Genomic DNA, 72,089 nt, shown 5'->3' with positions numbered 1-72,089 from the left:
TGTATTTATAGAGTTTAAAAAGTATTTTTGTGTTGCCCAAGTTGTTTGGAGTATTCCCCAAGTTTTAACAAAGTTTGGTGACCAAGAAATCACTTTTGTAAAGTTTCCTAATTGTTAAAATTTAAATTTTACAAAAGTCAGTCGACTGGACTTAGAGGCATGATGGGTTAATGGCCTAGGCATGATGGGTCAGTCGCTTGACTTGGTTCTGTCAGCTTGTCAGTCAATTGGTCAGTCGCTTGGACTTGGTGTTAGCTTTAACTACCCTTCAATATTTTGGTCATAATTTTTTCTATACAACTCTAAATTAGACTTTTTTGATATCAACAGAAAGTTAAGAGAAAATCCTACAACTTTCATGTTGAATGTGTTTGAAGATAAGAAACCAGTGATAGAGAAAATTGCTCATCAATGCAGATATAGAAAAAAGAATAGAATTTAGAGAATCCTATTTTGGTGCTTTTCATTCCAAAAATAATTTTAACTTTTTTGGAATAATTTTTGACCTTATAAAAATATTTTCCAAGTATGAGACTTCTTAAGAGACTATAACTTTTGTAAGCGCTAAGCTTTCATATATTTGCTTTGCTCTTAGTATCTTTATGTATTTGCTTTGCTTTCAATATCTTTATGTATTTGCTTTGACTTCTGTCATAGCTCATTGACTTAAGTACATACTCCATCAAGTTCTTCTAACTTTAAGTACTAGCTTTCAATAGACTTTTCAAGCACTTGACCTTGGTCTTTTATCAACACTCTTGAGTCCTAAAACTTCATTTAACCAAATAGAAGTTCCTTTGCTTTGTTATCATCAAAACAAGATTCTAAACCTTGCGAGGCCAACAATCTCCCTCTTTTTGATATCACAAACAAGGATAAAAAATGAGTAAGCCTTAATAAGGCTCCCCTTTACAATAAGCATCAACTTAACAATATTTGTAATATCACGATCATTTTCAATATCAATTTCAATATCATGCTCATATATTTCATTTCATAGTTGAGCCAATATACATGCTTAGGAATGCAATGTCATGCTCAATTTTTACCTAAAAACTCTCCCCCTTAAGCAACCATAAGCAAAAATATATATCCAGTGAACAAAAATCATGATATTATTACTTAACAAGTATAATTTCCCCTGAATGAAATGTATTTCATATTCAATAAATTCATAATTTCATTCTTGAAGGACAAACCATGTATCCATGTATAGTATGAGTGCAAATATCATGTGAAGCTATCATCATTATTAGTCATCATTAGCAATCATCATTGTCAATCATGCTTTTAAATTTATTATGTCATGCTCATGCTCAGTTTGCTAAATTTTCTCCCCCTTTTTATATCAACAAAAGGATAAACCGAAAGAAATATTATGCAAAAGTACTAAGGACAAAAAAAATTCGCATTTATATTGCAATAACAAAGTCCATAATCTAGCTTATATTTCAATCATAACATGGTCATCCATTATTCAGCATGCTAAGAAATATATAACATAATCCAACACCGGCATGTGAACTAAGATGATCAAAAGAAAACAAATAAAAGAGCTAAGCAAAAATATAATAGAGTCAAACATTTCAACCAAGCTTAGTGTTTGGTTTTAAAATATTCTTTTGTATATGAATACCAAAATTCATATGGCTTTCCAAATTTCAATACTTTCTAAGTTACGCCTTGTATAATCCAAGCTTTTTTTTTTTTTTTTGGATTACGCACCGGGCATCCACGTGTCCGTTTTACGGTCCACGTGACTAATCCTGCGCCCCTTGAAGTTGACCCCACAACTTCAAAGGTAGGGTAAATTCATGAGTCTAAGGGTGGAAACGAGCCCGGGTGGGTTTGAGCACCTAACCTCGTGAGAGACACTCCCGTAATCCGCACTACCACCTGAACCACACCCTGGGGGTATAATCCAAGCTTTCTTGATTGTAGTCAATAATGTCATTCTTGTATTTATTTGTTTCAATAAGCTTAGAAACTTATCTTTAAAATTGTCCATTTCAATTCATTCAATATCCTTGTATTAATTTTGATTAAGTGGCTTTCCATATATTAAATAAGGAGAATTTTCTTCTTGGTATTTGTGAGCTCTTCAAATTTTCTAAGTAGCAACTTCTTTTAGTGTTTTAATCAATCAACTAGGTGTCTTTTTTTTTTTTAAACTAGTTCTTCTAAATCTCAAGTTTATGCAAAGAGCAATATATGTCATGCTAATTTTAACCTTAAGTATTTATAACCTTTCTTTAAAAATTCAACTAAGGTTATACTAACTTTTTTCCTTACTAATATCATTTTCCATGATATGCACTGTCAAGTTTGCATTTGATTCCTCATTTCACTAAGCTTTTCAGGGTATTTATTATAGTAAATATCTTAGTTATATATTTTAAGCATTATCTACTATCAGAGCACACTTATAGTCATTGCTAAATCTCTTCTTATATTTATTTTTGGCTACTTTAAACACTATAGGCTATGGAGGAATTACCATTTTTCATTTAAGAACAAATTTATCTTTCTCAATTCCTAATAAGAATGACTATTCCTAAGATCTATGGATTCTTTGGTTTGTGAACTAGGCTTTCATCTTGGTACCCATATTTTCATAGGTCTTTGAAGGTTTAACAAGAGACGTTTCTTTTACTTTCCAAACTTGCTTAATTTTCACACCCTTTCTCTTTAATGGATATTCAAACTTAATGTGTCTTTTCTCCCTACATCGAAAACATGTGGTATGTGTGTAAGTATTTGAGGAGGTACTAACATAGTCTTTAGAGGCTCTTACAAAGTACCTCTTGTAGAGGTTCTTTTTCCTTGTGTTCTTTACCCCATTGAATCCTATACCTTCTTTATCCAAAGACATTCTTTGTGATCCAATCATTTTATCAAAGTTCTCATTTCCTTTAGTGAAGTTGTAAATTATTTTATTTTGATCCTCAATTTTACTTTCAAGGCAAAGTATTTCTGAATCTTTTATTCCTTTGCAGTTTTGTGAACTGCATGCTATAGAATCCACTAGGATATCTAACGCATGTCTTTGTGATCTGTATGTTTGGGAAATGTTCTATTTACAGATGGTATGCTACCGAAATTTTTTTAAAATTTCCCATACATGATTAGAATCTATGAACCGTATGCTTTATGAAGAATTTGCTGAATCTTGGACTCATTTACATTATATGATTAATGTTTTTATTTTTGAGTCCGAAGACTTCTCTAGGAACCATGAACATCATATCCTATTTTCCATAGAACTATATTTTGATACGGATTGTTTTTTGGATGTATGAACACATTGCATGATTTAATGCTCATCATCTGAAGTTTGTGTGTTTTATAAGAAAGTCCTTATTGGTCAGATTATTTAAAAAGCTTGATCTGAATGGCATCTACATGATGCAAACTATTATGAACTGCTTGCTATAAACAACCAGGTTTGGAGCATGTTTTTTATGGGAAATGTCCTATTTACAGATGACATGCTACCAAATTTTTTCCAAAATAATCTAAAATATACAAATTATATCATTTTGGAAAACGTAAACCCTATGGACTCACATGCATACCATTGCTTTTTTGATTTTGAGTCATAAGGTTGCTTTGAGCACCTTGACCATCATATCCTGTACCTATTGACTTTTATGGATTGTTCTTGGGGTATGTGAACACCTTGTATAACTTGATGTTATTTGTTTGACATGTGTGTTCTATGGGATTGATTGTATTGGATGAATGATCAAAATTGCTCAATCAAATTTTTGTTTGACTGCTTATACTTTGACACATTCAATAAATTCAATCTTTGATGAGTATAAGTGTCCATATTGTATTTAAGCATGTGTTCAAATAAAAAGGGGGAGCTTTCGAATTTAAATCTCTATCTTGTTACGCTAACCCAAAATTTTTGGCTTAAATCTGTATTGAGCCTCTGTGGCATGTATATTCAAGTATAATGATTTTTATGAAAATCGTGAATGATAATATGTTGCTTGGTCATAATCTTCTTTGGATTTGCCATATGATCTTGCAGTTAAGTTGTATGATATTTTTTTTTATCAATATGGTTGAATTTTCTAGGTTAACGAATGAATTGTTGCGTTTAATTGTATATTAGAAAAATGTAGGCTTGTTTGATTTCCTTCTAAAGTTTCTTTTTTAGCAAGCTTTGGCATCAATCCCTTGCAATCAATAAAAATATTCAAAGGGAGATTTTTTTTTTCATTTCTCAAATACCTAAGGGCTCTGATTGATTTAAAATGATCTTCTTGTCTAAGAAGAAATTTTTTTAGCCCTTTTCTGATGACAAAAGGCGGAGAAGGCTTATGAGCAAAATTATCTTTCATTCTCATGCCTTTGTATTTTAAAATTAGAAAATCATAAGACATTTAATGTTGTGCTTAAATGAATATTCTTATAAGTAAGCTTCAATACATATTGCACATTTGACCCATTGGACTTCAATGCTACACTTAAATTCTTCTAAAGTATTCATGTTTGCATATGCTTGAACTTTATTGAATAAAATTTAAAATTATGCATGTTCTTAGGGGGAGCCTTTTTCAGACTGAACCAAATTTTGCTCCTATGTTTGTCATCATCAAAAAGGGGGAGATTGTTGACTTTTTGATTCTGATCCCTATTTTGATTATGACAAACCACAGTATCTCATTTGTGTGTTAAGTATGTACAGGTGTATCTTTCTGAAAAAACACAGATGATGCTACAATATGGAAGCCATGAAAAGCAGCTAAGATCATATTCCATGGCTTATTCTAGGGGAGCAGAGCTTGAAGACATTGAATTTTAAGTTGTAATAGTAATTAGAGTTTATTTGTTCATGCATGGAAATTTATTTATATTGAAGCTCAAAATGAACCTAGATTGACTTTAGGAACCCCAAAATTAAAGGAAAACCTTTTATACCTAAAATTAAATATTTCCACAAAAGGTTTAAAACACTTTTGAAATCGAAAACTAACCAAAACACAATTTTTGTTAAGGCCTGGTCGACCAGCTGTGAAAGCCCAGTCGACCGATGTGTGCATAAGGGCACAGTTACTAAAGGACCAGTTGACCGGCCTCTCCACAGTTACATTTGGGCTAGTCGACCGGCGAGGGCTTAAGGCCAATATGGTAAATTACGCAGGACTGACAAACTGGCTACAATTATGCATTGATTGCCCAGTTAACCGAACTGATCAAATAGGCCTTACATGAGTGCCCAATTGACCAACCTCTTGAAGGCATAATTTAACCAGTCGACCGACACAATTTGTTCGGCATACTGGATCATGTGCCCGACAGACTGAAGCTCGCGAAAATGTAAATCGCCCTTTGGTTGGTCAACCGGACCTCTCAAGTTGAGCAAATTTGAGCTCCAAAAAGGTCAAAAAAATTCAAAATATATTATTGTCTTATTACCCAACGGTTACATAACGGTCAGATTTCCAAAATTCTATAAATACAAACCCAAAACACTTTGCAAGTGTTAGAAAAATATATTGAAAGCTATATTGTTTATTCTTTGATTATTTCTCATTCTTCCCACTCCATTTCAAAGATCAAATCCATTTTCCCATACTCTTTCTTTTGAAAAATATTTTGGGAAATCTTGGGGTTTATACAAGTTGGCTTTGAGCATTTATTTAAGTTATATATCTTGCTTGAAAAGTCTCTTGTTCTTGAGATTTCAAAAGAGCAAATCATTTCTCCAACTTTTCTTTTTTGAAAAAGACTTTCTTGGAGAAAATTTTTAAGGGTTCTTGATAAAGGCTTGAGCTTATATTCAAAGTTCATATATTTAGCTTGAAAGCCTTTCATTGTATTTTGTGTTAATCTCAAAGGTCAAACTCTCCTATACACTTCATCATTGAATATTGTTTGTGGAGAAAATCTTTGAGCAAATCAAGAGTGCTTGAGCAATATATCTATCCATATATTAATGATTGAAAAAGCCTCTTGTATTTTGATTTTATAACTGGTCAATCTTGAGGAAAAACACTTTCCCTACTCTCAGCTTTATCTTGAAAAATACTTTGAGAGGAAAACTAAATACTCTATAGAGCTTCATTTTATAAACCATGTGAGAGTGCATTTGGTTTTAAATTTGTACATCTATGTTTATTTGAGAAGCATTCATTTTGTATGAAAAATTTTATTTCATATCTTTGTATTCCTGGCGTGAGGTATCATCAAAAAAGGAAAGCACTATCCTGTAAGATGTGTACCAGTTTGGCTCTGTCCGGTTAAGTGAGTTAGGGAGACTCTGCCCTGTAAGGAAAAACGATTTGGTTTCGCCTGGTAAGTGAGCTAGGGAGACTCCGCCTTGTAAGGAGAATTTGTAAACGGTGTCGCTCCACCCAGTTAAGTGAGCAAGGTAGTGAAATCCTTGGAGGTTTTACCCAAGGCAAGGATGTAGGCAGGTTTAGCCGAACCTCGTTAAATATCAGTATCACTCTCTTTCTCTCATATCTCATTTACATTACTGCATTTTAAATTCTTGCAAGTGTAAGTTTAGCAATTACTTTGCATACACATATCTTACTTTGTCTGGGATATAATTGGGTGAATCATTTAAATTATCCATAAAAAGTTTTAAAATTCTAATTCACCCCCCCCCCTCTTGGGACTACACCATTCCCCTTCAAATAATCTCCCCGGTAAGAGCAAAGAGCACAAATTAGAAGTTTTTTTTACCCCTAAAAACATAACAAAAATTACACAATCTCGCCTCTCCTCCCATGATCACCCACTCATGCCCTATCTCTCCAAGCTCTCACCTCTCCAATCTCTCCATTGCTGAGCAAGCACCTTTGGTGTTGTCTCCCTTCTTTCAACATTCTTCTTACTCCTCCGACACCGGCATGTTCTTTCCTCTCTTCTTCTTCTCCTTCTCCTTCTTCCTTTTCATTTATGTTCTATTTTGTTTTTCTCTAGTTATGCTTTGGTTTATCTTCTCAAAATATGATTTGAGAAGACCAATCTTGCTTGAATTATCTTCGACTAGTGTGGCTTTTAATTTTGGAAAAACTCTAATATTCTTTTGCATATTAAAATCAACTACTCTTCGGTGAATCCAACTTATAGCAAAAAAAAGGCCATGAATGCAAATAGATTTTTAACTCTTCTACGTCCTTTGTAGGAATTTGCAAAGATTTTTCATTGTACGTATAAAGGATCAAAATGTTAGATTCATTGGTGGAAATTTTAAAACTGAGATTTTTGTAGAAGAAAGGTGAAAAAAATAGAGAAAATCAAGTATTAGTTAAAGTGTTAATTAGAAAAAACAATTTTAATTACATTTCACAATAAATAATATTTTATGTTTTAAAGTATTTACATTTGAAAAAAATTTCAATTAATATTTTGATGTTTTATATTTGAGACACATTCTTACATATATAAAAATTGATTTCAAAAAATGTTTATTAATTTTAACAAACGAGTTTTCTTTTGATAGTCTAAAGGATTAAAATTGGAAAATACATATATTCAAAGGTTAATTATCAAACAATAAAATAATTCAGCATTTATATTTAGAAACTGATTCCAATTCTATTTAGACCCAGTTTATAGATTTAGAATTGCATACATCATTCGACACTAATTGCTAAATTTTATCAAACATCGTCTTAGGCTTAGTTTGACCTTTCTACAACTTTTTAAAGGAAAATTTTTTTAAAAATAAAATGATGAAAAGAAGCTTTTTTAAATAACTACAAAAGTCATTTGACCCCTTTGTGAAAAAAGGAGCTATTGCAAAGAAAAAACTAGTATTGAGTGTTTGGTTAGAAAACTAAAAGCGACTGAAACATTTGAAATGATTAAAGTAGGTATGCCAATTTATGAGGTTTTTTTTTTGTTAAGTTATTTACAAAAAAATTAAATTTATTTATAATAATATTAATAACATAAATTTACAAATTAACATAATATGAACACTATGAGTTAAAGTGGTTATTATATAAATTATTTATCAAAAAAAATATTTGTATACAACTATATCATTACTAATATTGGTCCTAATTTTTTTTATTTTAGTTGTAAAAATAGAATGAAAAAAAAAAATGAATGGAAAGGACGGGAGAGGTGAGTGGATAATTTTATAATATTAAAAAATTATTAGGGACATCTATGAAATAGAATTAGTCTTTTGCTTTTAAAAGTTTCAAATTCCTAACTTTTAAGAGCTTTCGCTAAAAAGTTAAAAGTTGACTTTAAAAGTTAAAAAAACTATTTACTAAATAAGATAGATCCAACTTTGACTTTCAAAACAAGAAATTAAGGCAAAAAAGGAGGAACAAACTCATCCTTAATATATTTGTTCTGATAACAAAATTAACTCCTAAATGGTAACTAGAGAAGTCACACCCCAAAAAATTATGATACCACTATTTTCATGAGTTCCAAATGAAGGTGTCAATCAATGCAAAGCAAGCCTGCACATACATGTGGAAAGATGCATTAGATATTTGTTACCAGTGTCCTTTTTTTTTTTTTGAATGCCAAAGAAGGTTAGTGTATTTTTAAAAAATTATACTTATTGGAGAATCCTTTTTGAAAAGTCCGATCAAGTACTGGTCATTGATAAGTGAGTCCCGATTTATTTCAAATTGAAGCCCTTTTCCAAAATTAAATCCTTGAGTCCTGAGCTTCAAAATTGAGCCCTTTTATTTCAAATTCAAGTATCGGTTACTTTTAATTAGGACCTTTAATTTCAAAATTGATTTTATTTTTTAAATTGAGTCCCAATATTTTGAATCAAGTCTTGGTATTTTAAGGAAAAAATTTTGAGTCCTTTTAATTTTAATTTTAAAAATTGAGTTCTTTTGGCTTTTAGTTGAGTTCCTTAAATTTTTTTAAAAAATTGAGTTCTTTTATTCTTGTAATTTGGAAATTGAGTTTTTCAGTTCTTAATTTGGGTCCTTGAATTTTGAAAATGGAGTCTTTCAAATTTGTGAATTGAGTTGTTAGATTTTAAATTGAGTCTTTTAATTTTTGAATTGAGTCTTTTATTTTGAGATTGGTGTTAGGAACCTGTGAGCAACCAAAAAGATGTGACACCAGAAATTTAACGTGATTCGGTCAATATCGACCTACATCCATGGAGCACACACCACAAATTCAGTATTCGCCGGAAAATTACAATTCTCACACTCTCTCTCCCTCTCTTCCTCCTCTCTTTCTCCTCTCTGCTCTCTGAACTTCTCACTTGTATATATTACATTCCTCAGCTCTTTATTTATAGGGATGATATTTAAATCAATATTTAATCACAATTAAATATAATCAATCACAAATGGGAAGTTTACAATCATGAGATAAATGGAGATTAATTGCAAACCACGTTCCAACTCTTCACACGTCTCCAACTTCTGGTTCTCCTGTCTCCAGTTACAACAATCTCTCACTTGGAGACAAAGACGCCTCTTCAATCAGTATCATGAATAAATGATGTGCTCAAAATATGTCTTCAGGCATGAAGACCAACTGAAGTTGAACACAACTTCAGTTTCTCTATAGTCACCACCTTCTTGACTGCTCGATTCTTGCGGACTAATCTGATGGCCGTCAGCTTCACAACTGGCGCAAAGATGCCGATGTAGTCAATCCTTTCCTTCAGTTCGAAGCCTTTGACCACCAATCGAGGCTTGTACCTTCTGGAGCCGTCATGCTCCTCTTTGATTCTATACAACCACTTGTTGTGAAGGCCTTTGGGCAACTCAACTAGTTCCCACGTTTTGTTAGAGGTGAGGGACTTCATCTCATCCTTCATCGCAAGCTCCCACTTACTCGTATCTGCCACCTGACATGCTTCACCATAGCATTCAGGCTCTCCTCCATCTGTAGGAAGTAAGTAATCAATATACTTTCTGTTTGGTACATGGGACCGAGTAGATCTCCTAAGCTCCGGAGCTTGAGTAGGAGATGGTGGTGTGACGATCTACTCCACTAGTTCCTCCACCTGAGGATTCTCAGAATTCTGTTGTTGTGTCCCGACACATTCTGAGTAGACTAGTTCTAGTCTCTTCTTCTTTGGGGCATGGGTGTTTATCTAGAAATTGACCCTCTTCTGTTTCCTGACTATACAATCCTCACACATGTCAATTTGCACTGATTGTAGACCACTCAATTTTCCTTTTGAGTGCATCACCCTGAGTCCCTTCTCACTCATGTGACCGAGTCGTTGGTGCTAGATGTTGCTGTCATCGTTTCTTGCAGCAACTGAAATAGACATGGAGGCATTGGAGGTTAGAAAAAGTGTTCCGTTTTTCTTACCTCGCACAATCGTTAGTACACCCTTTAAAACTTTCCATTCATCGCCAATGAATTTCGTCGTGTATCCCTCATCTGCCAACTGTCCAACTGAGATCAAATTCTTTCTCAGGTTTGGAATATATCTGACATCCTTTAGCTTCCATACTGACCCATTTATATTGATCATCACAACTCCCTTGTCGGTTATGTCGTAAGGTTGATTGTTGCTAAGGCACACCTTTCCAAAATTACCTAGTGTGTACTCCTCTAGGCAATCTCTTCAGCAAGTGGCATGAAATGAGGCTCTGAAGTCTAAGACCAAGACTCCTGCTTGCTCTCCAAAGAGCATATCAACATCTCATCATTTTTGAAAGCAATATTTGCTTCTATTTTTGCCCTCATCTCTTATTCTTTCTTCTAACTTCTGCATTGGTTCTTGTAATGACCAGTTTTTCCACAGTTCGAGCACTTAATACTTTTGTGCTCTTGGAACCTATGTTCTAAGTACCTCTGGGATTTCTGGATTTAGACCGTCTGAGCCTAGATCTTCTGCAGTTGTTTGATCGTCTATGCCTATTTCCTCTGCCTCGACTCTCCATGTTCAAGGTTGAACTCGAAGTAGAGCCATGGTTTGACTGCATTCTGATTTCCTCCGTCAAAATCATGCTGATGACCTCATCGTATACAAGCTTCAATTTTCTTGCGGAGCTACTGATGGCAGTAACAACTTCATTCCAACTTTCGGGCAACTGACTGAGAATCAATAGGGCCCGAATCTCATTATCAAACGTTATCTTGACTGAGGCGAGTTGATCTAACAACTCATTGAAATTATTTAAATGTCTGCTGAAACTTTCACCTGTAGACATGCTCATCATAAATAGTCTTTTCATGAGATGTACATTATTTGCGGCTGAAGGCTGCTCCTATATATTAGAGAGCGCATCCATTAGAAACTTGGTGGATGATATATGCTTGATATTGAACGCCACAGATTTTGACAACGTCATTCTAATGGCTCCAAGGGTTTTTCGATCAAGCAACTCCCACTCATCCTCGTTCATGGATGCTAGCTTACCCTTCAATGGTAAGTGCAATTCCTTCCCAAACAAATAATCTTCTATCTGCATCTTCTAGAAACTGAAATTGTTTTTGTTGAACATTTCAATTTTTGAGCTCTTTTCATTCGACATCTCAATTTGCTAATTTAGAGATGAAATTAGCTCAAATGGATAGCATGGTTGGATTTGGAACGATCAAAAACCCTATAAATGGTTCAAGTCACTAAAAAAACGGACCCAAAACGACTCCAAAAAGCTCAGTTAAAGTAATGGTCAAACCTGGTCAAACTGGCCAACTATGATGACGTGGCAAGGCTGACGTGGCAGTGGGGCCCACCTGAAGATGTGTTAGTGGGACCCACTTGCTGACGTGGTGCTGACATGGCACCCCAGATGACATGACACTCCGCTGACGTGGTAGTGGGGCCCGGCTGACATGGCGGCTGACTCTACGGCGCTGACATGGCCGGATTCTAAGATGGTGGGTCAGATCTGGGTCGAGGACTGGTTCTCGTGTTAACCCGGTGTGAGGGTGTATTCGGGTTGGGTCGGGTTTCCCGCGGGTATGGTCGAGGTGGTCCGGGCGAGGAAGACGCATGTAATGCGAGTAGCACGTGAGGAGCTAGTCATCGGCATGTGGCGAAGCGTCTTGCTCCGACGTGGCGCGTAAGGGCGTGTGAGGCTTCGTTAGGACTCCGTTCGGGCTCCAGCTTGCAGTGTTCTCTTCGTCTCGGCAAGCTAAATGTGATTGTGGCTTCAAAACTTAGTTTCAATCCACTGGACAGAGCTTTGATTTCGGGATCACTTCCGATCTGGTTTTCCTACTCCAACTGGACTCTAAAACCACTTGTTAGGAACTTGTGAGCAACTAGAAATATGTGACACCCGAAATTTAACGTGGTTCTATCAATATCAACCTACGTCCACGGAGCACACAACACAAATTCACTGTTCGCCAAAAAATTATAATTCTCACTCTCTCTCTCCCTCTCTTCCTCCTCTTTTTCTCCTCTATGCTCTCTAAGCTTTTCAGTTGTATATATTACATTCCTCAGCTCTCTATTTATAGGGCTGATATTTAAATCAATATTTAATCACAATAAGTATAATCAATCACAAATGAGAGGTTTACAATCATAAGATAAATGGAGATTAATTGCAAACCGTATTCCAACTCTTCACGCGTCTCCAGCTTTTGGCTCTCCTGTCTCCAGCTACAACAATTAGATCTTTTAATTCTAAAATCGAGTATTTTGTTGAGTCTTAAGGTCATGTTTTATTGCCAAGTATTCTTTGGGCAAGATTGGTAAACTTTGATATTGGGATTTTAGTCAAAATTAAAAAAAAAAAAATGCATGAGGTCACATATTTTGCTAAAGGAAAGGGGCACATGCCCAAAGTTGAATTACAAAGGGATTTTTCAAACTGCATTGCATACATGCATTGAAAAAAATACACACATATATTTTTTAGAAGATGTGCCCAAGTCAGGAGATACATTGGAATGCAGGGAAAGCTGAAGAAATAAAATATATAGGAAAATACCGAAATGCAAATACAGGGAAATGCCAAAATGCAAATATAAAGAAAATACCAAAATGCAAATACAAGGAAATGTTACAAGGAAATAAAGACATACAAGGAATTACAAAAAATATACAGGAAATATATAATAAATAAATAAGGAATCGAAGTAGATCCAATCCCAGCTTGCCAACTGGAATAGCTAGAAGCATTCCCCAAGCCACCTGTGCACAAAAAGAGAAAGAAAGCCAGTTTGTTAACCGAAATTCAAAAATAAAATAAAATGCAAAGTAAAATCCACATGAGCGCAATGATGGAGAATGAAGTTTGTTAAAGAAATATTCCTTGCCAGGCTTTCTATTAAAGGGGAATTCTATTAGAGAGGGAGCCAATTTGGTGCCAAATGAGCTAACCAGACTCCCTATAAATAGGGAGTCTCGCACAGTGCAAATGATTATGCGTCAAAGTTGCGTAATTAGGCATTTAAATGCACTAATTAAAGATTATAATTTTAATTAAATGCATAATTGCGTTCAATATTTTAACAATGAGCTCAATTTATAACATTTGGGTATTTATTCGATATATTATAATTTTCGGTATTTAATAATTGCAGGAAATTTTTTCAAAAATTAAAGTCAAAAGAAAATTTTTTTATGAGGTCTAATGATAAGTGAACAAACCATGTGTGTGTGGCAGTGAAGCGTGAAAGGCTGTGCAGGCTTGTGTGTGTGCATCAATATGACTATGGGCCATTTAGCTGGGCTGCGTTGAAGAGGCCATGCATGAAGCTAGGCTTGGGAACCGTGAGGAAGTGCTGGGCTTTGTGACAAGACCACGTGATGGATCCGTGCTTGCATATCTCATGCACGGAAAGGCTTGTCGTATTGTTAAGCTGGAAATAAGGTCGTGCATAAGGGGCTAGTAACTGGGCTTCAAAAGCCTTGATGTGACCACGAGAAGTCATGTTGCATGGGCCATGCACAGGGTAGCCGAATTGCCTATTGGAAGAGTTAAATAAAGGGGCTTTTGAGGGCACCTGGGAGTAGGAAGTAGGCTTTCTTTTTAGGATATAAAGTAGCTAGGGTTTACAGTTTTTTAGGGAGGGGAGTTGGGGAACCAGTGTTGCAGCAAGGGAGGGGAACCCAAGCAGGAGTAGCTGCTGTTGCTGTGGAGAACCTATGACCTGCTCTTTCATCTCTCTCTCTTTTTCTCTTTGTTTAATTAGTTGTTTTACTTGTTATTTATTTTCATTGTCATTTAAATACGATTTTAAATATTTAATTTGAGTTAATTCTTGCATTTGAGTATTGGGTTAATCTTTCTTTCTCTCTTTCTTTTCTCTCTCTCTCTCTCTCTCTCTCTCTCTCTCTCTCTCTCTCTCTCACATTCTCTACTTTCTTTTAAATAATTTTTTAAGTTAATATTGCTTATTTGAGTTGTGTTTTAATTAAAATCTTGAAAATTTTAATTTATGTTTGGTTTTTATTAAAGTTTAGTTTTTAGTTTGCGTTTTGTTAAGTTCTTGATTATGTTAAAATTTTGGTTTTGGTTGTGTTAGTGTTTGATTGATAATTTTAGGGTTGCATGCTTCCATTACGTAATAAAGTTTTTGTTTTTAGGCGTTTGCCCGAAATTTCAAACGTAAGTTTTATTCCCTGACTGAATTGTTAAACATAGGATTATTTTCCGCAGTTAGTTTTGTTATCGTCTATTTTATTGTGACGGTTTCCCATTTCTTGTCGTTAATTTTAAGCATGTTAGGTATATAGTTTAGTTTTTGTGTCATTTCAATTGCATCACAAAAATATCAAAAATCCCAAGAAATTGAATATGAACCATGTTCAGTAAAACTTTTCTTTTCTTATTTTCTTTTGGATTTACACAATGTTTGGAATTAAATTGCATTCCCTGATGAGATGATCTAACCTTTGAGCTAAATATTACATGACAAAACTCCTATACTTGGGATAGCCTTAGAGTGAGTCAGCAAACACAAGGAGCTTAAGAGAGAAATTAAGGGGGGGGGGGGGGAATTAGATCAGTAGAGGAAAAAGGGGAGAACAGAGAAGAACATTAGAGAAGCCCTGCAAAAATAGAAAGAAAAAAAGCGAGGGAAATTGGAAATAAGAGAAAGCTCTGCAATATTGAGAGCAGTAGAGAAAGCTTAGAAAAATTGAGAGCTAGAGAAGAGAAGAGGGAGAAGTTCCAAACATACAGAATCAGAGAGGTACTCTATAGTATCCCCTCAGTTCAGAATCTAGAAACTCCCCGAGGAGACCCAGATTGACACAAGACAGACTCAAAAGGAGGAAAAGAAGGCTGGAGGAGCTAAGGGACTTGAGGTAATGTTCTTTTTTGTCTTCCCTTACTCTAAGCATGTAACGTTGAATTGCAAAATCCAAATGTGAATGCAGGTATAGACACCCAACCCTCAGGTTCGAACTCAGACCTGAACTTGAGTCTGAACCAAACCCAGCTCAAACCCAAACCAATCTCCCCAATCTGACCAGGTCTAAAACCCAAACCTGAACTCATATTCAGACACCCCTCGACTCACTTTGGAAAATAACTCGAGGCCCAACTTACCTTGAAAGCAACCCGAGGCCTCATCCATTTTAAAATAATAGAGCCCAAACCCATTTTAACATATCCAAGCCCAGGCTCATTTAAAAGACCCCACATCCTAAACTCGATTCAAAATAACCAAGCTCAAACCCAATTTTTTTTTTAAATAACCAAGCCTACTCCCTTCTCAAACCGGGCCTACTGTCTGTTAAAAATCCAAGCCTACCAAATCTTTTTTTTTTTTTTTTTAAAACCAAGCCCAACAACCTTTTTTCTTTTAAAAACTAAGCCCAAAATTCATTTTCTAAACCCAGGCCCGAACATTTCTTTTTAAACTAAAGCCCACATACCAGACTAGCCCAACGATTTGGGATCAAACGAGCTCACTAATTAAAATATTGGACATAATCGAGAATTTAATTAAAATTATAATCGTCAATGCATGAATTTAAACACCTAATTACGCATCTTTGTTGCGTAATCAAAAACTTTCTATTGCATGTGAATCTTTGCACAATCTATTGCAAGATTTCAAAAGCTCCATGTTCTTTGTTGCAAAATTATTTTGAGAAAAAACTCTTGTTTCCCTTAAACCACATTTTGGAATATTATCTTTGTGAAAAAATTATAAGGGTTTAAAGATCTTTGTAAAACATATATTTCCATATTTCATTTTTCATCAAAGATCTTATATATTTAGTTGGGCAAAAATCATTTGAAAGCAAAACCCCTTGTTCTTCTATTTTTTTTATTGAAATATATTTTTGGAGAAATATTCATTAGGGTTTAATCTTTGAAGTTTTTATTATATACATCTTATTCAAAGATTGTAAAAATAATTTTGAGAAAATAGTCTAATACTCTACTGAGCACAAATCATATCTTGCGAGAGTGCATTCATAGCTTCAATGTGTACATCCCTACTTATTTAAGAAGCATTTTGTTTGTACGAAAAATATTTCATATCTTTGTATTCCAGGCGTGGCCTGAAGAGGGAAACTCGCCCTGTAAGGAGTCCCAGTTTGGCTCGAACCCGATTAGGTGAGCTAGGATTTGCACCATCCTGTAAAGTAAGCACAATTTGGCCCAGTCTGATAATTGAGCTGAGGTGTCTCCACCTCATAAGGAGAATTGGTTGCGGCTCAGCCTTGTAATTGAGTTGGGGATTCTCTGCCCTGTAAGGAGAGTGTAAGTGGTAATGCTCCACCTGGTTAAAGTGAGCACTTAGTGAATCCTTGAGTTGCTAGCTTAAGGCAGGGACGTAGGCAGGATTAGTCAAATCTCGATAACAATTGTGTACTGCGCTTTCTTTTTCCCTGCACTATTTAATTTCCGCACTTGTATGCTAATATTTAACTTGTTGTGAATGTCATATCTGTTCTTAAATATTTACAAAATTGATAACTGCTTAGAAAGACCATAGGTTGTGAAATATTGTATGTTTAGTCAACCCTAAACCAAACCCATTGGGTTTCAGGCGAGTTAGCTCGCCTTGAAACCCAAACAACTCACCCGAGTCACGACACCAAGCACACAGACACCACATACATGAATACACACTAAGCACACCTAGTGATCCTAGTACAACCCTCTCAGATCATAAACACAAAAACTAGCATTCATTATAATCAGAACGCACACATAAAAAATATATTGAAATTGGAATAGCTTTCCTAAGAGGGGGGGTGAATTGGGATTTAAAAATTTTATTCCTTCTTTTTAATACCTTTTGTGTTATAACAATAATCAATGCTCAAATACAATCAAAATTAATTTAGAGTAATCACAATCAAAGTAAAATTATCAACCACTCAATTCTTGTAATAATAGCCATGTATTAATATCAAAATTTGCTGAACTTGTATAAGCCCTGTATCACAATTACACTTCTTCCTAATGCTCCGCTTTTAAATAAACTTTCAGTATAATAAGTTAAGGAAGATCAACCAACGTAGTCCCTTTCGGTTTCCGCAATTAATGCTGATCAAACCAAAACAAATTACCTTCTGATCTATTTAACAACTGAACACTCAGAATTTATTAATTTTAAAGCAACCACACAAATTGTAAATTTTGCTGAAAAATAAAGAATAGGGAAGAGAAAGAAGAACACAGGTTTTTACGAGGTTCGGCTTCAACACAGCCTACGTCCTCGCCCTTGGCAAAACCACCAAAGGATTCACTATTACCGTTCCTTTACCAGACGGAACAATACTAGTTACAACACTCCTTGGGTAAGGCTAGAGCCCGCCTTCTCCAAACAATATCCCCTTGTTTAGTCCAACGATTCAGCACTCAAACCGTCAATCAATCTGTTACAAAGATTCAAAACAAGGCGTACAAGAACTTGCTCCTCAAATAGCTGATTAGTACAAATTGAAAAACTATGTACTTCAGTAAATTCAGAATATGAAAATTCAATATGAAGCTCTAAAGATTTATCACCGTAAGTATCTTTCAATAGATGAAAGAATCAACAATTGATGCACAATCACAGTGAGAAACTCAGCAAGACTTCAGAGATTTTCGTGAGTGATGAGATCAATAGAAAACTTTCAGAATTTCAGTAAGCTTTGAGAGAGTATGATAGCTGAATTGATTTCTTAGTGTCTAAATTAATGAAACTTGAGGGTATTTATAGATGTAGAAATGCTTCTTGCTTGTTACCCATGTTTACTTGGAGTAGGGTCCAAGTTGTAAATTAGTTTGAGCTTCAAATAATTTAAATTTCAAAAATATGCCCGTTCGAAATTTTGATATCTGCCGCGAGCCAGGCGACTGTGTAGTCACTGGCAGTCGGCTATCCATGTATTACAACTACAAAATTCATAAATAAAGAGGTGGCAATCGTCTGTCCTTAGGTTGGCAATCGTCTGTCACCAGAACAACTCAATTTCAAAAACACTCAGAAGGGTGGCAGTCGACTAGCTAAACACACCCAGTCGTCTTAGTTTTCACTGGCAGTCGTCTGTCAGGCTTCTGTCTTCTTTGTTCAGGTTCCTTAACTTGCCAGCCGTCTATTTATTGACAGACAGTTGTCTGTCTAGCAAACTTTCCTTCTTTTAAAAATATTTTTATCTCTCTCATTTTTGCTTAGATATTCTTGGAGTATAAACTTGTTTAACTTTAAAAAACATGTTTCAAGACTTTAAAACTTCAGAATTTTTAGTATGTCTTTACCTAATGAGCTTCAAAATGAAAATTCATATTTGAATCAACTTTGAAGTACTTACAAATCTCGTTCTATAAACACATTTGATACTTCTTTGCTTTGAGTCCTTTTGATGCTAATCTTGGGTCTTTCATACTTCTCTGAGCTTTCATTATGGATCACTCCAATTAATGTAAGACTTTCCTTGTTCTTTGATCCTTGAGAGCTTTCATGCTAGGGTATGTGAACTTTAAGCAAATCATTTTTGCCTGAAATAATATCACTTGGAAACATATTGGATAACTTTACTTTATTATCATCAAAATCAAGAGTTTGTAAGCCTAAGTAGGCCAACATATATGAATTATAACCATACACCAACGCATATTTGGCAATCATCCACGCATAAAAAGCAATAAATACAAAAAAGTGGGGGAGAAAGACTCATCTGTTAAGGGTTTAGGAACCCTTCAGGTACTAAATGAACACCCACGACCAATGAAGCACGAGATTCCCCCCTGCCATGGTTTTAATGTCCTCGCGGAGCATTAAATCGAATGCAGAACCGTCGGTTTAGGGTTTTTGATCCCTCCCAAAGACTAGACACAGAACTGAGATGGGAGAATCGAACCATGAAGCTTCGGTTTGTTCGAAGAGAGAGGGAAGAGCATATGAGAGATTTAGGGTTTTCGAGAGGAAAAGAGGGTTAGGAGTTTCAAATTTTGGCTCGAATTCTTACATTCGGTGCAAGTCATCCTTGTGTACTTTTACGCGAATTCTTACATTCGGTGCAAGTCACCCTCATGTGCTTTGACCCAGATTCTTACATTCGATGCAAGTCATCCTAATGTACTTTGGCTCGGATTCTTACATTCAGTGCAAGTTATCCTTATGTGCTTTAGCACTTGAGTTCTCAAACCCGGTGCAAGTCATCCTTGTGTATTTTGACCCGGATTCTTACATTTGGTGCAGGTTATCCTTATGTGCTTTGGCACTCGAGTTCTCAAACCTGGTACAAGTCATCCTTATATGCTTTGGCCCAGATTCTTACATTCGGTACAAGTCACCCTTGTGTACTCTAGCTCAGATTCTTACATCTGATGCAAGCCCGGATTCTTACATTTGGTGCAAGTCATCTTTGTGTACTTTGACCCAGATTCTTACATTCGATATAAGTCACCCTTATCTACTTTGGCTCGAGTTCTCAAACCCGGTGCAAGTCGTCTTCATGTACTTTGGCCCAGATTCTTACCTTCGGTGCAAGTCATCCACGTGTACTTTGGCCCGAATTCTTACATTATGTGCAAGTCATCCTTGTGTACTTTGGCCCGGATTCTTACATTCGGTGCAAGTCATCCTGGTGTACTTTGACTCAGATTCTTACATTCGATGCAAGTCACCCTTGTAAACTTTGGCCTAGATCCTTACATTTGGTGCAAGTCATCCTGGTGTACTTTGGCTCAGGTTCTCAAACTCGGTGCAAGTCATCTTGGAAAACAGTTATGTAACAAATTAGGATTTATGCTCCAATGCACCTTGACACTAAAATTATTCATTTCCATATTTTGAAGGAGTTTGTAGGCGTGAGTTGAATGAATTATGGTTATCTTTACTCAAGGAGCTAATCCATGATCATCAATATCATCTAATCCAACTATTCCTAACAATAAATAGAAAATCATAATGCTTATGCTCTAAGGGGCATTTTTTCAAATACTTTGTGCACAACTTGAAACTAAGCTAGGTTCCATTCTTTTGAGTTTCAAAACAGCCCAGCAATATTGCTCAAATCAGAAATTGAAACAAAGAACAAGTGCAGAAGAGTGAAACCATGGTTCTTGAAACAAAATTCAGTAGAATCCTCAATCATAACTCTAAAGATAATCGCAAAGAAATTAAAGATATCTAAGCTGTCAAAGTGAGATCGGAAAAATCAAAACCAAAACAAAACCAAAAATGAAAGGATGGAGATGCAAGGAACTCGGGCAACTGCTGTCTACAAGGAGAAGCTTATGTCTGCAAGGAGAAGCAGTTGTTGTCTACAGGGAGAGGAGCTGCAAACAAGGAAAAGCTGCTGTGCTGCGACGAGAAGTTGTTGTGCTGCAAGGAGAAGCTGTTGTGCTACGAACAAAAGCTGCTGTGCTGCGACGAGAAGCTGATGTGCTACGAAGAGAAGCTGTTGTACTGCGAACAGAAGGGAGCTCGGGTGTAGCTGTTCTGCTGGAAGAAATCCTACGAATAGCAAGGAGGCTCGGGCACTGCTCTTCCTTGAATCCAAAACCATATTGGAACCAAAAATGGAAGGTAGAAGATGCAAGGAGTAATTGGGCGCTGGGAGTTCGCTGAAACCGTTGGCACTTGCTTCCGATTTTGATTACGGAGTTCCCATTCCCCTTTTCTCCCCCCAGCCGATTCCCTGAAACCATTGGCACTTGCTTTCGATTTCTTTGCTGCCATTAGCCAAGATTCCCTCCAATCCGTTCGGGCACATGCAGTTGATCTCCAATTTCCCTGAAATCTTGCAAAAAGCTGCTACAATTTGGGCTAGGAGTGAATTTTTCTGCCATTTTAATGTGAAGAGAAAAAATGAAATGGTAAAACTATATTTGTGGAAAATAAAATAAAATGATAATGTCAAATTATGCAGTGTATTTCAAGACCACACAAGTGCTAAGCATTTTATAACCAGGTCAAGCTCAAAAAAAAAAAAAAAAGACAATAAAAGGAAAACACAATTGTTTCTTAAGACCCAAATTTAAACATTGATGGGGTTCAACATGTCTTACCCCTTTCTTTTACCGATGTTGTGACACATGGATAGCCTCCCGATGTCTACTCCTTTGCTGACATGGTGACATGTGGACGACCTTCAGATGTCCACTTTAGTTTATAACTATTTTCTAGGAACCCATGGAATTAATTGAAGACCTTTTGATTTGAAAACCAGCTAACTGTTTGGATGGAAGATTTTATTATTATGTTGATTTGTACTTGTTTGGATATTTTGGATTTGATATTTTGCTCGAATATGCCATTTCAAGACTAATTAGGTATCAGAGCTAAGGTTGAGTTAGGCAAACCCTCTAATTCCCAATATCTTCATTTTTTTTTTGCCGCCGAATTTATGTGCAAATTTCTCTGTAAAAAACCTCTCATATTCAAAAGGGTTAAACAAAAAAGTTGTGAAAAATTTTCTTAACTTTCTTTTGATACCAAGATCGCCCTATTTGGAGTTCTATGGCAAAAGTTATGCCCCAAATATTGAATGGCGTTCGCAAGTGAAATTGCCCATCCATTAGTAGCTCACAAATTGCAAGAGATTTTCTAGAGTGTCTCGACTAGGGCGCGATCAAGAGGCCATGAGGTGCGACCAGGTCTCTTGTACACTGAAGAATTCAAGAATACTTTGACTAGTAGTGCGACCAGGAGCATTGGGGGTGCGACCTAGTCAACAGTACTGTCGTTTGAACTCCAAAATAAGCAAGTTCAAGTCCTCTATGGCTCCACACGAATTAAGCTTCCTTTTGACTTCTCTTTAATGTGTAATATTGTAAGACAACTTGCTTGCATGTGTTTGTTCTTAGTAATTTTTGTGTGTGCTAGTAAGTTGTGTTAGAGTCATTAATGTGTCTAGTAAGTTGCTACATTTATTTCCTTTGTCTCCCATGCTTGTATAGGGAGTATCAGCTAATTAAAGTCTTGTCCCCTATGCTAGCTTAGCTAGTTAATTGATGGGGATCAGCATGCTCTACCTATGTCATTTTCATATGTTGTGACACGTGGACGGCCTCCCGATGTCCATGTTTCCTTCGCTGACATGCTAACACATGGACGACCTTCGAATGCCCCTATTGTTCATAACTCCTTTTCAAGAACTCATGAAGTATCTAAAAGACGTTTTAGTATGAGAAAGACTCGAGTTGAGATGCCTAAGCAAATCCAAGATCATGAACCATGTGGGGCCCGACATGATTTTGTGGGCCCCACACGGCTTGAGCCAACCCTTCGACTTATGTTTTTATTTTTTATTATTGCAAGACAACCAAGCTTGCAATTGTGTGCTTATTGTTTATTGTGTCTAGAAAATAGGAGTCTTTAATGTGTTAGAAAGTTGTGAGTCTTGTACGTTGGAGTGTTGAGAGTAGTGTTGTATTTATTTTGTCTCACGTGCTTGTATGAGAATTGTTGCTATGTTTAGTCTTTGTCCCTCCATGCTAGCTTAGTTAATTATTGTTGTGTTTCCCCTTCCCCATGTTAGCTTATTTATATTGTTATTGTAAGTCCTGTAAAAGCAGACAACAGATATTGTTGTTGAATCAAAAGACTTTGTCTTTGTGAAGCTTGTTTAAGCTTTGTTTTGATCCTTATGATTGAGTGACGAGAGGCTACAATTGTCCTCCTCGGAGATCAGGTGGTGTGAGACCACTAGTTATCCAGCAACTCCATTCATATCCCATTTTCACGACATCCCATCCATCACCCACACGGCCATCACCAAGATACACTCCAAGGCCAACAATCCATTGTCTCAATTGCTACAAACATATCCATATTTCATAGTGTGCACAAAAGACTCCAGACCAGTTCTAACTTGTGAAGAATATTCTCTAGTCGTCTATCATTGTGATTGTGAAAATCAGCATTCAGTTGGAATATTCATACCTATAGTAGTTTGCTATTTCATCGTGCTTCAGCTTGATTAAGGAATTCTATGGTGTGTTCTGAATTTGTTGCGAATCAAACTGAGTCATCCCATGATTTACTTCTGTAAGATTGTTCTTAACTAACTCTTGAATTGCTTGAGAACCTTTGTTTAAAGTCCCATAAGCTTTAGTTGAAAAATAACCCTGAATCCCCGCATATTGTTTCAAACACGTAAGAGATCAGGTGACTGACCTCAATAGATCAGTCGACTGACCTTCTACTGCTCTTGGTATTTCTGTCTAAATTTCATACATTCGACTGAGGTCATTGGTTTAGTTGACTGACCCTCTACTGCCCACTCCAGAAATCTATTCTTAAATTCTTCATGCTACTGACCCTTAAGTACAGTTGACTAAAGTCACCCTAAACCTTTGGTTTTCACCTTGTTTGAATTCTTGTTTAATCTTATGTCAACCTTTGCTTGAAATTTTGAACTTCCATATTTAAATAGAAAATTTGAGCCATAAGATTACAATATATCACTTACTAAGCGTAAAATCAATTTTGGGAATATTGGTGTGCTAAACATAGAACTTTCATTCTTGAAATATTGAAATATCAGTTTCTCTGCATATAACTTGATTTCTTTGTGAAATAACTCTTGGGACTTATTTCCGAACAAAATCATACACCGTTTTAAAATTCAATAACATGTGAAATGAAGCTTGATTTATTGTATTTATGTTTGGATAACTGAATTCTTAATTTAAAGTGTTTGAGTGTGTATGCTTGCTTAAGAGGGTTGAAATCAGCAGGACTAGGTCACCCTCTCCCGTCCTACATGCATCATTAATGATTTGTCTCCCCCTTTCCCTTACTAAGTCTATATATGTCTTGTATCATTATAAAAATGCAGCTAAGTCTGAATATTGATATTGAAAGGATTTTCCTTTGCTGAAGCTTGTTACTTTTATCTAATCCTTATGATTGAGTGGCGAGAGGCTACGCATTCTCTTTGGAGATCAGGTGGTGAGAGACCACTATTCTATCCAGCGACTCCATCTTCACATATCCCACACTCATCACACGACCATCTCCACCATACACCAACACGGCCAATTTATATACACAGCAATTTCACTTCCATCATTACATTTCAAAGCTTGTTTCAAGGATTTTTTGGCAGAATCTAAGTTTGTGTGGATCATAACAAGTCATCCAACGATTTCATTGGTAAGATTTATATTTTCATAAGCCCTTAACTGGTTGTGAACTCTATTTTGAAGCCCCATAGTCCCAGTTGAAATAGCCTTTGAATTCCTGTAGTTTATCTATATTCCTGCATCTTGCTTAGTCTTGTGTTGGATAATCTCTAGTCTTCCCAAAGATTTTCCTTTGGTAAGTTTGTGATCTTCCTAAGCCATATTTTATTATAAACCATTACTTTATCTTTTAAGCCTTTGCTTGAAAACCTTGAAATTTCATGTTTGTTAAGCCTTTTGAATCCTGAGATTGCAATTTTATTACTTTCTAGTTTAAAATCAATTCTAGGAATATAATTGTGCTAACATAGAACTACATTCTTGAAAAATTGAAATAGCATCTTTTCCCCATTTAACTCGAGTCCTTTGTGAAAGAACCAATTGGGACTTATTTCAGAACAACATCATACACCCTTTTAAAAATTCTATAACATGTGAAATATTGCATGATTTATGGTGTTTCTGTTTGGGTAATTAAATTCTTAATTTAAAGTGTATTGAGTGCATGTGCTTGTGAGGGTTGAACCGTAGGACATAGAATGACCAATCCCATCCTACACCAAACAAGCGTTTTCTCTTCACAACCTAATTTCATCAATTACTAGGGAGCACAACTGTGATTGATGTGAATTATCATGCAAAACAATTGCAATATTATGGCTCAATCATAACCCCCCCCCCCCCCCCCCCCAAAAAAAAAAAAACTAAGAGTTTGCTAGTCTCTTAGCAAAACAGTGAAATGGTATTGAACCGAATATTGCCATAAGACAAAATCTCACACATAAGCACACTAGCCAAGCAACTTGAGTTCTCAAACACAATGATGTTATTTCTCACAATTTCAAAGCAATGTAAGCAACTTCAATGGACTACTCAATATCTCTTCCACATTGGTTTGAGGCAAAACTATAGGAAATTCACAATCTTATACCATTTTTTTCAAGCATCCTAAAGATTTTCCACTTCAAGATTAATCATTACTGATACTCACTACTTCAAAGTTGAAGAGTCTAGCAGTTTTCACTCAAACTTTATTTAAAACCGTTCATTCATTTATTTATTGACTTCTCGGCTCCCAAAGTTTGGGAAACTATTTCTAACCCTTTACTCAGGAAATTTCACTGAGTTGCCCTTACTTCTTGTTGCATTGGAATATTTGTAGTTGGATATAGGTTCTGACTTTAGGCCAAAATACCATGTCTAGACTAATTCCTCCAATGTGAAGGTGAAAGATTGATACTATAGCATTTGAGTTTCATGCTTACTAGATTTCCATATTAGTGTCTCAATGACATTTTTTAAGATATTAACAATCTCATGCCCATGATTGCAATGGAGCTGACAAGAGAAATTTGGGTACTTTCTTTGGGCTCTAGGCTTTGGAAAATCTCGCAAGTAGATTCTCTGATAATTTTTTATTTGCATTAAGATATTGCCCACGCAAGTGTTAGGCCAATTAAAGCACTCAAACCTCTTCTCTAAAGTTTTATCCTTATTGGGAGAATATGGAGCATCCCTCTTTTTATCCTTTAAGAACTGCTTTTTGGTGTCTTCTACTTATTCTTTCCTTTTTTCATCCCTTCCTTAATCTAGTCCCCTCTGGGCTTGTTCCACCTACTTAATGTTATTGTAGCCCTCGGCTTTTTTAAGAGCGAGCTCGAGGAGGGTCCCTAGTAGCTTTTGACAAGGCAACGTTGAATAGAAGGGGGATCAAACCATACATTAGTGTATTGTCTACCACTCTTTGTTCCGAGTTCAATGCCTTGATTGTTTAAAAGTTAAAGCATTTAAGGCAGTCTTAAAGGGACTCTCAAGGCTTCCATCAAATTTCCATGAAGCTAAAGGAGGTCTTTTTTATGCATCATCTACTCATAGAATGCCTCATGAATTGGGTCTAGAAATCTTTAAAATTGGATATAGATCCTAGTTTTAGGCCAAAAAACCATGTCCAAGTTGATTTCTTTAGTATGCTAGAAAAAAACATGGCACGTTAGAGTGTTGGGGGATCCATCTAGGACCATGATGGCCCAAAATATTTCCAAAGGTTCCACGAGATTTGTGTTGCTCTCGTACTACTCCATGGCAGGCATCTAGAATCTTATGGGCAAGAATTCCTCCATTACCTCTTTCATGAATGGGGCTTTATCAATTTTTTTCTTCAGCTCGTCAAGAGATGATTTCAAATTCAATGAGCTCGTCAACTAATTTAGCTAACCTCCATTCTTCTTGACAAAGGTTGGAGGTACTTAGGTGGTCTCCCCCTTTCTATCCCACTTTGCTAGATCGAGAGGAGCAATTAAGCTACCTTGGGCCTCTTGAGCTCTACTGCTCTGATAAGGTGGAGACTTTTCAAACAATGATGTGCCTCTCTATTCATAAGGTTATAATCAAATAGGGTCTAGACAATTTTTTTTTTTTTGTCAACATCCTTATATATTCTTGTATGGTTTGAATTGCTACTGTAAGAGGAGCACGTGCCTCAATGGAACTTGGAGCACTGACCCTTCTTGACAAGAAAGGTCACTAAGGGGAGAGGATATGGATACATGCTCTTGACCATCCTCAAAGATGATCTTTGTCCTCGTTTTCCTTGGTTGTTACATGATTGTGCCATGAGTTCTATGTGCTCCCATACTCGAGCCAAATTGCTAATGTAAAAATTAGTAAGGGGTGCCAATTGTTAGTTTGTTGAGTAGCAACCTCTAGGCTATGGATTTGAGCCTCCTCAATTGTCTTATTCATACGTAAGATAGAGAAACAGGCTAAGATGAGACGAGCACTAGAAAATCCCTCCAATGCTAAAGTCAATAAGGGATTTACTTAGGAGGCTGAGAAATCACAAGCACTAGGGTTTCTTGTCCAACTTACCTTGATCATCTACCTTACCTCCATATACAAATGCATGGGGATTTATTTGTTCCCTTAGTGATATGTCTAGAGTTTGCCTTCATGTGAGTTGGGGGATCCCCTCCCAAAGAGGTCAAGGGTGTGTATTATGCCTTATCCTTTGATTTGTGTTGTCAACCTTAACAATCATGGCTATGATATGCTAATTTTCCCCCTGGTGTGAAATATACATGTTCTCACATATGCACCTTTTATTTCCACCTTCAATTTCCACCTTCATCACTTTATATCTTGATTTCCCTCATATTTAACCTTGTCTTCGTTTGTTTATCGAATGTATCTTCTTAATAGTAATTGTAGGCATGAAAATTTGTTACTACCTAAAATTATCTTAATTTTTCAAACTATCCACTTGACCAATTATCTTAATAAACCCAACTTATAAAAGATTTACAAGGCTTTATAAAGAAAAAAGAGTTTGGGCTCAACATTTAAATATAAGTCTATAACCAGTGAAATTTAGTTAGCCACCATAAGCTCGTGTCTTGTACAAGCTAAGATGCGAGTGAGAATATTAAGGAGTCTTTAAGTTTCACCTGTAAAATCTCTCATTGAATTCTTATAAAGGGGCTCCTAACCAAGAGCCACACATTTGCCTATGGAGAAAACCCTACCTTCCATTGTTTGGCAACTCTCTCGAAATCATAGCCAACTATAGACTACAAAAAATTAGTTGTTGGAGTTTGTGACTCATATTGAGTGGAATACATGATCAGGAAAGGCAAGGTGAAGCAAGAACAAGGAAGTTGAGTTGCAAGAAGAAACCGTCGATAGTTGGGTCAATGGTTTGGTCACCAGTTTACTCTAAGGAGATAATCGCTGATGGTTTCAGTTTGCATCATTCATCCTCAGCATTAAACCGTTGATGGTTTGCTGAAACCTTTGACGGTATTGCTCGGCGTTAATTACGAGATTTGAATCAGAAAGATCAATAGAAGTCTTCTGTACGTATAGGGTTAGCATATAAACATTAATATGTAACCCTTGTTTGATACGATAGTGAAAATCAGCCGCTTGCTCCCGCGGACGTAGGCACATTGCCGAACTACGTATATTCTTTGTCCTGTGATTTATTGCTTTCCTTTATTTTCTTTGTGATTAATTGTTTACATATTATTCATCGTTGATTGTTGCATTGTACGTTCCGATTTAATTTGTGTTTCCGTTGCGCATTGGTGTATACTTTGCACAACATTAGCCGGTGATAAAAATAAACTAAAAGTCTTTGGCCATTCTTTTGTGATCTACTTTTCGTTCAAACACACTTCTATGATCTACTTTTCATTCAAACACGCATTCTTTGTAATCAAGCTCATGCCCATAAAGATCAAATGCAAATTCATCTTACCACAAATCGTCAAATCTATTGCTTGGAAAATAAACCTTAGCCTTGTTTTGAAACTCTTACAGCCGAATCAGTATATCATTTTAAGGAGATTGAGGATCAAACACAAATTCATCTTCCTACAGATCATTAAATCTACCTTCAAGAATATCGGTGCCTCATTTGAAAACATGTACAGATCATTAAATCTACCTTCAAGAATATCGGTGCCTCATTTGAAAACATGTGTTTCAAGCCCCCGAATTGATAGATTTTTTTAAGATCATATCAAATGGTATTCCTCATTTATTATAACAAATACACCGAGCATACCTCTTTTTTTGTCATTCAAAAGTCAATTTTTGTTCCAAATATTTTTGGTTAATTTTTAGAGGCATGAGATTTACAATTACAGCAGTATGTTTAATAGGCATGAATTTCACATTTCTCATCAAATCAATCTAGTCTTGGTTTGATGGAACCAACGTGTTCCCACCCTATAGAAAATTTGAACTTGAAATCTCCAACATAAATTCTCAAACTCGTAACTGTTGAATGTCCCTTAGAGACACGAGGGTCATGCCAATGCACAAATCAAAACACACACTCGAAATCTTTTGAATGTTCGACCAAACTCTTTTGTGATGGTTGGTGAAGATTTTTCTTTTTCTAGAACTTTTTATAGCTTGTACACAAAAATATATCAATAGGGAGGTTGCTTCAGTTAAGGCAATTTTGGAAGATCGACAATTAAGTCAATTTTGACTCTTGACTCTACCAAACAATATGGGTGAGAATCAAACAACAATATGATTCAGATATGTTTTCGTCCAGATGCACGATCAGAATGACACACTCTAATTCTCCTTTGACCTGGAAGGCGGTCTCAGTTCAACTCTAAACAACCAAACAGCTCTTACAGTTCAACTCAAATCTTAGGTCAGTCCATTCACCCATCAAAGGACATTTATTGTGAAGAACTCTAACATCAAAAACAATTCAAATCAGAGGCAGGCTCATCTTACCCCCGCTCATACAAAATGAGAGATCCAGTTGGGAGTGAATTCGCATCAGATATTGCTTGACGCCTCAGTTAACCAACTACAGGATGGAAGAGAACCAAGCAAGGCAAATGGACATATACTACAATGAACCATGCGGTCAGAAGAAACCTTAAAACCACTAGAAAATTGGTATATGATACACCATGCGCTGAATCAGAGTCTGGGCAATCAAAAAGAAAAGATACTGTACACTGTAAGTAAATTAACAGCACAGTAGAAATCCTCATACCTCTGCTCCCAAGTAGCAGCAGCAAGTAGCAATTATCCCTAGAGTAAGCTCTCTCTCTCTCTCTCTCTCTCTCTCTCTCTCTCTCAACATCAGAAGAACCAAACAATTCTTGGCATATGACCTATATAGGACTCCATGTGTGGAGAGCTTGTTTTGTTGATTTCAGGAATTGCAAGTACGGCTTCATTTTACACAACCAACCAGTGCTTTTGTCAATATGGCCTTAGAACTCCATCTGCTGAGAGGGTGGAGGGCTTATTTTTGTCTTCTCTGGACCTGCAAGCATCAAGATGGTTTCAGTTCATACATTGTTAAAGCAGTGAAACATCAGTAACATGTTAAGTTCTGGAGGAAATAGTCGAATCCCTTTCTCTCTCTCTCTCTCTCTCTCTCTCTCTCTCCTTTATATGTTTTAAAATTTCAGGGCTTTAAGACCAGGTATATGTGAGCATGGACGTACCATAAACCCCACGGATCTCGACTTCTCGCCATTCTTGGACAAGTGCACAGCAGCAACACATCAAGTGTGAGAGAAAATCATCAAAACAGCCTCCCTGGCTTCGAAAAATGTGATAAAAATGAGTACAATATTTGGGTTAACCAGAATGCAAGACCATTCAAACTAGCTGTCAACAAATAATAATTAAATGGTGGAAAATCCTATAGCTTGAGAGATTCAAACCACAATCGAAGCCATGCTTTATGTTGCTAAAGCAGAAATTTTATGATCAGCACCCATAACCAATGGACCAGCTCTGTTGTTCTACACCATCTATAATAATGATATTTAAAAATTTTTAAATTAAATTAAATAGATTGAAACCAACTTGTTAATTTTTACACATTGGGAGAAAGAAGATGGAAAAATCTTCAGTTCAGTTTGCAAAAAATCCCCATCTTGAAAAACAAACTGGCTTCAAGCTTCAAACCCACTACCAAGGGGGTACATGAAACCTCTTCCACAATTCCACACAATCTAGCACAATATTCTCTCACAACAGAAAAAAACATGATGATTATGGTTAAACATCATTTTCTGAGCTATAATTTAGAAAATGGAATGCGAGCAATGCAGATGAAGATACCAATTTTTCAATGCATATTCTTAAACCATGCACATGTGCAGATAAAGAAAATCATCATTCAGTTGTTTCACTCCTCCATAATATGCCCCATAAAGAAATTGTGAAAAAAGTGAGAAATTACTGTGATGTTCAATGTCTGGCGAAGCTTCTTTCTTATGCAGCAAGTATAGCAACAGCATGACAATATCAACGAATATGCCATCAATTCATTACAGGCCTCTGCAGAAGCTGACAATCAGAGCCACCAAAATTCTCTGGTGTAAGTTTACAATAATATCAAAATCGTGCTTAAAATTTATCTATACTATATATAAACGTAAAAATAGTGAAAATATTTTTTTGGACCAGACTACACTTAATATTATCCTTAAATTACTCTACATAATGTATCCTTTTTAATAAGTAGACTTAAGCTGCATTTGGGAGCATATATTTCAGTTCTTGAATTTGGATTTGGGTGAATTTGGACATAATTCAATACAATTTTGTATTACATCTTTGTCAATTCACAAAAATCCAAATCCAAGGCCTCTCCCAAACATAGGGTTAACAGTTTTTAGTTTAATCTAATCCATATCTAATGACTAAAGAGAAAAAGATAAAATAAAATCATTTGATTATAAATGAATTGTTCTCATGTTCATAATGTTTTGTTAACTTGACTTCTTTTTTTTTTAATAAGTTGGAATTCCAACTTGACAAGCCCTTAGAACCCCACAAGCAGCACCAAACCAAGGGAGAATGCAACTGGCCACACAGCTACCTCCTGATAAATCAAGGATCAGCCTTCGGGCGGAATTTAACTGAAGACCTCCTATTACCAAGAGCCTTGCAGCCCACCCATGTCCTCTTGAGGCACCCTTGGGGGCTAACTTGACTTTTTTTATTAAAATAACATACATCAATAAATTTTTCATATAGTTTTAAATATTCAGTCTTTTTAGACAGAATATATATATAGTTGAATTTGACCTAAATAATGTAATATGTATACTATAATTTGACATTATAACTGTCAAATTTTATCTAATTTACATTCACCCTATACAAAAACAACAAATATTTTAATTCAAATAAGCACAAAAGTAATTTAATCCCAACTAATTTTTTATCACATTCCCAATGTTTAAATAATTCAATTTCTATGTTAAAAAAATTAAATACAATAATTTCACGTGTCAAAATGATTAAAATTTATGTTATATATACTGATATTAATTATCAAATTTCATCTGATACACATCTAACTTGGAGTATAATCTATACTAAAAGCATGAGATCATTTTTGAATCAAAATGCCCTAATTTTTTCTAAATAGTGTATCTTTTTAAAAAAAAAGTAGACTTAATGATTTTATTCATTCCAATAAAAGTAATTTTACTGAAATGAGATATTTTCACATTTCTACTGCTTTGTTCACTTGACTTCTTTTATTAAAAGAATTTACATTGATAAATTTTTCATATAGATTAAAATTAAGTCATTTTAGATGGAATATATATCGTTAATTTTATCCTAAATAATATAATACATTTATCTTATAATAACTAGGCATAATGTCTCTCAAATTTTATCTAATCTATATCCAAATTACGATAGAATAAAATTAATTTAACAACTAAACAAAAAAATAATTTAATTCCAAAATAATCTCTAAGCACATTCTTAATGTGTGAATAAATCAATATTTTTATACTAGAAAAAAATCTACAAACAACAATTTCACATGGTTAAAATGTTTTATGTTACAAATAATAATATACTTTCAACTTATAGTATAATCTATATAGTAAGCATTAAAGTACAAATCGTGTAGATCATGTTTGGATCATAATACCATAAAACCTTTTTCGTGTCTGATCCTGCGACACAAACAGCCATATCATCTTTCATATAACTGTCTCATTTTTTTTAAAAAAAAAAGGTTTCATAAACTCATATCATTGAAGTGATGAATTCCAAATTGTAGCCTGCTATAATTTTGGTTAAAAGTGAGTTCAATAATTGAAATCTGTCAATATGAGGCACTACAGAAGGCAGGGTATTTGGGGCATAGTAACCCCAAGTTCTAGAAAATTGGCTGTACAATTTCAATGCTAGAATAACAAGATTGAGCCTCTTTCTAAATAATAGACTAGAGCTTTTAGGATGACTCTTGTGAAAGCCCTTTAATTGTATATGTCCTAATATCCAGTTCAATGTAGCAACATGCAGTGTCATGATCCAAACTAGTCAACAAGGTTTACAACAGTCAACAAATAACTCACAATCTGCATGAATTTTTTCACATCTCTCTCTTTTTTTTTTTCCATGAAAACAGATATTTTACTAACAGAAAAGAGGAGAGAGTACAACAGCTGAACCGAAGGAGTACCAGAAGCTGAGAGCAACACCTTTCGACTTCTACATGAGATAAAATGCACATTAATAATTTCACTGAGCAAACGCAAGTATTTTTCATTGGCTTTCTACATTTTAAATCAATGAAGAACTTAAGGATTTTGATATAAGTTTCTGTATGAACCAAAATTTCTGGAGATTTCTGGCAGTAACAGATTTTCAAAAGGCAAACACACAAGACAAGGTGTTTTAACCCTTAAAAAGGCAAAGCATAAGCCTTAAGGCATTGAGGCATTAGCATTTTGAAAATTTCATTTTTAGATAGAAATATGTAAATAAATTACATATATTTTAGAAAAAAAATTAAGAAAAATACGAACAAAATGTAATATAAAATACATACATACATACATACATACATATATATATATATATATAATTTGTAAACTACTTGTTGACCAAAAATTGCTAACTTGAATTCATTATGTATATCATAGCAAGAGATAGTTATAACATTACAAAGTTGAAATTATTTTCAAGATATAAGACAGTTCTCAATTATTTTGGAAGGTTGAGGTTCAAGAGTTTAAAAAATCAACTCATATTATGAAGTTCCTTTTATATTAACATGTAGTTAAAATTTTCTAAACAAATCAAAGTTCATAATTATGCACCTAAAATGTGCAAGCCTCAACTAAAAAGGCGCAAAAGGCATGCCTTTTGTACAAATGCATGGAGCCTCAGTATGTAATGCATTAGCCCTTCTAGAACTTGGCATTTTAGATTGAGCCTCTAGGTGTTCTAGGCATGCCTCACCTTGAGGCAAGCCTTGATTGAGCCTTTTAAAACATTGGGCAGTAATGGCAAAAATAGGATTTCATTATGAGTTCACAAATATCATTGGCAAAAAGGTGAACCCAGCCACAGTTCCAACAACTACAAAACTGAACAGTGAAACATCCACAAATAAGTCTAAAGTGACAATAATTAACAAAAACTCTACACAGACAGCTTCCATTTGTTGCCACAGAAGCAGACTCAATGTTTCGATCCACCTTCTCTTTGCTAATATACAGTAGCCTACAAGTACCTCACTAGTACATGTTTTGTATATACAAGGCATATCAGAGACTGAGAAAATATTTATAGGAGGAGATCTGAATGGACACATTGGAAGAGATAATAAAAAATATGAGAGGAAAGAAATTATAAAAAATATGAGAGGATACATAGAGGATATGGATATGGAGACAAAAATGAGTCTAGGGAGATGATCTTAGACTTCGCTATGTCATATGATTTTAGTATAATGAATATTTGCTTTAAGAAGAGAGAAGAACACTTAATAACCTTTAAAAGTGGACAAAATAGAAGTCAAATAGATTTTTTTTTATCTAGGAGGGTAGATTGTTTATCATGCAAGGATTGTAAAGTTATTCCAGGTGAAAGCCTAACCACACAACATAGAGTCTTAGTGTTAAATATATGTATTAAAAAATGGAAAAAGAAGGATAAAATAAACCAGTGTAAGAGAACTAGATGGTGGAACCTAAAAGGAGAAAATATAATAAAATTTAAAGATAAAATGATTAAAGATGGGGATTGGACCATAGAGGATGGGATAGATACAAATACTCTTTGGAATAGATTAGCTAACTCTATTAAAAAGATAGCAAAAGATATTTTAGGTGAATCAAAGGGAAGATTCTCAAATGGCAAAGAGAGTTGGTGGTGGGATAAAGATGTACAAAAAATCATAAAGACAAAAAATTTGGCATAAAACATGACAAAAATGTAGAAACAGAGATAACTTTGAAAAATATACGAAGGTAAGAAAAGATGCAAAAAAGGCCGTTAGTGAAGCTAAATATAGATCATTTAATAGTTTGTATGATAGATTAGGTACAAAAGAAGGGGAAAGAGATATATTTAAACTTGCTAAAGTTAGAGAAAGGAAGAATAAGAACTTAGAAAATGTAAAATGTATAAAAAGTGAGGATGATATTGTCTTGGTTAAGGACGAAGACATTAAAGAAAGATGGCGAAGTTACTTTAGTAAGTTGTTTAATGAGAACCAAATAGAAGACTTAAACTTAGAATTGTCAAATAAGGAAAAGACTAAAAATATGAGATTTATTCGCAAAATTAGAGTTAATGAAGTTAAGTTCGCACTAAAAAAGATGAAAAATGGGAAAGCTCAGATAACATCCCAATTGAAGTTTGGAAATGCTTAGGTGATAACGGAATTATATGGTTAACTAATTTATTTAATACAATTGTAAAAACTAAGAAACTGCTAGATGAATGGAGGAAAAACACATTAATACCTATATACAAAAATAAAGGAGATATTCAAAATTGTAATAACTATTGTGGAATTAAACTTATGAGTCATACGATGAAACTATGGAAAAGGGTAGTTGAACAAAGATTAAGGTTAGAAACGAAGGTCTCAAAAAATCAATTTGGTTTTATGCCTGGGAGATCTACCACAGAAGCTATTTATCTTTTAAGAAGATTAATGGAAAAGTTTAGGGAAAAGAAGAGAGACTTGAATATGATTTTTATTAACCTTGAGAAAGCATATGATAGGATACCTAGGAAAGTTCTATGGTGGGTTTTAGAAAAAAAAAAAGGTGTATGTAGTAGGTATACCAATGTCATTAAGGATACGTACGATGGAGTAATGACTAGTGTAAGGACTATAGATGGAGAAACTAGAGAATTTCCAATCACCATTGATGTGCATCAAGGATCTGCTTTGAGTCCTTATCTTTTTACTTTAGTAATGGACCAATTGACTGAAAGTATTCAAAAAGATGTTCCATGGTGCATGTTGTTTGCAGATGATATTGTATTAATTGATGAAACTAGGGACGAAGTAGAGGCTGAGTTAGAATTATAGAGAGAAGCTTTGGAATCTAGAGGCTTTAGGATAGGTAGAAATAAGACAGAATATATGAAATGTAATTTTAGTAATGATAGGAGAAATATTGGGGACAAAGTTAAACTTGATGATAAAGAAATAAATAGAACTTGTAAATTTCGATACCTTAGATCTATTATGCATGTTGAAGGAAAAATTGAAGATGATGTAATGCATAGAATTAAAGCATGTTGGGTAAATGGAGAAGTGCTTCAAGTGTGCTCTGTGATCGTAGAATACCCTTAAAAGAAAAAGGAAAATTTTATAGGATAGCTATAAGACCAGCAATGCTATATGGATCGGAATGTTGGGCGACGAAGAAACATAATATCCAAAAAGTAAAAGTTGTCGATATAAGAATGCTTAAATGGATGAGTGGTATAACATTGAAAAATAAATTAAGGAATGAACATATATGTGGCAAGATAGGTGTAACTCCTATAGAAGATAAGATAAGGGAGGGACGACTCAGATGAAATGGACACTTGCAACGTAGGCCACATAGTGCACCTGTGAGGAAGAGTGACTTAGTTATTGTGGGGGGCAATAGAAGGGGTAGGGGTAGACCTAAAATAACTTGGAAGAAGATAGTGAGTAAGGATTTAATATCCTTGAATCTATCAAAAGAAATGGTCCATGATCGCATAAATTGGCGGAAAAAAATTCGTATAGCTGACCCCACCTAGTGGGACTAAGGCTTGGTCTTATTGTTGTTGTTGTTATAGTGTAAATCCACTAACTGCAGAAATGACTTAGAAGTTTATAAACACATTTTCATTATGCTAAAAAAAATTGAAGTTATGTCCATCATGTCTTTACAGACATCAACAAAATATATATATATAAACATATTCACTCATATATACATATACAGAGAAGTACACATACATAAATATATATGCGTGCACACACGTGCGCGTGTGTGTGTATATGTATGAATGTATGTATACGAGGGTAGGGATTTGTAATTGTGAATTTCAATATGAGCTCTTAAAGTAGCAAAGAAGGATACAAATATGTAAACATTCAGTTAAATTACTAAGTTTTAATGATAGAAGCACAACAAATCAATAATTGATAAAATCATTGGGTAAACAAATACAAACTGACCAAATTCTTTAACAAAAAGTTAAGCTACTTACACATGTGTCTATTGTTTGCCACAGTAGCAATCTTTGAAAATGTACCACAGGGATAGCAGAAAGTCTTTATACCTGAGAAATATAAATAAGATTATTAGAATACATAAAAGTGCATGGACAGTGGCAATACAAATGTTAGAACTTGTTACAATAACTCCAAATCAGTGCAACTGCAAAGCAAATAACAAACCAAACAAAAAAACCTAACATTGGGATTTATGTGGTTTGGGTTTAAAGCCTACGTCCATGGGCAAAGGAGGGAATTTTTCACTATGAATCAAATGGATGTATAGTGAAGAACAGAATCATAAAACCCTAAAAAACTAAACCCCAGATACACCAAATTGACCAAATAAAATAAAATCCTCCAAACCCCATGAACATAACAAATGTATCTGAAATGAGCTGCTGCACCTTCAGCGTAGAGCTTCAACACATACTCAAGAGAACTAAAGATAAAGCTTGATAAGATAAAAATTTAGAGAGTAAAGAAAACAAAAAAATATATTATTTTATGGATCAACTCACCTTTGGTGCAATCTGTTCTTAGACCTTAAATTTTACAAATAAGTTATTAGAGAAATTATAGTTCTTGACTCTACAGCCATAAGAAAATCATACTTGGCTGTAAACTTGACACAGATTTGGTTTTTGTGGAAAACATCAAGTAACTTGAGAATAACCTTGATGATGAGGTAGAGGTTTTAATTCAAATTCTCTTAGGAACTCATTAAGGCAATCCTTAACACAAAATAGAGGCCAAAGTCTCAAAATGACCAAACACAACTTAAATTTGCAACAAGTAATTCTTTAAAAATAATAATTGTTAACAAAAACCAAAGACCAACCACTACCAAGATTTATGTGGTTCAGCTCTTAAGCTTACATCCACAGGTGAGAGAGGAGAGAATTTTCACAATGAATAAAATAGTATAGCAAAGATCATAATCACATAAATGCTCAAATCCTAGCCCAAAATACACACAATTTTACAAAGAGAATGAAAACTACAAAAATCCTATGAACTAAAGACATAAAACAGCAGCAGTCCAAATCTGCTTCATATCACAAGGTCCATGAATTTAAAAATCAACTCAAATCCCAACTCCTAACGCATTAGGTATATAACTTATGAAAGCCAAGTAACATGCTTATAAAATCTCTACAGAGTTCTAACTGTGACTAAAAACTGAATCTTGTTGTCATTATGGTTGTGCTTCAAGGTCTTTTTCCTTTAGCCTAGCCTTGCCTCAAGGTGTAACCCTCAAACTCGAAATCAATAATCTATAACTGCATTCACTAGCAGTACAGAATGTGAAGGTTAAAGTAGAATGTTTAACGGAGAAGTAATCAAAAAATAGTAAAAACCGAGCATTTCCTTCCCTTTTGATAATGAAGAAAACAGAAAGCAAATGTGAATGGAAGATACTTCTAATAACATCAGCCATATTCATAGTTCATACATATAGTTGAACAATTTTGTGATACGGGTTGACAGACATTCTTGTCACATTGAAAGCTACTCTAAAAATTCAAGACGAATGGGCAAGTTTTTTGAGTCTTGGACCTTAGTGGGTCCATATTTCCCTCCACCAACTGAAATAAAGGTCTCAACCTTCAAAAAGTTGTTCCACTTGAAAGACCTAAACTTTGAAATATGCAATGTTAGCCCCAGCAAAGTAAACAACACATTTGTCTATGAGGCCCCTCTACTTCCCAGCGAGGTTTGAATATTTCTTGGTGATAACTCCTATGAGACATGCAAGCAATCAAACTGTTAGCACCAAATCATATCGTGTATTGTAGAAGAGCTTTGATCATCTTATGGCAATAGTTCATTAAAGTTGAGAGGAAAGGGTAACATACACAGATAAGGTTCAGAACAACAGCCAAGTAAATCAGAGTGCCATTCTTCATGCCTGTGTGAGCCTTTACTGGACAGCAGATCATGTCCTGATGAAACTGAAGTAGTTCTGCACAAAATTATTTGGCATCAGAGATTCATAAATTTTATAAAATTGAAATGACAAAAATAGAATATGAATGAAACATTAACAGTGAAGAATATCCTTAAAAATCTATATATACCAATACAATTTACATAACATTTTTTTCAGATTTTCCGCAGCTGATTATTGATGTATTAGCAGGGCATTGACACAATTTTAGCATTTTCAAGCCATACCATTTGCGAAAATAATTAAGAGCATTCTACTTAAACAAAACCTAAGTTATCAAAGTACCCTTTAGGAACTATAAATGAAGTTCAACTCAAATACAGAGAACTCATGAAAAAACAACCTTGCATTACTGTGAGTAGCACTTCTCTTGGGATAGTCCTCATCATCATATGAATTTTCTTTATCATTATTGACATCTGCAGAATTTGGCTCCACCATGTGACTCTTTACAGGTGGACTATTCCCTGGTTTAGAATTCGTAGCAGCAACTTCTGTGACCTCAAGTAAATGCTGAATTACTTGGCATTCACCCACATCCCAATTAGCTTGTGATCGTTGTAGCTCTAAATGTAGCTTCTCATTTTCTTTTTGAAGAGCTTCATTGAAAGGCATGTTTGGATAGGAGCAAGAAAGGGTCTTCTTCAGCACCACAGTGTTATTTTTCGAGGGCTCCCGTTTCAAAATCACATCTTGCAACTTACTGTACTCCTCATCCAATGTGTATTCACGTTGATCCCTCTCAATATCTTCCAACCTTTCCTGTCATTTCAGAATAAGGAAAATAAATCAACTAAAAAATTTAACTGATGAATTAGCACTATGTGCAAACAAGAAAATTTATATCTAGATTGATCAGGCTACCCTGGTTCAGGCATACATAATAATGGGCCAAAAAGAAAAATTCACATCGCTTTTGGCTAACCCCCATCACAAAGAGTTCGAATCTCCCAATCAACAAAGAAATAAGTAGGCAGTTGCAACACCAAATTAAATGTGTATATTTTTTGTTATTTCTTTTACACCTGCTTATTTCGGCAGTCAGATGGCAAAGCCTTGTTTAAAACCTCAAAATCTTGTGATAACATAGGAAAAAGGAAATTAAATCAGAAAAACTGGGACTAGTTAAACAATGTAAGCAAAGAAAATGACATGCTGACAGTGGGGTCCAAAAGCAGCTGTCCATCATATCAGAGCATGGGATATGGTACGTACATCATCAAGAGGTAGTCCCACTGGAAATGCCTAAAATTACCTCTCCAGAAGAAGGGCAATGAGCCTAACAGCCATACATCCATTTTCTATGGAAAGGATGTCTTACCCCTGATAGAAATATCATCATGAAAACCTGCTACTTGTGCAGAAGTTTCGCCCTTTCAGAAAGGTGCATCCCCCAAGCAGAAATTTTATAACAGATAAAAGACTTTCGCACATGCAAGTATGCACATGTCAAACAAACTAAGAGGAATGACAAATTTTAAAAGGGCATGAGATGCATTTAAATAACTAAAGGAATCACCATTTTAAGAGTACACGGCGACAAAAAGGGTTTATTAACGAAGGAATAACTATTTTAAGTGGTTGACAACCCATTCCCATGGGAGTGCAACTTATGCCCAACCATCTGGATCATATCAAACAATGTGATGTAGCAGTTCGTAACAGGCTCACATTATTCAATAGCATACCGAAACAAAGTTGCCCAGGATAGTGCTTTTATTTGCAATGATGAAGGGAATTTGCATGTGAATATGGTGTTAGGGGGAGAATGCCCTTTTCAGCAATTTTGCATGTAATGTGCATGTTATGTGAATATGAAGTGGTGGGCTTGTTATCCTGAATCTGATAATGATGCACGAGTAGGCCTAGATTAAACAAAGAATTCATTTGGGCCATTACAGGCATATTGGAGTCCTAAATTGGTGCTTCCTAGCCAAGATTGAACTTATGAAACAGAGGAATTAAAAGGCTTTAGTATAAAACAAGGCTTTGATGTTGATTGGATGACCATCAGTCGCAAATCAACGTGAAAAAAGAAACTGAGGCTCTTTCTGCAATATTTTCATAAAATCAAATTCTTTCATGGTTGATTCTTTGACCGCTAGGACTACTGTCAACTCCTGCCAACATGAAAGACTATTTTATCAAGATGCCACATCACACTCAAGGTTTGAAACAGAAGTAAATCACGAACACTTTTTAAAGTGTAAACACAAAATATTGAACGTTTTAGTGACGATAGGTGTGCATTGCACATGAATTCCTCTCCCCCCCCCCCCCCCCCCCAACAAGTCTCTTTACTTTTCAAATTAGAGTTAGAAACTAATCCATCAATTAAGAGATGGGAATAATTATTTCTATCTGTGTTTTAGAATTTTAATTTCTTGTGGGGCAATACAGGCATTTAAAATAGAGCAAAGCATTTTGCCCAGCGATGCCTTTTATATAATAATTGCAGAATTAGATAGTATTAGTGTTGCCAAGTCAGAAAAATAGCAAAATAAAAGTTACTAATATCCTAAAATTAATTATAAGCAGCACACACTTTACCGGACTTTGCAACAGAACATTTCATATCAAAGTTCATACAGCTACAATTTTACTATAATTTTCAAATGCAGATCTATGGGAGTCTACGTTTAGCAAAATAGAAACCTGCGAATAATGAATTTAAAAAAAAAAAAAGAAATTTACGTTTTTTGATAAGAATAGTGAACTACACAAGATTCAGAGAAACTGGGCTCATCTCATCGGCTACAAAAGAAAGACAACAAGTAGAAGGAATCAATCTCTTGCCGAGAATAAATGGTAGAATATAATTCACCCATATATTCTACCTTGAAAAGAGAAGAGACGGGGAGGCTATTAATTCTAACAAAAGCGCAGGATTAATATGTTAAACCTCAATCAGACACCCAAAACCAGAAAATAAAAATTCAAGTTACAACATCAGAAGCATCGAAGGCCAAACAAACAAATATAAAAAATAAAATTAAAATTAAAATTAAAAAAAAAAAACAAAATAAAACAAAATTAAAACAGTTTCATACCCTGACTCGAGCATTATCCACGAGAGTGATTAGAGGGACAATCCGCAAGTACCGATCGATCTCATTCTGAGCCTTCCTGAACTGGTACACAATATTCCATCCCATAGCCAGCAAATACAGATAGCTTCGGTCCTGACAACTGTTCACCAGTATGTAAGATCTTCTCAAAGCATCTTCCAGCTGTTCCAAAGGCTCTCGCGTTTCCGGATACTTCTTGAGCTCAGAAATCTTGAGCTGCTCTAGCAAGTTCCCGATAAGCTTCAGATGTTGCGCGAATTGCCTGCAGTTCTTCTTGTGCATTCGAGCTGTGTTCGCAGCTTGAACGATCATCCCAATAAGCCGTCCGGCATCGAGGCCCGTGAGCTGTGCAATATTTGCAAGCTCCCCAATGTTATCCCAAGTTGAAGCCATCTATAACGACTCGGATCAACCAACCAAAGTCTATCTAAATTTGCAGTTCATATTCCTCCAAAGATTTTGTTCTCTAGGACCTCCAAAACCGCGAAAGTATCAGTCTCAATCAGCACAACTAAAGAATGCAAGATTTCCAGGTGGACAATGCAGGACCGGTGAACAAGCCGTTAATCTACAAAGCTACCGATCTCAAGGGAAGATCAGTAGCTACTTCACGAAATCGATCTTTTCAATAAAGAGCTCTGCATTCAGAGATCTTCAACGTTGGAAGCTAGTAAGACAATAGTCATTCAACTGCAACACAATCAAGCAAACCAGATATGGAAATCTCGAAGTTTATCCGTCACGCTTCTTCACTTCTTACCGGTCAAATTGACCCAAAAAATAAGCGAAAGAATTAAACGATAATAAAAAAGCAAACAATAAAAATAAAAACAATGTACGCTTCGTCTCTTCAGCTACAAGGAACCAAACAAAAAAAACTGACAAAGAGTAGGAATCTGCAAAGTCACACCTGGATTTTGCCTCCTGAAAAAAAATATTTGTAATTTCTAGGGCTTTCCGCGCGCTCTCTCTAACAAGCTGTTGATTACTGCTATTTTTTATATTTTTTTAAAAGCAATTTCGCGAAAGAAAGGTCAAATCCGAACAAGAAAAACATTGAAGTCTACGATTCACAGACATTGCTTTTCAAAAACGAGTTTCATCATCTTCGCCTTAGAGAACTGAATCTCTCTCTCGCTCGCTCCTCCCTCTCTCTCTGTGTCACGGCTTCGGTGTTTTTTGTCTCTGCATTGCAGCAGAGCTCTCAAGCTCTCAGCAAGTGAAGACAGCAGGCCAGAGAAGCAAGGATTTTAGTGCAGGGCACTCTGAATACCCAAACGGCCCTCGCAGGGTTTCTGATATTACGATAGTACCTCGCGTTCTTCGCGGGGCTCATGTGCTAATATGCGCAGGGGCAGGGACGCACGTTGACTCGGCGGAGAAAAAAATGCCACCGCGCCCCCACAAGTCCATAACACAGTGCGAGAAGGTACTAGGTGACAGCTGCTCTGTAAAGGCTGCCACACATGGTTTAGCCATTCGGAGGAAAAACAATATTTACATTAATAAAAATGGAAAGGGTCTAGGTGCCCTCCAATTCCAAAAATTAAAAATGAAAAGGGTTGCGAACATCCAATTAATGCATAAAGTCCTGTTAGTATTTTAAATTTTATTTTAATTAGTGAGATCTTAAAAAAAGGACATTAATTTGGTGTCATACCAGAAAATCTAAAGGACTTGTTGATAGCTGAAATTTCTATATAATAAAAAAAAAAAATCGATCTCTAAACCTTCCTAAATGGTCTGATATATTTCATGCAGCCAAAACTTGACTTTAAGTCTTATTAAATAGCAAGCCATCACATTTTTGACTTTAAACTACATATGGCATCACATATAATGTCAATAGGAGTTGTGATCCTTGCCAAAATAAGATACTCATAATGCAAGCTTTTCAAAAAATATAAACTTACTATGGTGATACTTGATGGACCCACGATTCACCGATATACTTTATTTAGATTTCACAAAGAAAAATTGCTTGTATATATTGGTCTACATAAAATTTAATGCATAAAATAAAAATATTAAAAAATTATTTAAATAATTTAAGACACAATATTTAAAAAATAATTAAAACAAGATTATAAATTGCAATATAATCACTAATTCAGTAATGCAACTATTTTTCAAATAAATGAGGCATTTTTGAAATCTTAGAACATAATTAGGGTCTTTTTATTAAATCATAATGTTTTATGATTCGAGTAAGCTAGAATCTAAATATCACGTTCCAAGAAGTTAATAAGAGTGTGGCATCTAAAAGTTTTATGCGAACCATCACGTAAATTGATTTATTAGATTATATGTTTAAGTCATGAATAATTATGTAAATAGGTATATTGGATTATATCTTTTAGTTTTGATATATAATTGGGGACCATTGTTGAAAGAAACAAGCATACACACCCAAAAAAAAAAAAAACTAAGATTGTCTTTATGTTATTTATATTTTTTGCTTTTAATTTATATTTTGATAATATAATGTATTTTTACAAAACAAAATCAATGTATGTATGAAAAATTATAATCTTAAATTTTCATTTAAAATATTTAAATTAACTTGTCTTTTACTCCGTCTTTTCAATCATAAAATCATGACTTTGCCCTTCTATGTAAATCTTTTAATTTTTAACTAAACGAAAATATCTTCAATAGTTATTTACATTGACAAGAAAATATTACTATTGCTGTCAAAAATCAAACGATTTTTGTGAATCGTCCTTTGATCGCAAACACCTGAAAAGAAACAATCACAAATAACTTGGAGGACTCGAGATGTAATCTGAGAAATCACTTTGATGCCTAAGTAAGAGTCTAATGAGAGCTTTAAATTATAACAGTTGAAAGAAGTAGATATGAGTGAGATGTTTACCTCATCACGAAGTCCTTTTTTATAATAGTGGAGGGTGACCTTTGTGGGGGTTATAAAAATTTTATGGGTATTTATGTGGTGGTTTTTTATTTCATCAAATTACAATATACATAAAATATATGTGTGTGTATATATATATATATATATATATAAAATCAACTTTTTTTGTCCCTCTTAATTGAAAATTGCAAAAGAGTAATTTAAATTTTTTTCTAACCACATACTTATTAAATGGTTAATATATGTTAGCCAATTTAATAGATAAGAGTTGCCTTAACAAATACATTTTGTGCAAAGGTTGAAAAATTTATGTGTCAAAATTATTAAAATATTTTTAATAAAAAAAAAAATCAAAGAGTAGATGCATAATTTTACCTGCATGTGCACTATTTTGATGCCATTGCAAATTGTAATATCTTTGCAAGGTTTGTGAAATGATGAGTTCAATTCTTTTGAACCGACATGATGATAACCCATTGCATGTGATAGCATCCTTCTTTATCCCTATATTCATGCTATTATTATTGACATTATGAGTAAACAAAATTTTAAAAATGAGAAAAAGTAGTCACTCCTCTCCTAATAAAAGGGCTGGAAGAACTATTTATTATAATGTGAAGCACATTATTATATTTATGAATATATTACCATATAGCTCAATATTGTATTATTATAATTTATTATTATATTGTTTTGACATAATGTAAGATAATATTTACTCTTCCTATTCTCACTAGCTCTCAATTTTATATTATAATATTTTATTATAACATCATGTTCAAAAGGCCATAAATATCGTCGTTCCAAAAAAAAAAAAATTTATTTATGATTACATCATATAAGATATTGTTATCTTTTTTTTTTTTTTTATTACATAGGAAGTCCAGCCAACAACGAGTCCTTCGGACCCCCTGGTGCGGCGCCAAACCTACAGATTGGCGTCCTCCGCCCCATATCTTGCTAATCAGGGTAAAGTCCGAATGCGGACACAGTTTTCGTGCATCAGTTGGGCGTTTGTCTAACCCGACCCTCGAGACACATATTTATTACCATCCACAGTTCTCGCTGGCTTACAGAAAACTCTCACCATCCGCGGTCTCTACTAGCTTACAAAGCAAATTCTCACCATCCACAGTTACCGCTAGATCCGTGAGTGCATTTACCTGGAATTGAACCCCCGATACTCCTTCTTACGTGCTAATGCCTTTGTACCGCGCCATGCCCGTGGGGGAGATATTGTTATCTTAATTGAATAAATGTTTGGATATTTTAGCCTTACAAATTTAAGTGCTCACAAAAATCCCACATTTAATGTGTGGGGTTGAATTGTTTTTTTTTTTTTCTTTCGATAATCCGAGGACTCTAGTCACTATCATGCCACATTTGACACTATGGTGTGGCACCAAACACAGGGGGTATTAGCCGCCCACCTATTGACATACCCCTAAAGATTCACCGGCGTAATGTCTCAAGGGGGAATCAAACCCGTGACCTTAGAGTTTCCAAAATTACAAGTTCACCCTCTTATTATCTAAACAAATTAATAGATCCTATTTTTTTGTTGGGTGTCCCTCCTTGTGGGGCACAAGAGATTAAAAAGATTTTTTTTTAGTGTTTTGTTGGCTTCTCAAGGAAGCAAGCCTGGAGCATTTTTTTTGTTTTCCAAAGCTTCATGTGTGCAGCAGTGTGTGCCCCCTTCACTTCCTTCACTAATTTTTGCATGAGCTTCTCCCAGCCCAAGCATTGCGCACAATATAGTGGTTGCCTCTCCACTCTCTGTTTTTCTTACACAGCCTTCAGCGTTTGCAGCCAGCACCTGCAGCCAGCGCTTGCAAGCTGGTGATCTTATAGTTGTTTATGATGAAAGTTGCATTAATTTAACAAGTCAAGAGACTGTTTGAGTTATTGATTCCGGTGCGTCATTTCATGTCACTTCTCGGGAAGATTTCTTCACTTCTTATTCCAAAGAAAATTATGGAGTTGTTCGGATAGTAAATGAAGGTTTGTCAAAAATTGTTGGCATGTGAAATGTTTGTTTGGAAACAAATCTTGGATGCAAGTTGGTGCTCAAAGATGTGAGACATGTACCTGACATTCAGCTAAATTTGATATCTACCGGAAAGCTTGATGATGAAGGGTCTGACAACCATTTTGGTGATGAAAAATAGAAGCTCACAAAGGGTAATTTGGTGGTGGCTAAAGGCAAAAAGACCAGTACACTATACATGATGTAAGGTAAAATTGGTAATAGTATTGTGAATGCAATTAAGAGTCACTCTTCCATCGATTTGTGGCATAAGCGACTTGGGCACATGAGTGAAAAAGGAATGTAGTTTTTGTTCAAAAACAAACTCCTATCCTGGATGAAAGGTACTTCTCTTAAAGCTTGTATTCATTGTTTGGCCGGTAAGCAACATAAAGCTCCTTTTTGTACAAAGTTTGTTACTAAAAAATCTAATGTTCTAGATTAGACACATTCCGATGTATGTGGTCCTTTGAAAGTTAAATCTCATGGTGGTGCACTTTATTTTGTTACTTTTATTGATGATTGTTCAAGAAAAGTTTGGGCTTACACTTTGAAGACTAAAGATCAAGTTTTAGATGTGTTTAAGTATTTTTAGGTTAAAGTTGAAAAGGAGACTAGAAAGAAGGTGAAATGTGTGCGCTCGGATAATGGTGGAGAGTACATTTCCCCATTTGATGAATATTGTTATAACCAAGGCATTAGACATCAAAAGATCGTCAAGAAAACCCCTCAAAAAAATGGTATTGCCGAAAGGATGAACCGCACCATACTAGAGAGAATGAGATGTATGCTCTCTAATGCGAAGTTGTCAAAATCATTTTGGGGTGAAGTAATGAGGACGGCGGTAGACTTGATTAATTTGGTGATAGTGGATTTGGACCGCCGTGCCACGTGGACGTACCTCCACATTTGAGGGAACCATGTTAAATTTTGTGTGTCTCATTTTTATTTATTATTTGCATTACTCTATTGATTTACTTGTGGGAATTAGTTCATATATAATTTTTTTCCCAACAAGTGGTATTAAAGCCGTGTTATTTGGACTCATTAGTTTAGTGTAAATCATGGATGGTAATGTTGGCCGTAAGATTAGCTTCAATGGAAGCAGTTGGGTAACTTGGAAAACAAAAATGTAAGACCTTTTATTTTACAAAAATTTGGATGGACCTATTAAGGGTGATAGCCGAAAGCCTAAAGACATGAGTAATGATGAGTGGAATAGGTTTAATAGGAGAACCGTTGGTGTTATCCGAAAATGGATTGATGGTAGTGTTTTTCATCATGTTTTTGTCAAAACTTCAGCACATGAATTTTGAAAAAAATTAGAGGGTCTTTATGATAGAAAGTCGACTACAAATAAAGTTTTTCTTTTTCGAAAATTGGTAAACTTGAAATATAAAGATGGCAGTCTTATTACCGAGCATTTGAATGAGATGAAAAATATTATCAATCAGTTTGCTAAAATGAAAATAGTTTTTGATGATGAATTGCAGGCTTTAATGCTTGTTAGCTCTTTGCCGGAAAGTTGGAAGACTTTGGTTGTGACAATTAGTAATTCAGCTCCCGATGGAATTGTTACTATGAACCAAGTAAGTAACAGTTTGTTAAATGAAGAAATTAGAAGAAAATCAGTTGACTCTTCTCAATTAGAGGCATTTGTGATAGAAAATCGGGGGAAAGGCAGAAGCAAAAGCAGATATTCTCACCGTAATGAAAAATCAAGAGATCGGTCTAACTCAATTTCAAAAAAAGATATTGAGTGCCACTATCATTTAAAAAGGGGCATATGAAGTGGGCGTGTAAAAAATTGAAATTCAAGGAGCAAAAAAATGAGAAAAATTTTGAGAAAAAGTATGAAGACACAACTTCAGTTGCATCTAATGGTGATCTTATGGTTGTTTGTGATAAAAGTTGCACTAATTTGACAAGTCAAGAGATTGATTGGGTTATTGATTCTGGTGCGTCATTCCATATCACTTCTTGGGAAGATTTCTTTACTTTTTGTTCCGAAGAAAATTATGAAGTTGTTCGAATGGGAAATGAAGGTTTGTCAAAAAAATTTGGCATGGGAAATGTTTGTTTGGAAACAAATCTTGGATGTAAGTTGGTGCTCAAAGATATGAGACATGTACCCGACATTCGGCTAAATTTGATATATACTGGAAAGCTTTATGATGAAGGGTTTGACAACCATTTTGGTGATGGAAAATGGAAGCTCACAAAGGGTAATTTGGTGGTGACTAAAGGCAAAAAGACCAGTACACTATACATGATGCAAGGTAAAATTGGTAATGGTATTGTGAATGCAATTGAGAGTCACTCTTCCACTGATTTATGGCATAAGCGACTTGGGCACATGAATGAAAAATGAATGCAACTTTTGTTCAAAAACAAACTCTTATCCAGGATGAAAGGTACTTCTCTTAAAGCTTGTATTCATTGTTTGGCTGGTAAGCAACATAGAGCTTCTTTTCATACAAAGTTTGTTACTAAAAAAATCTAATGTTCTAAATTTGATACATTCCAATGTATATGGTCCTTTGAAAGTTAAATCTCATGGTGGTGCACTTTATTTTATTACTTTTATTGATGATTGTTCAAGAAAATTTTGGGCTTACACTTTGAAGACTAAAGATCAAGTTTTAGATGTGTTTAAGCATTTTAGGTTAATGTTGAAAAGGAGACAGGAAAGAAGGTGAAATATGTGCGCTCGGATAATGGTGGAGAGTACATTGGCCCATTTGATGAATATTTGGTTAAACTTTCTCTTGGAAAGAAAGCTCACAAAGGGTAATTTGATTTTGGCTAAAGGCAAAAAGACCAGTACACTATACATGATGCAAGGTAAAATTGGTAATGATATTGTGAATGCAATTGAGAGTCACTCTTCCACTGATTTGTGGCATAAACGACTTGGGCACATGAGTGAAAAGGAATGCAATTTTTGTTCAAAAACAAACTCCTATCCAGGATGAAAGGTACTTCTCTTAAAGCTTGTATTCATTGTTTGGCCGGTAAGCAATATAGAGCTCCTTTTCGTACAAAGTTGTTACTAAAAAATCTAATGTTCTAGATTTGATATATTCCGATGTATGTGGTCCTTTGAAAGTTAAATCTCATGATGGTGCACTTTATTTTGTTACTTTTATTGATGATTGTTTAAGAAAAGTTTGGTTTTACACTTTTGCTAAAGATCAAGTTTTAGATGTATTTAAGCATTTTTAGGTTAAAGTTGAAAAGGTGACTGGAAAGAAGGTGAAATATGTGCGCTCAGATAATGGTGGAGAGTACATTGGCCCATTTGATGAATATTTGGTTAAACTTCCTCTTGGAAAGAAAGCTTTGAAAAACAAATGAGTGTTTAGGCTGAAAAATGATGGAAAGAATCTTCGGTACAAGGCTAAACTTGTGGTAAAAGGCTTTGATTAGAAAAAGGGAATTGACTTTGATAAAATATTTTTACCTATTGTAAAGATGTCATCTATTTGGGTTGTTCTTGGCATGTGAGCATACTTGAATTTAGAAGTTGAGCAACTAAATGTGAAAACCGCTTTCTTACATGGTGACTTGGAAAATGAAATTTACATGGAACAACTGGAAGGCTTTTAACAAAAAGGGAAAGGGAATTTAGTGTGCAAATTAAAGAAAAATTTGTATAGGTTGAAGCAAGCACCACAGAGATGGTACAAGAAATTTGATTCTTTCATGATTGATCATGGTTACTCAAAAACCTCTTCGGATGATTGTGTGTTTATGAAAAAAATTCCCGGATGGTACTTATATTATTCTCTTACTCTATGTTGATGATATGCTTGTTGTAGGACAAGACTCCTCCTCGATTGACGATTTGAAGTTGAAATTAAGCAAGTCTTTTTCTATGAAAGACTTGGGACATGCAAAGCAAATTCTTGGCATGATTCTTGGCATGAGAATTATTCGTGATTGTGAAAAAGGGAAAATTTGGTTATCTAAAAAAGGTACATTGAAAAAGTGCTTGATAGGTTCAATATGGATCAAGCAAAACCCGTTGGTTGCCCACTTGCCAGTCACTTCAAGCTTAGTATAAAACAAAGTCCTACATATGAGAAAGACAAGGAAGAGATGAAGAAAATTCCTTATGCTTCAGCCGTTGGTTCTTTAATATATGCAATGGTTTGCACAAGACCAAATTTAGCTCATGGTGTTGGAGTTGTTAGTCAGTTTCTCTTTAATCCAGGAAAAGAACATTGGTTAGCTGTAAAATGGATTCTCCGATACCTTAGAGGCACTTCAAAGGTGTGTTTGTGCTTTGGAAATGGTAAATCTACGCTCCATGCATTCACAGATGCCGACATGGCCAGTGATGTTGATTCTAGAAAATCCACTTCAAGTTATTTGAATGACTTTTGCATGGGGAGCTGTGGCCTGACAATCTAAATTGTAGAAATGTGTTGCCCTATCTACTATAAAAGCTGAGTTTATTACCATTACGAAAGCTTGCAAGGAATTGCTTTGGTTGAAGAGATTCTTGAAAGAGTTGAACATGGAACAAGAAAGGTATATTCTTTATTGTGATAGTCAAAATGCAATTCCTTTGAGTAAGAATTTTATCTTCCATTCAAAGTCAAAACATATTGATGTTAGATATCATTGGATTTGAGATGTGTTGAATGAGAAATTATTGTAGCTTGACAAAATTCACACCGATGAAAATGGTTTAGATATGATGACAAAAGCATTGTCTAGGGACAAGCATGTGAAGTGTCGAATTTTAGCCTGATTGGTGGATTCGTCCTCATAAGTCGGGAGGGGGAGATTTGTTGGGTGTCCTTACTTGTGGGGTCCAAGAGATTAAAAAGTTTTTTTTTAATGTTTTGTTGGCTTCTCAAGGAAGCAAGCCTAGAGAATTTTTTTTGTTTTCCAAAGCTTCATGCATGCAACACTGTGTGCCCCCTCCACTTCCTTCACTAATTTTTGCATGAGCTTCTCCTAGCCCAAGCATTGCACACAACATAGTGGTTGCCTCTCCACTCTCTGTTTTTCTTACACAACCTTCAGTGCCTGCGGCCAGCACCTGCAGCCAGCACCTACAGCCAGCGCCTGCAGCATGCCCATTCCTGCGCCGGTCATCTTCTCTAGTGCAGCAACCAGCTGCTACTTTCTTCTTTGTGTGACTTTGGGTGTATATTATTAGCATCATATTGAGATATTCTGGTTGTACTCTGATTGGTTCTTTTGGGAGCTTTGTTCATAATATTGGTGAAATCTTTCCATCTTACTACATTTTTTATACACTCTTGTGTATTTGTAAGGCTCGTGCCTTTTGTATCCACTTTGTACAATATTTTGGTGATGGCGTTTTTGGACCGTCGTGCCTCGTGGACGTACCTCAACATTTGAGGGAACCACGTTAAATTTTGTGTGTCTCATATTTTTTATTATTTGCATTACTCCATTGATTTACTTGTGAGAATTAGTTCATATATAATATTTTTTCCAATATTTTTGTCATTTTATTTAGCTAATATTAAGAGAGGCTAGAGCTTTTTTTTTTTTTTTTTTAACTTTTAGAACTCAAAGAAAACTAGTTTATATTGCCTAAAGGTTGCTACTAATACTTATCTTACTCTATCTACACTTTAACTCTACTTGATTATATTATAGTTTGATGGATTGGATTCATATTTTCCAATACTATTAAAGAGATTAATTTTGCAAAAATTTCTAATTCTATATTTTATATTAAATAAGTGATATATTCTATATTGTATACCCATATTTAATATTCTAGATATTTATTAAGACGTATTTAATATTATTTTATAACCAAATTGAATTTAATCGAATCTAACTCTAGTTTGAAAAAACAAGAATTGATCAAACTCTAAACTTAAGTTTTTTTTTTTTTTCCAGTTAAATCAAGTTTGAAATCCCATTTTGTTCCTTTTGCTCAATTCAAATATATCCTTTATTTTATCTTAAATTATATATAATATTATATTATGTATAGTAATGTAAAAAAAAAAATAGTACAATACAAGAGGCTATAGTTTACCTCCTACATTTCAAAGTAGAGATGAGAGTTCTACCTCTATTTGGATCTAATTGAGACCTTTGTGTCTATTTATTTATAACATATATATATCTTTTAATTCATTATTCTTGTTATACGCAGTTGTCGGTATCCTTTAGGGCAATTGAATTTTAGATTAAAAGTCTAAACTCATATAATTATGCAAGGACATTTCATGGAGACTCCATGAAAATACCAATATAAAAATTTAATTAGGATAAATAATAAAATTTGAATTCACACATGTTAATTTACTTAAGTAACTCAAATTTAATTCTAATTTTGATAAAAATTAATTAAATCAACTTCCACACTGCTCAAAGTTCATTCGTTTTATAATTTGATTTAACCCAATTTTAAAATTTGAACTCGAATTTGAAGAGTTTAAATGATTCGATAAATTGAGTTCAAATTTTAAAATGCGAATTGTAAGTCTAACGGAATTTAATCAATATTTTTTAATATTATTATTATTTTTGTATTATGTGTACTAGTCATGGGTATGCGCATCCACAACGACTCATTATTTTTTAAATTTTTTTTAAAAAAATTATAAAAAAATAACAAATAATTAAATAGATAAGATCATTTTGGAATAGGTGTGGGTAATTATAGGAATAAATTTAATTTTTTTTTGAAAGAAGACACCTTTAGAGTATTAGAGTTTAAAAATTAAAATTATTATGTCAAATTAAAATTGAAATATTTTAATGGATGGATTGGGGACGAAGGAAGAGTGGGAGCAGGTTTGTTGAAACGACGGGGAAATATTACCGACGGCCCCGGGGAAAGTGGGGAGGGCATTTTGGTCATCTAACTTCGAGGGTGGAGCAGGGAGACGCATATTCCCGGGGGCGAGGGGTTAAGATTCAACATCCGGTTTCTGGTACCGGGAGCAACCGCCAAGGATGTGGGTCCAGGACAGAAAAGCACGTGCCACCCATCTCGCTGCGCACCTGTCACCCGTTGCCCCTCACACGTGTACCCTATCCTCTAGTCTCTAGGCCGTTAGTCCCTCTCTCCCCACCCAGGGTCCAAGCCTGCTAATGGGTCTCTGCAGTTCACACTACACCTTAGATCTTATCTTTGCCCACCTTGCTTTTTGATTAATTTTGGTCTTGGGCTAGGTAGATCTATCATCATCACGCACCCAACCTATAATTAGTAAATGACAAATTGCAATGCTTTAATTTTGTATCATTCCAATTTGTGTTCCCTTTATGTTTATCATGTGGGTGTTATTTTTTTTTATGTTAACTTTCTTTTTTTCAAAATAAATTCACCTTAAAAAACGAGTGATTTATTTGTGGATGTTAGGTTTCTTTCCTTTCTTTTTTAGGGGTAGGAATGCTTCATACTTCATTATAGTTTGATTTGGATTAAAGTTCTCTTTTAAAATAAGAAAAATATTAAATAAAAGCTAAATATTATATATATATATATATATATATATACTTTCCTTATATCGACTACTATTTGAAATAAAAATTTATTTGAATATAATTAAAAAAAGAAAAGAAAATATAAGTAATCATAAAAAACAGAAGCCATAAGGAGAACTCAACTTGATCTTTTTAATGCTTGAAGTGCGACTATTAGGTATTAATATAAAATATAATAGCTTGTAAAAAAAATAAGACTCTATATAATAAAATTTTTAGCTTTCCATTGTACATCAAAACATTTTGTAGACCTTGTGTAGAGCAGAAAATTTAAAACTCTTCAAGCTAGGTATCCTAAGTTTTACATTTTTCCAACTAAAAATTAGTCCAATGGATGCTAAAATTTTGAGGAGCTTTTGACAAGAGTTGGTTTAGTACCACTATAATCAAAAAAAGATGAGTGTTTTCTAGCCCTTGAAACCAAAGGAAAAACATGTTTTGAGATATTTTTCTTAAAGCAAATAATAGAAAATCAAGAGATATTGGAACCTTTGTTGTGAAGGCGATCAAAGAAAATAGAAATGGAAAAATGACTCTAAAAGGGTCAAAGCAACCTAATGGTAGAGTTAGGTTTTGTAGCACAAGAAATAATATCAAATGCTAATTTGAAGGATTCAATTATGCTCTTTTGAAATATTTATCTTCCACCTTCTATAACATATTTTATACAATTATAAACTAAATTTCTAACCTTTGAAATGTTTTTCCAGACCCATTTGCAAGAAGAGGGAGGGGGTATAATATCCTAAATGATTTGGTTCTTAAGCGTGATAGTAATAACTCTTTTGACTTGAAGAAGGGGTTAGAAATATAAATATGCCAAAATAGCTTAGTAGCATAGCACTCTCTTAGGACAAATTGACTTTAAGACCCTGGAAAAAAAAAGGGGGGGTGGGGGGGTTAAAATCGAAGACACCATCTCGCATGAAAATGCAAATCTCATCTATTAAAAGTTTTTTTAAACAATCCATTATTAATCAAATTAGTGATATAAGGTATTTTTAAAATTAATTAATATGTATATCTCATTTTTTCTCAACATTTTATGTTTAAATGGTTTAAACGCTTCATTATATACTCAATGGTGCTTATAGTCCATTTATTACAAGCACTCCACAAAATGAACCAAGGATGACTTCTTCTTTTGTACAAGGGAGCCCATATTTATACACTTCAATATATACTTTTTCATCACCATTCATATTGCAAACACTCGCCACAATTGTTGTTGATGCAAGTGCGTAGCAGAAAACCTCATACAAACTCGAAACAATCACGAAAGAAATAATGCTGCTTTTTTCCATCGATAGGCCTCCATGAATGTCTCATTTGTTTTCTTCTCCATGTTTTGTAAGGTTAGTCTATCTGAGGTCATCTCAATTATGTGTCTATACTGAGCTATGAAAGCGTGGGCCAGGTCCTTCCAAGTGTGGATCTTGGTTCTGTTCAGTTAGATATACCATCTTACAGCTGCCCCTATTAGAATGTCCTGAAAACAGTGAATCAATAGTTTATCATTATTATTATGTGCAACCATTTTCTTGCAGTACATCCTCAAATGAGTCAACATACATTTGGACTCATTAAATTTGTTGACTTTTGAGTCTGATCCTGTTTTGATAATGACAAAGTACAAGTATCTTATATGTGTATTCGATATTTGAATAGGTTTATAATTCAGCACACACATAAGGGAAAGAAACAATAGAAGTCAAGAGGGACTAAAAGCACATTTCATCTGGTGTGTTCCATGAAGAAATGAAGAGCAGTGAAGACATTATTTATTTGAATTGTATTGCATTTAACTTTTGATTGTAATATGCATGTCTTGCTTGCTATGATGCAAAGCTCAATAGACCATAGGCTAACCATAGACTGACCTTAGGGCATAAAATCTTTCACATAAAATGCTAAACTTTTACACAAAGGTTTTGAAGTTAAATCAGGGCCAAAATGTCAATTTTGTTAAGGCTCAGTCGACCGACCAGACCACATGGCTAGAATTTCAATTTTTGTAAGGGCCCTAGTTGACCGGCCCCTTGAAAGCATTATTAGCCTAGTCGACCGACATGTTCTTTTGGCCAGTATTGAATAGCCTCAGCTGACTGGCCTACTTAAAGCATATGAAGCCTAGTTGACCAGCCTTCAAAGCCCAATTGACTGAATCATACGGCTGGCATGTCGAAGCTCGCAAATTGGAAAATCGCCTTAGGGCCAATCGACCAGACCCTGTCCCAATCGACTGGATCTCTCGGGTTCAGGCTATTTTGAGTTTCAAAGGGTTGAAAATTTTGAAATTAAAATAATATTTTACTCCCCAACGGTCAGATAATGGTTACATTGTAAAAAACACTATAAATACCTTGCCCAATGCTTTTAAAATAATTGTTGAGCATATTGATTTATACTATTTCATTTGTTGGCATTTCATTTCAAAATCAAAGTTTTTTTCTACTCTTTTATTGCTAAAATATTTTAAAGAGCATAAATTCTAGTTTTCTCCTACACTCTCTTTTGAAAAATCCTTGTTGGAGAAATCTTTTATTGAGCTTGAATTCTTAAATTTGATTTTCACTCACCCTTTTAAAAACAAGAGTAAATTTACTCTCTTCTACTCTTTATTTTGCAAAATATTTTTGAGAGCAAATTTATAGTTTCTCTCATATCTTTTCTTGGAAAATATTTTTTTGGAGAAACCTCTTGTGACCTGTGAATCTTTGAGCACTTCCATTGCAAGATTCAAAAGCTCACTTAATATTTTCACTGCAAAAATTATTTTGAGTTAAACCCTAACTTCTCCTACATTCTTATATTGAAATATACTTTTTGGAGAAATTTTATAAGGGTTGAATATTTGAAGTTGTTGACTTTTTGAATCCTTTCTTGTTTTTGATAATAACAAATACAAGGTATTTAATATTTGTTGAATTTGTGTCCTGGATCATATTGGCGAAATCATATGATGACACACAGTGGCTTGAATAAAAATGAAGACCCAAGGCATTTTAATTGTTGTAATTTATATTCAATTCATTGGGTCTGTAATAATTATCTATCGGTCTGTAATAATTAATGCATATCATACATGTAGGATCTATAAGCTCAAGACCATAGATGGGCCTTAGGGATCACCCTTCGGTCGATCGAGGCCAGACTTTTAGGCATACTTTCAAAGACCTTAGAATGACCCTAGGTCCTTGCACTTACACGAAAGATTGTCCCCATTATCATATATACTATGAGGGGAATTAATTGAAGTAAAACTGGACTTATAGGGTAACATTAGTGAGGCTTCGGGCGATTGAATAGTTGTGTTCAAAACACTTTGAGTGACCGAACCATTGACTAGTCAAAGTGTTGACTTGGTTTTGGGCGATCGAACCAAAAGGAATATAGTGTCCCCGGTCAACCGAACCACAATTTTGACTTTTCCCACCAACTCAGAAGTCGAACTTCATGTTCAAAAATGCCTCGAGCTATTGAATACATGAGTTTGGTAAACCGAACTCTGGACCAAGCGACTGAGTCTCGGACAGAATAGAAATCTCCTTCAGTCAGCAAACTGAACCCACACTCAGGCACCCGAACTTCAAAAATCAACTTTTTCTATTGTGTTTGTTCAGGCAACCGAACCGTGGGTTAGGTGCTCGAAACTCTCAAGTTGTTTTAATTTTTACCAAGGTTATTTTAAGTTAAACATGATTAATTTTATTGAACTGTTTTAAAACAATTTTTATAATACCTTGTGTATCCCCAACAGTTATAATTTTAACATATTTTATATATAAGGGATCATTTGCTTGGATTAGAAAATAATTAGCAAATAGATTAAGAAAAAATCCTCCGAAATTTCCTAAGTCCTATTTCCTTATACAAACCCCATACACTCATATACTATCATTCTTTTGAGAAATCAAAACTTTGTGAGTGTTTATTCAATGCTCTATTGTGCTAAGAACCCTCATTTGTGTATCACATATTTGATTTTTGTTTGAGGGTTAAGCAAATATTTTTCCCCTTGATTTCATCTAATAAATCTTTGGTTGGGAAAAATCTTATAGTTAAGTGAGTCTTTGCATTATTATTGCAACACTCATTGGGCTTGTATTTTTGTGTGTGTAAAAATATTTTTACATGCTGATATTTGAATATCTCCTCGTGCTTTGATATTGAGAAAATTATTTTTGAGATATTCTAAGTTTTTATTGGTACAAATCTTTGAAACCCTAAACTGTGATTGAGATTGTAATACCTCAAACCCCGAAGGATCTGGGATGTTTTTTCATGCCCCAAACCCACAGATAGGTCCCAAGTGTGAATATAGTAACCTAACCTATCTCTGTATCAATTAAGCACACATGATACAATACTGAATGAGGGTCCGACCCCGTGGGGTACACGTGAACCCTATACACATTCACATACATATCTATGCTCATCAAATACGCAGCGAAAAATGTTTTTTCTATACATACATCATACCATACCAGAGTCTATATAGAACTAGAATGAACGTTCCCAAAGTTACAGTACATACCCTGGGTGTCTATAAAATCCAACAATGACAACCCAATTACAAAACTCGTACCTACACATTTACTAAATGTAGCTAAACGACATCCTCGCTTCCGGACGCTAGGATGCTAGTTTCGGCTACCCGAAGGACCTGAAAAACATTTGTATATTCGGGGTAAGACACCTCTTAGTAAGGAAGAAAATATGTTATATCGGTGTGTGGCATACAAGTGTTATTTCAACGTAAAACATAACACAATAGAATACAATACGATATAGTTCCATATAGTTCAATATAGTTCCAATATTTTTCATAAATCTGTTCCAATACATACGATACCAAACATATGGTCAGTGTCGTCACACTCAAGCATCCGATACCCTGTAATAACCAAAGCCTCACAGTGATACCATTGCCAGTACGGTGTAGCTCACACCCTTCGGTGACTAGCCATAAAGAACAGGCGATATTTCACACCCTTGGATATATAGATCCAGACACTCTCGCCCACAGTAATTAGTCAAGACATGGCGTTAGCGTATGGTAATTAGCCGTCACTAGCTGATTCAACGTATGGTAATTGGCCGCCACTAGGCGATTTCACAAAACCTGGAACCATTTTGGAACTCATGTTCCTATACTCATCAACGTACAGTAATTAGCCGCCACTAATTGTTTTTACAAAACTTGGAACATTTACATACGACATTTCATTCCACACTTATTTGAATATACAACAAATCATATCGTTTTTCAGTTCAAGAATACAGTTTAATACAAATATGGGTACTGTCATCTCAATACTACAGTTTTAATACAACATATGGTTTCTCCAAAAAAATAGAGATGATACCTGAAACCCCCAAATTTTCCCAAAAATCGTAACTCGAAAATCCTGCATTTTTACCCAATATATTTTCCTAAATAAGTAATCAAAACATACATATGATTGTAAACTACAGGTTTACCGATCTCGATTTCAAAAATAAACTGATATAAATAGAATCCTCTTACCTTTCCTGAAGACCAAAATACGAACTCTACGGCTCCAAAACTACGAATTGAGACACCAAAACCTAAACATCCAAGAACTATACTTCACTACAACTCGTACTACTACATATATTCCAAAATGAAATTGAAATCGGATCCTTACCTCGGTTTTGGGTCAAAACCCGAAAATCCTTAAAACGACTATCTGATCCACTAAAAACGTAGAGCTTTCTCCCCTGATCCATGCAGTAAAGTCAAATCATCGAATCAGGCGACGAACAACGAAGAATCGAAGAGAGAGAGAGAGAGAGATCCCGCTGATTCTAGAGAGAGAAAGAGAGAGTTTTGGCTTACTTAGCCAAAAAGTAAATGAAATAGATATTTATAGCCCCTTTGACTTGGCCAACCTCGTCGACGAGATGGCGCATTCATCGATGAATCATCCATACATTTCGTTGATGAACAGGCCCCTTCGGTGTCGAACCCTATTCCGATATTTTACAACACGTTCGACATCTCTTCGTCAACGAGACTCTGAATTTCAGCGACGAAGAGTATGAGGGCCTTCATCGACGAAGCTTACAAAATTTATCTTTTTACCCTTTTTCTATTTAGTCAATCCACATATCTCAAGTCGGGTTCTTACAACCTCCCCTCCTTACAAAATTTCATCCTTGAAATTTGTAATCTCTCACTTACTAGCTAAACTACATACCCCAACATATACCTGACTCTAGGAAGAGCCGGCGGCCACCCACATAGCAGTCTCATCCCAATACATACATACCCTTACTTATGGCGGAGGAATACCGTGGTTACATACATACACTATATCGGGAGCTCACAATATCACATACTCTCCCAAAGACTAACCACGCAATACTACTACGATAGTAGAGCATTACATACATACATACCCATACCGACCTTGCTATCAAAACTACTACTCAGAACAACTGCGGATACTTCTCGCATATTTCCGTCTCTAACTCCCAAGAAGCTTCCTCAACCATGTGATTCCGCCACAATACCTTCACTAACGGTATCTCTTTGGTACGCAACTTCTGAACTTTACAATCTAGAATTTGAACGGGTATCTCCTCATACGCCAAAGCATCCCCAATCTCTAAGGATTCGTAACTAATCACATGTGACGGATCCAACATGTTCCTCCTTAACATGGATACGTGAAACACATCATGGATCCCTGAGAGCATTGGGGGTAGTGCAATCTTGTAGGCCACTGGACCCAATCGTTCCAGTACCTCGAATAGTCTGATATACCATGGGCTCAACTTGCCCTTCTTTTCAAATCTCATCACCCCTTTCATCGGAGCGATTCTTAGAAATATCTTACCCCCAATCTCAAATTCCAACTCACGATAGCGAACATTAGCATAACTCTTCTGCTAACTTTGAACTGATTTAATCCTATCCCTGAACAACCTGACCTTCTCAGAAGCCTGCTATGTGAGTTTGGGACCCAATATTTGCCATTCACCGACCTTGTCCCAATACAAAGGAGATTGACACATCCGACCATACAATGCTTTAAACGATGCCATCCCGATACTAGCATGGAAACTATTGTTATAGGAAAATTCCACTAACGGTAGAAATTGAATCCAACTACCATCGAAATCTAATACACAAGCCCGTAACATATCCTCCAAGATCTGTATCGTCCTCTCTAACCGTCCATCGGTATGGGGGTGGAATGCTGTACTAAAAGTAAGCTTCGTCCCCAGTGCCTCCTGTAAACTCCTCCATAATTGAGACGTGAACCTCGAGTCTCAATCTGAAACAATGGACATCGGTATCCCGTGCATTATGACTATATCCTACACGTACAAAACTGCTAGCCTACTCAAAGAGTAGCTAACCTTCATTGGTATAAAGTGAGCAAATTTTGTCAACCTGTCCATGATTACCCAGATGACATTCTGCCCATGTAGTGCTGGTGGCAACCCGGTGACAAAGTCCATGGAAATATGCTCCTATTTCCACTCCGAAATACTTAATGGCTGCAATGGCCCTGCCGACCTCCGATGTTCAGCCTTTACCTGCTGACACGCCAGACATTGCTCCACAAATTGAGCAATCTCCCTTTTCATGCCACTCCACCAGAAAGATTCATGCAAATCCCGATACATCTTCGTACTACCCGAATGTACCATATACAAAGAACGATGCGCCTCCTCCAGAATCGTCCTCTTTATCCCCTCGTCATTTGGAACACACAGCTTGGTCCTAAATCTCAGCACACCTCCCTCAAAGATGTTAAAATCTGCAGCCATCCTTTGCTGCACTTTCTCTTCAACCTTGACTAACTCCGCATCATTAGCCTGCGCGACTTTAATTCTCTCAAATAATGTTGGCTGGATCACCAAGCTAGCAATGAAAGCTCTATGATTACCATCCACCAAATCCATGCCAAGACTTTATAGATCTCGTCTGATATGATGCTGACCTACTACTGCAGATACTGACGCATGCTCTAACTTCTGACTCAACGCATCAGCTACCACGTTAACTTTTCCTGGGTGATAGCTAATGGTGCAATCGTAGTCGTTGATCAGTTCCAGCCATCTCCTCTGCCTCATGTTCAACTCCTTTTGTGTAAAAAAATATCTAAGGCTCTTGTGGTCTGTGAAGATCTCACACTGTACACTGTACAAGTAGTGTCTTTAGATCTTCAACGCATATACTACTGCTGCCAACTCCAGATCATGTGTGGGGTAATTCTTCTCGTACTCCTTAAGTTACCGAGAAGCATAAGCAATTACTTTCCCTTGTTGCATTAGCACACATCCCAACCCCTTCAACGATGCGTCACTGTAAATCACAAATCCACCATCCCCAGATGGAATGGTTAACACCGGAGCAGTGACGAGTTGATGTTTTAACTCCTAGAAACTCTGCTCACACTCGTCGGTCCAATCAAACTTCACACCCTTCCTCGTCAATCGTGTCAGAGGGCTAGATAACTTAGAGAATCCCTCCACGAACTACCAGTAATACTCAGCTAGTCTTAGGAAACTCCGAACATCTTGCACGCTCTTCGGTATCACCCAATCAACCACTGCTTCTATTTTACCATGATCAATTGAGATACCACCCTTCGACACGACATAGCCTAAAAATGCGACCTGATTTAGCTAGAACTCATATTTCTTCAGCTTAGCATACAACTTCTTCTCCCGCGATACTTGAAGTACCAACCTCAGATGGTTTTCATGCTCTTCCGCACTCCTAAAGTATACCAGAATGTCATCGATGAACACTACTACAAACTAATCTAGGTATTCATGGAAAACCCTGTTCATTAGGTCTATAAATACCGCTGGAGTGTTAGTCAACTCGAAAGGCATAACTGGGAACTCGTAGTGACCGTATCTTGTTTGGAAAGTAGTCTTTGCAACATCCTCAATCCTAACCATCGCCTAGTGATACCCGTACCATAGATCGATCTTCGAAAAGACCTGCGTTCCCTGCAGCTAGTCAAACAGATTATCTATACGAGGCAACGGGTATCAATTCTTCACTGTTACCTTGTTGATTTCATAGTAATTAATGCACATTCGCATCAACCCGTCCTTCTTCTTCACAGACAATACTGGAGCTCCCCAGGGTGAAACACTATGTTTGATAAAGCCCTTGTCTAGTAATTCATGCAACTGTTCCTTCAACTCTCTAAGTTCAGCTTGAGCCATTTAGTATGGAGCTTTAGAAATCGACGCCTTACCTGGTAGTAGATCAATATCAAACTCCACCTCACGATCAGGAGGTAAACCGAGTAAGTCTTCTAGGAATACATTTGGAAATTCATAAACCACTCAGATATCTTCAAATCTCAAATCATCCCGAGGTGGTTCCTTCACACAAGTTAGGTACCCCTGACATCCCTCTAAGAGTAACCTTCTCACCTATATAGCTGATAGAATTTATGGCGTTAAGCGCACACACGATCCCACGAACTCATACTCCTGCTCCCTAGGAGGCCTGAACACTACTACATTCCTAAGACAATCAATCACCATATAACTAGAGAATAACCAATCCATCCCCAATATGACGTTGAATCCACACATGTTGTACACTACTAGGTTCCCTGGTAGCTGTTTTCTCTGAATAACCACTGGGTAGTTTCCCAACATCTTACTACAGATTGTTACACTCCCAGTCGGTGTAGCCACATACAACCATTCATTTATTACTTGGGTTTCAACCCCACACAGTTTCACAAAGCTGGCATATATAAAAGAATGGGTCGCTCCCGAATCAAATAAAACAATGACTCTATTTGAAAGCGATAAGATGGTACCTGTCACCACGTTCCCAGCGTGTTCCGCATCTGCTAGAGTAAGGGAGTACACCCTTGTCGGAGTCGTGTTTGCCTGATAGTTTCCTCGAGGCACCTGATTACTCCCACGGTTCTGGCTCTGTGTAGGCATTTTGCTTCTCTGTGCCTGACAATTTTGAGACATGTGGCCTAATTTGTCATAGTTGTAGCAGTTACCCTAGAATGGCGAGCATTCCTCATCATGCCATTTACGACATTTGGCGCACGGTGCGGAGGATGGATCCCCTTGATAACTCTGCCGCTCAGTATCTTGCTGATAACCCGAACTATAGTTCTTCTTCTTCTTCCACTGTCCCCGTCGAGGACCGGTTTAAGAATCAGAATATATTGGCCTCTTCCCTTTTCCTATACCACCTCGTCTCCTTGGAGGTAGGTCTCAACTATGGTGGCTTTATCCACCAGAATAGAAAACTCTTGGATCTGCAGCATCCCAACAAGCCTGCGGATGTCCTTCCTCAGACCCTTCTTGAACCTCTGAGCCTTCTCATATTTGTTCGGGACTAAGTACGGCGCAAAACGAGTTAGCTTAATATATCTTGCTGCATATCTCTACACTGTCTAGGTTCCCTGCGTCAGGCTTGAGAACTCGTCAGCCTTTGCATCACGAGTGGAAGCCTAAAAGTATGTCTTGAAGAATACTTCCTTGAAATGGTCCCAAGTTATACTAGATGGACCAGCTCTCTGCTTCTCAAGAAGACTCACGGCCGTCCACCGTCTCTCCGCTTCTCCTGCCAGCTGAAAGGTAGAGTAGAGAACCTTCTGCTGGTGCAAAACTTCCAAGATCTTCTCAGTCTTCTGCACCCAGTTCTCTGCCACTATCAGATCAGGTCCTCCCATAAATGTCGGAGGGTGCATGCCGGTGAACCTCTCTATAGTACAACCCGTAGTCGTGGGAGAGTGCTCACGTCTCCTAACACTTCACCCGATCTCCCACATAACCTGCTTTGTCAAACCCCGCGGCACGGAAGGATACTCATCACTCACAGTCCCCTTAGAACCACTATCCAAGTTGTTATCCTTGGGCTCCATTTTGAAAATAGAATAGGAATCGGTTAGAATTCCTATATCATATACAACTAACACAATCATTGAAAACTAATTATGTCAACTACTACTCTCACAGGTCTAGGCCTGTCCTATCACACCAACACAAATCCATCAGTGGTTTGCCGTGATTTTACTGAAATCGTCATTCCAGGAAAAACATAAAACACAGCCAACGAGTCCCCGTCTAGCAACAAAACAACCCTCGACCTACTCTATGAATTTCCTACATCTTATACTCTAGTATGTACGCATAAATATACTTAACCAAGTCTACAAGACCTAAAAACCTGGTTTAACTCTGATACCAAGCTGTCACGCCCCGAACCCGCAGATGGATCCCAGGTGTGAATATAGTAACCTAACCTATCTTTGTATCATTTAAGCATATATGATACAATATTGAATGAGGGTCCGACCCCGTGGGGTACACGTGAACCCTATACACATTCACATACATATCCATACTCATCAAATACGCAGCGGAAAATGTTCTTTCTATACATACATCATACCATACTAGAGTCTATATATAACTAGAATGAACGTTCCCAAAGTTACAGTACATACCCGAGGTGTCTACAAAATCCAACAATGACAACCCGATTACAAAACTCATACCTACATAGGTACTAAATGTAGCTAAATGACACCCTCACTTTTGGACGCTAGGATGCTAGTTTCGGCTACCCGAAGGACTTGAAAAACATTTGTATATTCGGGGTGAGATACCTCTCATTAAGGAAGAAAGCAGGTATATCAGTGTGTGACATACGAGTGTTATTTCGGCGTAAAACATAACACAATACAATACGATACGATAAAGTTCCATACAATTCAATACAATTCAAGTATTTTTCACAAATCCATTCCGGTACATACGATACCAAACATACGGTCAGTGTCGTCACACTTAAGCACCTGATACCCTATGATAACCGAAGCCTCACAACGATACCATTGCCAGTACGGTGCAGCTCACACCCTTCAGTGATCAGCCAAAAAGAATAGGTGATATTTCACACCCTCAGATATAGAGTCGTACACTCTTGCCCATGGTAATTAGCCGAGACATGGCGTCAGTGTACGATAATTAGCCACCACTAGCTGATTCAACGTACGGTAATTAGCCGCCACTACCTGATTTCACAAAACTTGGAACATGTACAAATGGCATTTCATTCCACACTTATTTAAGTATACAACAAATCATATTGTTTTTTAGTTCAAGAATACAGTTTAACACAAATATGGGTACGATCATTTCAATACTATAGTTTTAATATGACATACGGCTTCTCCAACAAAATAGAGATGATACCTGAAACTCCCAAATTTTTTCAAAAACTGTAACCTGAAAATCCTGCATTTTCACCCAATAGATTTTCCCAATTAAGTAATCAAAACATACATACGATCGTAAACTACAGGTTTACCGATCCTGATTTAAAAAATAAACTGATATAAACAGAATCCCCTTACCTTTCTCAAATACCAAAATATGAACTCCTCCAAAACTACGAAATGAGACACCAAAACCTAAACATCCATGAACTATACTTCATCACAACTCGTACTACTACGTATATTCCAAAACGAAACAAAAATTGGATCCTTACCTCGATTTTGAGCAAAACCCGAAAATCCTCGAAACGACTATCTGATCCGCTAAAAACGTAGAGCTTCCTCCCCTAATCCATGCAGTAACGTTGGATCATTAAATTAGGCGATGAATAGCGAAGAATCAAAAAGAGAGAGAGGGAGAGAGGTCTCGTTGGTTCTAGAGAGAGAAAGAGAGAGTTTTGAATTACTTAGCCAAGAAACAAATGAAACAGATATTTATAACCTCTTTGACTCGACCCACCTCGTCGACGAGATGGCATCTTTATCGACTAATCACCCATACATTTCGTTGATGAACTGGCCCCTTTGGCGACGAACCCTATTCCGATATTTTACAACACGTTCGACATCTCTTCGTCGATGAGACTCTGAATTTTGGCGACGAAGAGTATGAGGGCCTTCGTCGACAAGAACAATGGCTTCGTCGATGAAGCCTACAAAATTTACCTTTTTACCCTTTCGCTATTTAGTCAATCCATATATCTCAAGTCGGGTTCTTATATGTTTACTTTTTACCATTGATTTACAATGGAAGTAAATAAACTCGATTATTATTAAACCAGAGTGCTAATTAACTGTATTACAATCATTTATTCCAAAAGAAGAAAAATTACATAAACATAATCATCTGGCATCAAACTAAAATTACTAATCAAGTTTTTTTTTTTTTTTTTCTTTTCCAACCCGCATGCTTGCTATGCCTAATTTCCGATATGTCCTTCACAGTTATCTGAAATGTAAAATATGATTGGGGTGAGACGACACTCAGTAAGCTAATAAGATTATTATTAGTGTGTGGCCAAAATGAGCTTTTATGATTTCGTAAAATAATATTTAATACTATAACTTCAAAACTGCTTCTAAAATAAATATAAATTTAAAATTTTTTACATAAAACTTTTACCATAAACTATAATAGTAAAATTTAATAACCATATACTTTGATTGTTAAATTAAACTTTTAACTTTAAAACTGTAACTAAAATATTTTATTATATACATATATATATATATATATATATATATATATATATATATATATACTTTTCCTTATACGTTTCCTTTAGATCATAATTTAGGCACGAGAATGACCTATTCATATAAACATATAATTTTCTTTCAAATCATCAATAACTTTTTACACGTTATTAAATATGTATAAATATATATTATAAAAACCACCCTTAGGTCTGTTAGTTGTAAGTCATGTTTACCCTCATGACTGGGTTGTGCGGTCCGAAGATTGGACTTAGCTAGCTGGGCGGCCAAACTAAATCAACATACATAATCATTAAGTGAGATTTTCCTTATTAAGTCATGATCCGAAACTAGGTGTGCACTTAGGAGAAATCCACTACCATACATAACCACTCTGTAAATAGTGTGGGTGCACTCTGATCCGTTTAAACTTTAAGCTATGGTACCAAACATTCGTAATTTCTGTATCGTCTGAGCCATAAGGGGTATTGAAAACATCTTATTATGTAATTGATACAATTAAAATAATATCATGAAAGTCTCATTTTTATTCATATTTTCGTGAAATATGAAACGTAAAAATAAACTCATGTCATCTTTACTTATATTTTCATAAAATATGTAACGTAAAAATAAATTCATGCTACACGATTTTCGTTTTAAAAATATTTTATTAAATAGAAATTAATGCAGTAAAATATCTAAGGGGTTTAGAACATTTCTTAACTCAAAAATAAATGAAAGTATATTAAAGATAAAACTGGTATAATTAAATATGCGTAAAAATAAATTCAGGAGAATTTTATGAAACTAATTAATATAATTGAAATTTACTTACAAATAAACTCAAGGATAAATTTTAAATAAAAAATTTACATAATGAAATTTACTTACCTTTTACTTAACATTTTGATATGATCACAATGAATATCTAAAAAAAAAATGAGATTGGAAAGAGTGGGTGAGTGAGAATTTTAATTATAACAAAAATTCTCACTCCACCACTAATTCTTTTACTCACTAATCCTTCTCTTCCTTTGAAATTTTTTTGTGAAAAATGAAGGTTGAGAGCTTACTATTTATAAGAAAAATTTGGGGAAGAAAATAGAATTTGTATAGGTGTGGGGAGAGGGATGAAATTATAAATTTTTTTTTTTTTAAATAAAAGAATGAGCTTGGGATGGGTTAGGTATGGGATGAGGATGGAGATCATGTAGGAAAATGGGGGTGTGCTTGCCGAAACTCTCATTTAATAAATTTTAAATTAATTTACTTAATTAATTAATTATATAATTAATTTTTTTATTTTTTGGAAATTATTATTATTATTATTATTATTATTATTATTATTATTATTATTATTGTTATTATTTTTAAGCTATGCTTTAATATATATATATATATATATATATATATATATTGAAAAAGAATTAAGTTTGAATTTCAAAAACTTATGTAGGTCCCACATGGTCTTATGGGCCCTGCGCAACTTCAAGACCTAAGTGGGTCTTACGTAACTCCAATAGTTTTGGCACGATTTTATGGGCCTTACACAGTTTCGGGACTTATGTGCACCCCATACGACTTCATGACTTATGTGGGTCCCACATAGGATACCTATATTATTATTATTATTATTATTATTATTATTATTATTATTATTATTATTATTATTATTATTATATTTCTACAAATTATATCAGTCAAAACATTATTTTATGTACATGTACTTATTTTTGTGTGCAAGTAGTGTCTATCCTTTTTATCCTCTAAAATTCCATTTTGACCAGGTTGACTTTTAGGGAGTGACTGAGCCGTAATGGTTTTTAAGCACTCGCTTAGACAAAATCTTTCTTAGGCATCAAATATGGAATCAAGGATCCTAATAGAAAAACACTTTTGTTTTAATAACCATTATTATTATTATTATTATTATTATTATTATTATTATTATTATTATTATTATACATTTTTGGGGTTATTATATCCTCCTCTCCTTATAAAAATTTCGTCCTCAAAACTTACTAAAATTAAAATGAGTTCCTTATATAATGTTGTGCTTTTATTCGATCCTACTATCGTTGAAAAGATGATGGTATTTCTGGCATATTCTGCTTCTAGTTCCCATGATGCTTCCTTACTGTCATGGTTGCGCTAGAGCACCTTTACTAATGGAATCTTCTTTGTGCGTAATTCTTGATCTTTCTTATCTAAAATCTGGATTCGTACTTCTTCATACGATAGAGTATCACTATCTTTTAACGACACATAGCTTATCATATGAGAAGGGTCTAGAACGTACTTCTTTAACATTGAGACGTGGAATACATCATGAATTCTTGATAGTTCAGGAGGTAGGGCAATTCTGTAAGCGACTGGACCAATCTTTTTCAATACCTCGAATGGTTTAATATAACTGAGGCTTAGTTTCTCCTTTTCCCCAAACCTTATGATTCTTTTCATTGGAGCGACTTTTAAAAATATATTATCCCCCACTTCAAACTCCAACTCATGCCGATGGGTATCTGCATAGCTTCTTTGCTGACTTTGAGAAATTTTTATTTTGTCCCAAATGAGCTTAATTTTCTCAGAGGTTCTTTGTATAATCTCGAGACCTAAAAGTCGTCATTCACCAACCTCATTCCAATATAATGGGGATTGACACTTTTGACCATATAACGCTTCATACGGTGTCATCTTTATGCTGGACTGATAACTATTGTTATAGGCAAACTCAACTAACAACAGATACTGAATCCAACTTCCTTTGAAGTCCAGTACATAGGCTCTCAACATATCCTCCAATATCTGAATGGTTCTCTCCGATTTTCCATCAGTTTGAGGATGTAATGCCGTGCTGAAAGTAAGTCGAGATCCCAAGGCTTTTTGCAAACTCTTCCAAAATTGTGATGTGAATCGTGGATCTTGATCTAATACGATAGACACAGGTATGCCATGTAGTCTAACTATACAACTTTGCAAGCTTGGTCATATAATAGTTAACTTTGATCGGAATAAAGTGAGTGGTCTTTTTTAGACGATCAACAATCACCTAGATGACGTTTTGTCCATGGAGTGCTGGAGGTTACCCGATTATAAAATCCATAGAGATGTGCTCCTATTTCCACTCGAGAATGTGGAGTTGTTATAGTGGTCCTTAGCCTTTACTTGCTGTCAAGTAAGGCACTGTTCCATGAATTGTGCAATCTCCCTTTTCATGTTATTCCACTAAAAAGACTCTCTCAAGTCCCAATATAGTTTCATGCTTCCAGGATGCACTGTATGAAGAGATCGATGAGCTTCTTCCAAGATTCTTCCTTTGATATCTTTGTCATTGGGCACACACAATCTGGTTTGGAATCTCAAAACTCCATTGTCAAAGATGTTAAAGTCCATTTTCAGTCCACTCTGTACCTTACCCATAATCTTCACTAGCTTTGCATCTTCCATCTGTGCAGCCTTAACCTTTTCGAATAAGGTCTATTGGATTACCAGATTAGCAATGAGAGCTTGGTGATTTCCCTCCACTATTTCCACACCAAATCTTTCTAGGTCCATCCTGATTTGATGTTGGGTCACCATTGCTAAGACTGATGCATTTAATGACTTTCAACTTAATGCATCTACTACCACGTTGGCTTTTTTCTGGGTGATAGTT

At 35.4% G+C, this 72,089-nt stretch overlaps 1 protein-coding gene across 2 annotated transcripts; it reads right to left on the bottom strand.

Moving 5' to 3' along the window:
- Positions 1 to 29,848: 29,848 nt before the first annotated feature.
- LOC131153353 (protein MID1-COMPLEMENTING ACTIVITY 1) lies at positions 29,849 to 43,921 on the bottom strand. Of its 2 annotated transcripts, none has more exons than XM_058105622.1 (8): positions 43,430 to 43,921; positions 42,502 to 43,209; positions 39,795 to 40,213; positions 39,360 to 39,466; positions 37,494 to 37,565; positions 31,207 to 31,313; positions 30,461 to 30,554; positions 29,849 to 30,276 (listed from the first exon to the last, which is right to left on the bottom strand). In XM_058105622.1, the coding sequence occupies exons 2-8, from the start codon at positions 42,910 to 42,912 to the stop codon at positions 30,224 to 30,226; spliced, it is 1,263 nt and encodes a 420-aa protein (XP_057961605.1). In that variant the 5' UTR covers positions 42,913 to 43,209; positions 43,430 to 43,921; the 3' UTR covers positions 29,849 to 30,223. The 2 variants fall into 2 exon arrangements, with proteins under 2 accessions (XP_057961605.1, XP_057961613.1); XM_058105630.1 differs by having other exon boundaries at positions 42,502 to 43,157; positions 43,430 to 43,890.
- Between the last annotated feature and the right edge of the window lie 28,168 nt (positions 43,922 to 72,089).

This window comes from Malania oleifera, chromosome 1 (genome assembly GCF_029873635.1).
Source record: "Malania oleifera isolate guangnan ecotype guangnan chromosome 1, ASM2987363v1, whole genome shotgun sequence".
NCBI lineage: Eukaryota > Viridiplantae > Streptophyta > Magnoliopsida > Santalales > Ximeniaceae > Malania > Malania oleifera.
Note: the sequence above shows the minus strand (reverse complement) of the source record. Positions and strands in the feature narration are given on the sequence as shown.

What these genes read in the sequence shown, in the direction of transcription:
- LOC131153353 (XM_058105622.1), bottom strand. Translation starts at nt 42,912, where the DNA reads ATGGCTTCAACTTGGGATAACATTGGGGAGCTTGCAAATATTGCACAG. An exon ending in TGGATAATGCTCGAGTCAGG is followed by an intron (nt 40,214 to 42,501) that starts GTATGAAACTGT and finishes CTGAAATGACAG; the next exon opens with GAAAGGTTGGAAGATATTGA. An exon ending in GCTACTCACAGTAATGCAAG is followed by an intron (nt 39,467 to 39,794) that starts GTTGTTTTTTCA and finishes AATTTTGTGCAG; the next exon opens with AACTACTTCAGTTTCATCAG.